Source organism: Fundulus heteroclitus, unplaced genomic scaffold (genome assembly GCF_011125445.2).
Source record: "Fundulus heteroclitus isolate FHET01 unplaced genomic scaffold, MU-UCD_Fhet_4.1 scaffold_56, whole genome shotgun sequence".
Classification (NCBI taxonomy): domain Eukaryota; kingdom Metazoa; phylum Chordata; class Actinopteri; order Cyprinodontiformes; family Fundulidae; genus Fundulus; species Fundulus heteroclitus.
The window spans coordinates 852,449-924,537 of NW_023396989.1; the positions used below are offsets into that span (position 1 = coordinate 852,449).

At 43.2% G+C, this 72,089-nt stretch overlaps 1 protein-coding gene and 1 gene segment (V, D, J or C); both read left to right on the forward strand.

Annotated features, from left to right (window-relative positions):
• The first annotated feature begins 16,575 nt into the window (after window positions 1–16,575).
• On the forward strand, window positions 16,576–28,896 carry LOC105923214 (E3 ubiquitin-protein ligase TRIM21-like). Of its 2 annotated transcripts, none has more exons than XM_036132957.1 (2): window positions 16,576–16,718; window positions 26,510–28,896. In XM_036132957.1, exon 2 carries the CDS (start codon window positions 26,519–26,521, stop codon window positions 28,208–28,210), a length of 1,692 nt encoding a protein of 563 aa, XP_035988850.1. In that variant the 5' UTR covers window positions 16,576–16,718; window positions 26,510–26,518; the 3' UTR covers window positions 28,211–28,896. The 2 variants fall into 2 exon arrangements, with proteins under 2 accessions (XP_035988850.1, XP_035988851.1); XM_036132958.1 differs by lacking the exon at window positions 16,576–16,718 and adding an exon at window positions 26,347–26,381.
• Window positions 28,897–42,600: 13,704 nt separating this feature from the next.
• On the forward strand, window positions 42,601–43,923 carry LOC118561110. The segment is given in 2 exon segments: window positions 42,601–43,265; window positions 43,339–43,923. Coding segments are annotated over 2 exon segments (471 nt in total).
• Window positions 43,924–72,089: the final 28,166 nt, after the last annotated feature.

Below are 72,089 nucleotides of genomic sequence, written 5' to 3' on the forward strand. Positions count from 1 at the left end.
TAAACAGAGGAGGAGAGCTCAGGTTTCAACTTTCAAAAACCTAAAACACAGCAAAAGGTACAATTCCTGCTAAATTTAACACCTCCATACATTTGATCTCATTACTCCTGTAAGCCAGGCAAACGATGAGCTTTACAACTCATTTGAATCTAAGCTCTAACGAGGCCTCGCCATCTGGTCTATAAAGCTTGGAACTCCAAACTACTCCAGATTTTTTTAATTGAGAAAGCTTCCTGGATGGATTGTTTTGGATAGATCATGACCTGAATGAGAATCTTCACCAGCATATATCTACTCACACTATGGTAGTGATGGGTCCGGCAACACTGATGTGTCGGCGCATGCGTCAAGCTCATAGAGCAAAACCCGTGTCGATGGGGGACACGGGAAAGTCATGTGACCAATACAGCACCTGTTTCGAACTGACTGACGCGCCAAACTGTTTCTGTTCCCTCTAAGCTGCACGCGTGTGCATTCACGCACAGCAGCACGCACAGCAAAGCTATGCTACACAGTAAATAAAATCCAAGCTGAACTGTAAACAAAATAACGGTTAATAATGGTTAATTTTTAACCATTTTGCAACTCTGGTGTGACGGTGTACCACAGTCTCGCTCTGTGAGCGCAAGGTGCTGATCGAAGCGCACCACTGGTGGATGGGTTGGGCAGACGCCTTTATGGTTGAGCGGGTTGCGCTGTGCGTCTTTGTTCTGAGCGTCGTTTGAAAGGACATTGCAGCAAAAAATTTGAAAAAAATAAAAAAGCCAGTCCACAAGCATCCTCGTTCACATTATTTATTGAATGTATCTAAAAAACAAAACAAATATATGTTTAATTCAAATGAAAATATAAAATAATACAATGCAACATACAATTATTTAAATTGTATTGTGTATACTTGGTCATCAAATCAATGTCAGTTAACTCTGTCAACCAGGTTGCCTGTAGGGATTTTTAAGGTCCAGCAGGTGTCAGTATTTAGTGACACAGTATCGGCACAGTATCAATGCGGTTTGGCAATGTGTCGAAATGCTTCATGACACCTCATCGACCCATCACTACACTATGGCTTTCAAGAATCTGGTAGCATCACAAAGACTTAGGCAGGAATATATAGTCAGGAGACCAGGTGCAGCGATCCAAGTTATTGGGGCAGCTGCAGGTGTTGCTGATCGGGCTTTTTTTTACAGTTGCTGAGTAGAAATTAGGTAAATGTAACTGCGGAAAAATTTGCTGATCTTTACAAGCTGAGAGCTTCAGGGAGGAGCTGAGCTGTTACTGAACTATAGAAAAGACACAAACTTCCACATTCAACCCAGTTCACCACACCAACATCAACTCTGCTCATCATGCTGTCTTTGCTCACATCTGGGTTTACTCTGCTGGTTCTGATCATTGGAGGTTTGTTGGATTCTTTCACAGAATAATTTCATCCTTGTTGTTTGTTCTTCTCTTATCTGAGTTTTTTTCTTCCTTCAGGTGTAAACTGTCAACAACTCACTGCACTGAAGACTGAGGAGTCCACTTCAGAGGGCGGTTCTGTTACTCTGTCCTGCAATTACACCAAAGATTCTGCTAATTTTCTCTTCTGGTATCGACAACATCCAGAGAAACCTCCAGAGTTTCTGATGTCTCACTCACCTGTTGGTGGAGCAGAACATCTGGACAGAATAAAATTTGAAGGAAACAAAGAAGAAATGAAGATGACGATCTCCTCTGCTGCAGTGACAGACTCTGCTGTGTACTACTGTGCTGTGAAGCCCACAGTGACAGGAAACACCAGAACTCTGTACAAGAACCTGCAGTACTCCACAACATCCACTAGAGGGCCTCACAGGCTGTTCAACCACTGATTGTTGAGTCCTTGGACTGATGACAAAGACAACAGAGACATGAAGCAGTAAAGATCAGAGACAGAGCTGCTGTGGAAGCAGGAAACTCTTTGATTGGTTGAGTAGAAGTGGCCCCGCCCACTGAACTTCAGCTCCTCCAATGACATTATGTCTTCCTCCTGCAGTGGAGGAACATTGTTCATCTGCTGTGTGGCTTTCAGAGCTCCACAGACATGTTGCTTTACCTCTTTTTGCTTCTATCTCACATTAGAGGTGAGTTTAAGTTTAATTAAATCTCCACGCAGCATTAGCTAAGGGGGCCAAGCACCCCTCGGCTTGCATCCTTACCTCATTAGTGACTCCTCCAGTGGGAGGGGGGTCTGCATCGACGCCGTCGGTGAAGTCGCTTCTCGCTTCAAAGTATCCATGTATTTTTGCCTGTTTTTCCCCTGCCATTCACTATATGCATGCGAGAAAGCAGCAACAAAAAACCGCGTGTTAACGTCAAATAAACGCAAGCAACGCAAGCATATCGAGTTAGCAAGCATTTCAGTTTAAAGTTCTTCCAGCAACAAATATGACAGAAACAGGTTAGTTGTAACCACTGCCAAGTTAAACCTTCTTATCACCGGAGCACCTTGAGCTTAACATATCACTTAAATGCCAAACACACTGTAGACATCACCAAACAATCCAATGACTCAGAGAAGCTAACCAATGTAATGGCGAAGTGGAGAGCTACTGTAGACCTTTTTTTGTGCTTCACACTTTGGTATTGAACATAAAATGGTAATGCTGCTCCCTGCTGTTACCTCAGAAATTGCCTGTTTTTGGTAGATTTTTTTCCCCATAAAGAGAATTTACTGTCAGTGGCAATAAGCTTTAATTTATTATTATTGCTATTTTTTGTTTTACATGTTCAAGTTGAGCTTTACACTAAATATGTGTTACTGATAAGTGCTACAAATGTTACAACACTTTTGTTCATATGGCAGCAGAACATTAAAATAAAAGTGCTCTTTACACTACTTTTGAATTCATTCTTGGAGTTTGCGCATACAATGCGATTAATCATGATTAATCAGGCAAATTATGTGATTAATCGCGATTAAAGATTTTAATCGTTGCCCAGCCCTAATATATATATTTATTTATATATATATATATATATATATATATATATATATATATATATATATATATATATATATATATATAAAGCCCTTTTTTATGAATGTATTTAAAAAAAAACATGTATTGGGCTATCAGTTGTTTTTTAAAACACAGCATTCCAGCATCACAAAAGAAATATGCATTTACTGCAGGGACCTGTGTCACAAAAGCAGCTCAAAAAACACAGACAAACTAACGACAAGACAGATCCTACCACCATACACACCACCCGTGTATGAGTTAAAACTAGATACATAGAATTATTATCATTGTGGTTGTTATTGCTATTCAAACCTGAGGGGAAAAAGGGGGGGGGGGGGTGGCGAGGCTGCTAGTTATGCTGAAGCAGATGAAAATTCAGATTCAAAATAGGAAATAAAAGGTTGCCATACCTTGAAATATCTGTTAGTGTTGCCTTGTAAAGTAATTCTAAGATGTTCCAACTTTAGGTGTGCCATCACCTCCTCTACCATCTTCTGTGAGTTGGCAGTGCTGCTTTTATCCACTTAAATGAAATAAATCTCCTGGCCAACAATGACGAAAATTCCATTGCTTTCCTTTGACAGTCGTTAATTCTGTTTCCCCCTGTGCCACACCAAAAATGGCTACCAGAGGAAAGGGTTCAATATTTTTCTTGGAAATGGATGAAAAGGTTTTGAAGATTTTGATCCAGAATTCTTTGAGCCTGGGGAGAGACCAGAATATTTGAGATGTGCTGGAACCTGTTTACATGTAGGGCAAGTCATATCAGCTCCCTGGTAAATTCTTCCCAGTTTGTCCCTCGTGAAATGAAGTCTATTTACCACTTTAAACTTTTTTAGTCCATGTCTAACACATACAGACGAAGAATGTGTTCTACTGCCCACCTCCATTCATTATTTGATATGTCCGGCTCTAATTCTTCCTCCCATTTCCTTTTTATGTGGTCAAGGGATGGGGAAGCCACCCTCTGGGTATTTACATAGAGCATAGAAACCGACCCCTTAGTAGTCAGATCCATATCCAATAGCCCATCTATCCACCCACTCTGTGGTGATTCAAGAGATGAGAATGTCTTTTCACAAAGTCACGCATCTGAAAATATCTGAAGTAATTAGTTTTTAAGGGGATTCCATATTCCTTTTCCAGCTGAGCAGCAGACATAAGTACACCATCTTTAACCAGATTTTTAACATATTCCACCCCAGCTCTATATCATTCCTTAAATGCTGTTCCCCCCAGAGCTGGAGAGAACAGGTGATTGCCATAAACGGGAGCAGACAGGAGGCATTTCTGTTTTTAAAATGAGTTCTGAATTGGACCCAGATTTTGATTTGGTTTCATATAACAGAGTTATTTGTGTAAAGGTGCTTGTTTAGGGGCAAAGGTGTACAAATCAGGGAACGCAGGGATATTGGGCTAGATGCATATCTTTCCATATGTACCCATATTGGGGTTTCCTCATCATCTAACTGCGAGACCCAAAACAGCATTTATGTAGATTAGCTGCCCAGTAATAATGCATATAATGTGGTAGAGCTAGGCCCCCCCTCCTCTCTCTGTCTCTCTAGAAACTCTCTTCTTATCCGGGGGACTGTTTTTTTTTCCATATAAGAGTAGATGTACATTTATTTAATTTAAAAAAAATATGTAGGAATAAAAATTGGTATTGTCTGAAATAAGAACAGGAACTTTGGCATTACGATCAATTTAAGAGTTTATTTTACCTGCCAATGATATTGGGAGAGATGACCACCTTTCTATATCTGATTTCGCCTTATCCGCTGTTACTTTGAAATTGTGCTTAAATAAATCTTTATATTTGCTTGTTACCGTAACACCTAAATATGTGAATTTGTCTTTCATGGTTGTAAAAGTATAGGCCTGGAATGATAGTCTCCTCGACTGTTCATTAATTGGGAAAAACACTTTTTTCTAGATTAATTTTATAACCCGAAACCTTCCCGAAGTTTTTAATAATGAGAGCCACCAAAATGCTTGTGACAGGATGTGACAGGAAAAGGAGGTCGTCAGCCTATGGTGAAAGTTTATGATTTAGCATCCTCCTGCGTATTCCCCCCAGTTCAGCAGCATTCCTCAACATTAGTGGAAGAGGCTGGATTGCCACATAAAGAGCAAGGCTGACAGAGGACACCCCTGTCTTGTTCCCCTGAAACAGAGGGAATGAGTCAGATATTGTTATTCGTTCTTACCATATCTTGGGGATTCGCATATTTTAACTCAAGCCACGAACAAAATTTAGGACCAAATCCCAATCTCTCAAGGATGTTAAACAAATTAAGATACTGTATTCTATCAAATGCTCTGTGGGCATCTAGGGATATTACAATCTCTTGATCAATGCTATCATCAGCAGTGTATATCACATTAAAAAGGCGATTACTGGGAAGTTGTTAACCAGCAACAAATCCTGTGTGGTCAGGATGTATTATATTACTTAGAACAGGCTCAATCCTTGCTGCTAGTTCTTTGGTCAATATCCTATAATGACATCCGAATAGACTCACTGGATGATATGATTCACATTTCAGTGGATCTTTATTTTTCTTAAGGGTCACCGAAATCATAGCCTGTGACTGTAGCAAATATTATAAATGAATACAGTAAGGTTATGTATTAAAATAAAATAAATTAATAAATGATACAAAAAAATACTTCAATACTTTTTTAAACTTCTGAATACAAACTGTCTCAACACATATTAAATAAATTCTTTCATCATCATTCATTCATTTATATCACTTGTTTGAGTGATATAAGAGGGCCCCAAGCGGCCGCTTACTTCTCTTATGCCTCGGGCCGGCCCTGGGCGAACTCTAGAAATCCGCTGATCCATCACACCCACACTGTCCAGCAAACAGTTACTTCTCAGAGGAGGATAGAACATTAACTTGCTCTGTGGGATCACACTTTAAGCTTGAGTCAGAGTGTGTTACGTCCCAGAAAGGGGCCAACATATTTAAGGACACATAGACAGGAATGAGGGTTAACAACAATATTTTATTTTCAAAACCTCTCTTGGACTTCTTTTTCAGCTGCTTTCCTTCTCTGTGGAGGTAGAGGGGAAAAAAGAGAGTAAGTTTAAATACCCTCAGTTTCTCTGTGTCCAAAAAAAAAGGGAGAGTGAAAATGGGAAAAAAAAACATCTCTCTCCAAAGTATTAACAGAATGTTGGACCTGGTGAGCCGATCAAAAGAACAAAATGCTATAGCAGAGGGCCAACCCTATACAGGGCCGTCGAAGCCTCTACTATAAGCAGACTAAAGCAAAACAAAAAACTATTACAAAGTAAAAACCGAAAACAGGACAACCGGTCCCACCAGGCCAAAATCATCAAAACAACAAACAAACAAAAAGGTAACAAAAATACCGCATGGCCGGCTGGAGTCTTCAGCTGTCACCATCAGCTGTGTCATACAGCTCCAGAAGACGTTCGAGCATCGCAATCAGGACACATCCTTGGTATTGGTGACAAGTACTTTTAAGACTAGGCTTAAAACTTTTCTTTTTGACAAAAATTATAACTAGTGACTCCTGTTACTCTCAGCTACCTTTATAGTTTTACTGCTATAGGCTTAGGTTACTGGAGTATATCAGGATCTAATTTTCTCACTATATTGAGTTCTACTGTTCTTCAATTATGCATTATGTGTTGTCATTTCTGCTTTAACTTTCTGTTCTCTCTCTTTTCTCTTCATAGTAGGTACACCTGGTCTGGCGTTCTGTTAACTGTGACATCATCCAGAGAAGACGGCTCACCCGCTACTACCGTCTAATGTAGAACAGATTACTAGATCAATGTGTGCTTCTGTGCTTTTTTGTCTCTCTTGTTGTGTCTGTTCTGTCTTCTGTAACCCCAGTCGGTCGAGGCAGATGACCGTTCATACTGAGCCCGGTTCTGCCGGAGGTTTTTTTTCCCGTTAATGGGTGGTTTTTCTTCCCACTGTCGCTTCATGCTTGCTCAGTATGAGGGATTGCAGCAAAGCCATGTACAATGCAGATGACTCTTCCTGTGGCTCTACGGTTCCCCAGGAGTGAATGCTGCTTGTCGGGACTTTGATGCAATCAACTGGTTTCCTTATATAGGACATTTTTGACCAATCTGTATAATCTGACCCAATCTGTATAATATGATTGAACTTGACTTTGTAAAGTGCCTTGAGATGACATGTTTCATGATTTGGCGCTATATAAATAAAATTGAATTGAATTGAATTGAAGTGGAAGGGCGGGGCTCCTAATATGGTGAGACCCAGCCTATTTATAGGCGGACTAATAGCACCACAACTAATGTAATCAAATTACCAAACAAAATAAAGATTACCCAACTCTAAAATCTCTCAACAAAACCACTCAAATAAAGTCCAATATGAAACTATCTAAAAACACAACAAATAAACAAAATTGTGTGCCCAAAGCACATAACAGAGTGTAAAAAGAAGTCCCTCTTTTTCCTCCTGTTTCTGTGTTATTTTGTTTACACTTGTTAAGTTAGCGTAAGTTGGTGACGGGATTTTATGCTGAAATTCACCAGAACTTTATCCTGTCTAGCGCCTAACATTTCCTGTTTGACTCTTAAAACTTGGGAGCTTAAGCCAGGAACCGCTGCAGCGCCTAGTCAGACTTCCTTCTCGCATCATTTTTAGCAGCACCACATGGCTGATGTGAGTGTACACACCGACTTTTATAATTTGGGTTTCTTGTGGTGCCAGAACTGTATCAGCACCATAGTCACTGTGACTTCCCGTTCTGCTGGGTCGGCCCGTCATCAGGCTGAATAGAACCAGAGCTCAGGCAGAGGAGGAGCTTCATTCTGAAAAGCTGTGTTGGAGCTGAAGAGCTGCTGTGTTCTCTCTGTTCTTCAGTCTCTACCAGAGAAAATGATGTTCCTGCTGTTCCTCTGGATGACGATCATCTCCTTTCAACCAGGTCAGTCATCTAAAGAAGTAGGCAGGTGGAAAAGGAGACGGTAGACGTGGAAACATTGGGAGCTTTGAGTTTGTTCACCTTTAGAAGACTAAACTAAGATTAAAGGTAGAGAAGTCAAGTCCAAAGGTCCTGCTGAAATCCACCTGTGTTGTTTTCAGGATCCTCTGAGGATTTACTGACACAAATGAAAGATGATCTGCTGGGTTTGGAAGGAGACAACGTGACGCTCTCCTGCAACTATTCAGGAACTGTAAACCTTCTCCTCTGGTACCGACAGACGTCCAGTTCATCTCCACAGCTGGTCGTCTCAGGATATTCAGACACAGAAGGAAGGTTGTCTTTAAAACATGAGACACAATCAAAGAAGTTTCATCTGCTGATCTCCTCTGCTGCAGTGACAGACTCTGCTGTGTACTACTGTGCTGTGAGGCCCACAGTGACAGGAAACAGCAGAACTCTGTACAAGAACCTGCAGTACTCCACAACATCCACTAGAGGGCCTCACAGGCTGCTCCACCTCTGGTTTGTCAGGATTCAGTCTGATTGAGCTGCTGAGAGAAAGCAGACATCAGAGGCTTTGCTGCATCATTGAACAGTTTGGATCAGAAAGGAGGTAGGAGAGGTTCTCAGCTGTGGTTTGGGTGTTCTGTCTTTGTAACAAACTAGTTTTTGTTTTTTGATAAACCACATATTTGGGAATCACTGCATGCTTGTGGTTACCTGAGCTGGGGCTTTGTCAAATCAACCAACAAAGCTAGCAAAAGAATAAACATGTGTTGAACAGAGAGACCCAAAAATATTGTTATTCCAGATGTGTCTGGAGTTTCTGAGAAACTCAGGAGAATTTTTCAAATCACAACATACCAGAGAATTTCAAACTACATAACATTCTCAGACAAAAACTGGTTAATCTCAAAGACAGAACACCCATACCACAGATCAGCGGTGTTGTTTATGTGGTCCAATGCAGTGAAGACTGCTCAGACTGCTACACTGAAGAAACTAAACTACAGCTACATACATGCTGCAATCCCTCATACTCAGTATGAGGGATTGCAGCAAAGCCATGTACAATGCAGATGACTCTTCCTGTGGCTCTACGGTTCCCCAGGAGTGAATGCTGCTTGTCGGGACTTTGATGCAATCAACTGGTTTCCTTATATAGGACATTTTTGACCAATCTGTATAATCTGACCCAATCTGTATAATATGATTGAACTTGATTTTGTAAAGTGCCTTGAGATGACATGTTTCATGATTTGGCGCTATATAAATAAAATGGAATTGAAAATTGAATTGAATGCATGGCACAGCACAGGAGGGTCAGCAGCTTGGGGCAAGATTAAGCAGTCCACTTGTAAATCAAGAACAACAGATTCACATTAGATGACAATGATGTCCAAATGTTGGACAGGGAGAACAGATGGTTTGAAAGAGGGTTGAAAGAATCCACCTTGGTCAAAAGAGAGAGGCTGTCACTAAACAGAGGGGAAGGATTGAGCTTCAAGCTCCCGAGTGTTTACAGCTCAGTCCTCCAACACATTCCAGAGATCAGCATCTCATCATAATTCAGGTGACCAAGTACTCCACTCACACCAAGCAGTAGCTTCTAATGACCCACGACAGTGATGGTGGTCATTTGGTTGACTTAGAATGTCTAGTGGTGCACTGCTGTCATTTAAAAACAGCAGTGCTCCAACTGCAGGTTGCTCAGTGCGAGCCACCAGAATTGATAGGTGTTGAAACTTCTTCAGAAAAACTGAGTGAAAGTCCGGTGGCCTTCGAGTTAAGCCTGTTTGCTATTGTTGTGCAATTACACACTGTTTTAAAATGATTTAATGTTTAATAAATAACTATGTCTGTTAGGTATTGTCTGGTGAATATCAGCCCAAATAACTGATATCAGGACAATAGTTGAAAGGGATGATTTGAGCACTGGCATTCTTTTAACAGCAAACTCACACATATAGAATAAAGAGTGACAACTTCTCTTCAAGTTCAAGAATTTATTAACAGAAATTAAATTAACATCCAGAGAACATCACCATAGAATGCTGTTTATCTGAATTAACACTATATTTCAATCAACAAATACTCTCTACTAGGCTAGTGAAACTTAACTAGACTATGAAGCAAAATGAAGATAAAAAGAAGGTAAGAAACTATGTACATACAAAATAAACAAAAGACAAAATAATGTAGTTGATCATCAGAATAATTCAGTGAACCCTGGTTCACTGCAGATCTGAGTTAAAGAACCAAAGTTCATGGAATGAGCTTTATTAGCTTAACTAGTTTAGAACATCTGGTATGTGTTTCAATTCATTTACAATGCAATTCCTGAGTTAAACAAAACATTATTTATTGAAATAACATTCAGATTACCCACCCTTTTTGGAGTGCTTGGAAGGGGTACTGGAGAGTGCCCCTCCTGGGGACTCCCTCGTTTTGCTGGGGGACTTCAACGCTCACGTGGGCAATGGCAGTGGGACCTGGAGGGGCGGGTTGGGAGGAATGGCCCACCTGATCTGAACTCGAGTGGTGTTTTGTTGTTGGACTTCTGTGCTTGTCATGGATTGTCCATCACGAACACCATGTTCAAGCATAAGGGTGTCCACATGTGCTCTTGGCACCAGGACACCCTAGGTCATTGTTCAATGATCGACTTTGTTGCCGTTTCATCCGATCTTCGGCCGCATGTCTTGGACTCTCGGGTGAAGAGAGGGGCGGAGCTCTCCACCGACCACTACCTGGTGGTAAGTTGGCTCCGATGGCGGGGGAGGAAGCCGGTCCAACCGGGCAGGCCCAAACATACTGTGAGGGTTTGCTGGGAACGTCTGGCGGAGTCCCCCACTAGACGGAGCTTTAACTCCCACCTCCGGGAGAACTTTAAACACGTCCCCTAGGAGGCGGGGGACATTGAGTCTGAATGGACCATGTTCCGCGCCTCTATTGTTGAGGCAGCTAGTCGGAGCTGTGGCCGCAAGGTTGTCGGTGCATGTCGCGGCGGCAACCCTCGAACCCGCTGGTGGACACCAGCGGTGAGGGAAGCTGTCAAGCTGAAGAAGGAGTCCTATCGGGCTTTTTTGGCCTGTGGGACTCCGGAAGCAGCTGATGTGTACCGGCAGTCGAAGCGGCAGGCGGCTCGGCTGGTCGCCGAGGCAAACACTCGGGCATGGGAAGAGTTCGGAGAGGCCATGGAGAAAGACTTCCGTACGGCTTCGAAGCAATTCTGGTCCACTATCCGGCGTCTCAGGAGGGGGAAGCAGTGCAGTACCAACACTGTTTACAGTGGGGGTGGTGTGCTGCTGACCTCGACTCGGGACGTCGTGTTTCGGTGGGCGGAATACTTCGAAGACCTCCTTAATCCCACCAACACGTCTTCCATTGCGGAAGCACAGCCTGAGGACTCTGGGTCGGGTTCTCCAATCTCTGGTGCTGAGGTTGCCGAGGTTGTTAAAAAGCTCCTCGGTGGAGGAGCTTTTGAGGACTCTGGCCCAAAGATTACAACTTCTGTCTTGTCAGAATTTAAATGCAGGAAATTTAAAGTCATCCAGCTTTTGATGTCATCAAGACATGACTGCAGTCGAAGTAACTGATCCATCAGGATTTATGGATAAATATAGCTGAGTGTCATCAGCATAACAGTGGAAATTAATCCCATGCTGTCTGATAATTTTGCCAATCGGAAGCATATATATAGTAAATAGAATTGGTCCAAGGACTGAACCCTGTGGTACTCCACAGGTGACCCTAGAGTTTGAGGAAGATTTATTATTAACATGAACAAACTGGAATCTGTCCGACAGATAGGATTTAAACCATCCTAATGCTTTCCCCTTAATCCCTACAGTATGCTCAAGTCTTTGTAGGAGAATATTGTGATCAACTGTATCAAATGCAGCACTGAGATCTAACAGGACAAGTACAGACACAAGTCCATTATCTGAGGCCATGAGAATATCATTAGTGACCTTCACCAGAGCTGTTTCAGTGCTATGATGAGCTCTGAAGCCTGACTGAAACTCCTCAAGTAGGTCATTACTTTGTAAATGTTCACATAGTTGATTAGCAACTACTTTCTCAAGGATTTTAGATAAGAAAAGAAGATTAGATATAGGTCTGTAATTTACTAACTCATCTTGATCAAGAGAAGGTTTCTTAAGTATGCATGATCCAGCTGCTGATGTGTCCCTCTTTTCAGCTCCATGCATTTCTAGTATATTACAGTTCATAACATCATCATCACCTTTTACAGCGACAGGTTTCTCATCTCACTCTCCGCCCTGACCAGACAAATCTTATCTATGGCGCAGGACGCTCTGATGTGTAATTACACAAGCTGAAAGCTGAATTTGAAGTTGTTCTCCGAGCGCGTGTTTGTGGTCGGAGCGGACGGAATAATTACTTTCTGCTTCGCTTTTAGCCCAACTAACAGTCTTAAATGGGGAATCCTATAGGAAATACAGCACTTTTAATACATTGCAACCTAAGAATTGATTAGTGTAGGCTCAGCTTTTTAAGCTCTGCATCTCACTGGTTCTTAAGTGACAGTAGAAACCCCCGCCCCACAATTTTTGGTAACGTCTGGTATCAGCATAATTTATGCGTAATGATACCGGTTTCATACTTTGGGTAGGCGGATTTTACCCCATTGGTGCGATGCAGGCGAGGGATAAACAGTGGTAAAAATGCATAAATAAAGACTGTAAACGGTTCCTTTAGACAGAAGAGGAGGAATGATGGGTCTGAGCTGAAGCCCCCAATGTTACAAGTTCCTTAAAAGTGCGCACCTAAATTACATGTAACGTAATTATGCACACCTGAATTAAAGCGCAAGGCAGCACGCCTACCATGCAGCACACTGGCTCCGAGGGAAGGGAGGGGAGAAGCAAGTTAGAGCGCTGAGGCACAGAAACACGGCGCATGTTGTTGAAATGCAGAATTAATAAAAATCAAAACTTGGAAAGTCAGAGTTTATTTTGGAGCTGCATTCCTTGATGCACAATGTTAGGAAATTGGAAAGAAAATGGCGCTCTACACACCAAGAAACTTCCCAGAGTAACAACTTTGTTGATCCATCCATTCCCTTAGCTCGTAGCAGTAATGACTTTATGGGATTCTTCCTAAATAAAATTGATTTCATTACAAATAAAATAATTTGCATCCTCTCAAACATGATTACCTCGTCCTCAGTAAGTGAGGCAGCGTTGGAGGAATCTTTAGAACCAGCACAGTGTCTGAACTGTTTAGAAGCAGTAGAACTTCCTGAGCTATCTCAGGGGAGAGGACAGTCCCCTGAGGGGCTCCAGTGTTGCTGACCACCCTGTCAGACACACATTTCTGTAGGCGTACATACTGTGGTCTGCCCGTCAGGTAACCAACCATCCAGGACACCATGGGGGCCTCCACCTGCATCGTCGCCATCTTCTCACCCAGTAGAGCCGGACGGATGGTGTTGAAGGCACTGGAGAAATCAAAGAATATGATTCTCACAGTGCTCACTGGCTTGTCCAGATGAGTGTAGACTCTGTTCAGCAGGAAGGTGATGCTGTCCTCAACTCCCAGGCGGGGCTGGTAGGCGAACTGTAGTGGATCGGTGAAGGGCCTGACCATGGGCCTTAGCTGCTCCAGGACTAGCCTCTCAAAGGTCTTCATGATGTGGAACGTCAGTGCGACCGGTCTGTAGTCCTGAGGGCCGCTAAGACCTCAGGACTATAAGTAATGTTGATATTTGCAGCAGATGCTGATTCTGTTTAATATGTGGAGATTTGAACAGCCACAAAGCGCATATATAAAATTCTTCTTCTAACGTATAAAGTCCTTAATAATCAAGCTCCATCATATATCAGAGCTCTGGTTACCCCGAAGGTTCCTAACAGAGCACTTCGCTCTCAGACTGCAAGTCTGCTGGTGGTTCCTAGAGTTTCTAAAAGTAGAATGGGAGGCAGATCCTTTAGCTATCAGGCTCCTCTCCTGTGGAACCAACTCCCAGTTTTGGTCCGTGAGGCAGACACCCCGTCTACTTTTAAGACTAATCTTAAAACTTTCCTTTTTGACAAAACTTATAACTAGAGTGGCTCATGTTATCTGAGCTACCTCTATAGATTTACTGCTATAGGCTTAGGCTACTGGAGGATATCATGATCTAATTTTCTCACTCTATAGAGTTCTACTGTTCTTCAATTATGCATTTTGTGTTGTCATTTCTGCTTTTAACTTTCTGTTCTCTCTCTTTTATCTTCATAGTAGGTACACCTGGTCTGGCGTTCTGTTAACTGTGACATCATCCAGAGAAGACGGCTCACCCGCTACTACCATCTAATGTAGAACAGATTACTAGATCAATGTGTGCTTCTGTGCTTTTTTGTCTCTCTTGTTGTGTCTCTGCTCTGTCTTCTGTAACCCCCAGTTGGTCGAGGCAGATGACCGTTCATACTGAGCCCGGTTCTGCCGGAGGTTTTCCTTCCCGTTAATGGGGAGTTTTTCTTCCCACTGTCGCTTCATGCTTGCTCAGTATGAGGGATTGCAGCAAAGCCATGTACAATGCAGATGACTCTTCCTGTGGCTCTACGCTTCCCCAGGAGTGAATGCTGCTTCTCAGGACTTTGATGCAATCAACTGGTTTCCTTATATAGGACATTTTTGACCAATCTGTATAATCTGACCCAATCTGTATAATATGATTGAACTTGACTTTGTAAAGTGCCTTTGAAATGATATGTTTCATGATTTGGCGCTATATAAATGAAATTGAATTGAATTGAATTGAATATCAGAGATTTTTTTTTTTTTTAAGAAGACAATATCCCTCGTAAAATTGTGTTGGACATGGGCTTAAACAAACACAGGGAAAGTTTCAGACATTTCCTTCAAGATTGAAAATGCTGCGATTTAAATAGAAAGATAGTCTTGTATGGCATTAAAAAAGCTGCATGAAAACTTTCTTGATTCTGATGTGTAAAGCAGCACTTAAAAACATCACAGGGCATTTAGAGAATCAAGTAAAAACACAGGAAAATTTTAACTAAAGTTGGGATTTTCTGTTTATGACAACAGATAAAGAAATTAGTAAATGTGTAGAAAAATGAATACTCAAAATAAGCAGCCGTATTGGAATGATGAATTCCACACTGTGTGGGGGAGTCTCCATGTGGCAGAGAATAACACTTTTGAAAATAAAGATCAAACTCCATGAACAACATTATAGAATACTTTTAAAACCTCTCAAACTGATTTTGAGAAAAAAAGTTTATAAAAATTAGGAAAGGAGGGGGAATGCTCTTCTGTTGTTCTAAATAGTGCCTAGGTAAACTTATTGTAAATACTCTTTTTATTCAAAATATGTGTATTTATTAATATAATACTAGAAAATATAATTCCTAGAATTGTAGAAAAGGCTTAGAAAGGTTTGCTGTCTTCTATCGTTTGTATATGGAACTGAGAACCAATAAATAAATAATAAACTTGAACTGAATTCAAGAGCTGGTTACCAGGTATTACTGAGTCAGAGTAGTGAACTTCTTTTTATTTTTACAGAGGAGCCGTTGGTCTTCACTACTTTAAGAACCAGAAGAAGCTGTGAGGCTGTTAAGCAGAGGAAGAGGACCTGAGAGCTTCAGGGAGGAGCTGAGCTGTTACTGAACTATAGAAGAGACACAAACTTCCACATTCAACCCAGTTCACCACACCAACATCAACTCTGCTCATCATGGACTATTATGGACTTTCTCTGATCGTTGCCTCACTTCTAACAGGTCAGATTTTTACCTACATTTAAAAAGAATGAATAAATAAAGTACTAAATAATACCATTTCTTCTTGCAGGTGTTAGCTGCAACAAACTTGTTCCAGTTAAGGATAATATGTCCAGTTTGGAGGGAAGAGCTGTTACTCTGTCTTACCCTAAAGACTCTTCTGGGAGTTATTTCTTCTGGTATCGACAATATCCAGGAAAATCACCAGACCTGCTAATATCTCACTCCCCTTCAGGACAAGTAGGGATGCAAATGATCCCTGGACTGAAGATTCACGTAGATGAAAAACATATAAACCTGCTGATCTCCTCTGCTGCAGTGACAGACTCTGCTGTGTACTACTGTGCTCTGCAGCCCACAGTGACAGGAAACAGCAGAACTCTGTACAAGAACCTGCAGTACTCCACAACATCCACTAGAGGGCCTCACACACTGTTCAACCACTGATTGTTGAGTTCTTGGACTGATGACAAAGACAACAGAGACATGAAGCAGAGACATTTTCTGCTGTTTCACATTAAGTTGCAGTTGGAGTTCTTAGATGCTCCCAGCAGGGGGCAGCAAAGCAACAAGTGCCAGAAAAAGTGTTGAACTGCAGAAAGCTGAACTTCCTGTGATTAATGCTAAGTAAATAATTCATTAAAAATATTAAATTGGAGCAGTAGAACATGAAGGAGAACTTTCAGACAGGAACTAGAACACAAAGTGATGTTCTGTTTATTCAAATGTCCAGTTTGATGTTTTTAACCTGCAGGAAAGTTAATCTGCAGAGGAGAGAAAAAGCCCATTAGAGACTCCTCTTGTGTCAGGTCTGTTTAACTATAAATTCCTCTGGATCTGAAGGAGGAAGCAAGGAGGAAAACAGGAGCCGTTAGAGGTGGAGCAACACTGGAAAGACCAGTTTCAGAGTCACTCTCCAGAAATGAAACTTAAAGGTTGTGAATAACAGCAGAACTGCAGTCAAGACTAATTCCTCTCTTTGTGCCTGGGTTAATTTTTTGTTCTTCAGCAACTGACTGAGACAGCGGTGAGTACAGCTGATACTATTCCCTGTTTCTGGTGACAGAAAATTGGGAAATATCATCTCATTGCTTTCAGAAAGACAGATTTCTTTAATCATTTATCTTCCATATGCCTGCGCAAATTCTCTGTTATCCGCTTCATCTCTACATCAAACCGGCTTCAATGGGAGGCAACCTGATTTTACCTCAGTTCTTTCTGAAGATGTTTCGACACCTATCCAGGACTCAGTTCTGGTGGCTCACTCTGAGCAACCTGCAGTTGGAGCGCTGCTGCTTTTAAAGCACTGGCTTCTTGTATAATAAGATAGATTTTAGGATTCTGAGCCTGGATCAGGGCATTACATGGCCAAGCTCGGAATACATAAATAGCTTATTAATACCATATTGTTCCCCTCAGACTCTGAGTTCAGCTGATCAAAGGTTGCTGGTTGTACCACAGACTCATTTTAAGTTGATACTAATCTTATGTTCCTCCTGTCCAAGAGGTCGTAATTAAATGTCCGTAGTTCCTGCATAATTGTACATTGCATTTATTCTGTTACGAAAATGTCTGGTGAACATTACTTTGATAAATAACCAATGAAATAATTTGATTTATAGTTAAACAAAAACAGCAAATCGTTAGTGGGTTTTTTGGTGGATTTTCCCATTTTAATAATAATAATACATTTTATTTAACAGCACCTTTCTGGACACTCAAGGTCACATTACAGAAAATAAAAATGAAAATACAAATACAGGAACATAAAAACAATTATGAGGTGGGTGTTTTTTCTCTCCTCTCCAGCTTTTACCCCCCCCCCCCCCCCCCCCCCCCCCCCCCCCCCCCCCCCCCTCTGCTTCTGCTGCTATGATGTCTGGTCTTTCTGAGCACTTTCTTCATATCAAACGAACTCTTGAAAACATTGATCTGGTAAGCTGGTCTCTCGATGCTAAATATAAAAAAAAAGTTTTCGGTTGTTAAAAGCTCCTCGGTGGCAAGGCTCCAGGGGTGGATGAGATTCACCCTGAGTACCCTAAGGCTCTGGATGTTGTGGGGCTGTGTTGGTTAACGCGGCTCTGCAGCATTGCGTGGACATCGGGGGCAGTTCCCCTGGATTGGCAGACTGGGGTGGTGGTCCCCCTATTTAAAAAGGGGGACCGGAGGGTGTGTTCCAACCACAGAGGAATCACTATTAAGCCTCCCTGGTAAGGTCTATTAAGGGGTTCTGAAAAAGAAGGGTCCGTCAGAAAGTCGAATCTCGGATTCAGGAAGAGCAGTGTGGTTTTCGTCCTGGCCGTGGAACACTGGACCAGCTCTACACCCTCAGCAGGATTCTGGATGGGGGCATGGGAGTTTGCCCAACCAGTCTACATGTGCTTTGTGGATCTGGAGAAGGCATTCGACCGTGTCCCCCGAGGGATCCTGTGGGGGGTACTCCGGGAGTATTGAGTACCGGGCCCTTTAATAAGGGCTGTCAGGTCTCTGTACGACCGGTGTCAGAGTCTGGTCCGTATTGCCGGCAGTAAGTTGGACTCGTTTCCGGTGAGAGTTGGACTCTGCCAAGGTTGCCCTTTGTCACCGATTCTGTTCATAACTTTTATGGACAGAATTTCTAGGCGCAGCCAAGGTGTTGAGGGGATCTGTTTTGGTGGCCTTAGGATTGCGTCTCTACTATTCGCGGATGACGTGGTCCTATTGGCTTCATCAGGGCTTGATCTACAGCTCTCACTTGAGTGGATCGCAGCTGAGTGCGAAGCGGCCGGAATAAAAATCAGTGCCTCCAAATCTGAGACCATGGTCTTGAACCGGAAAAGGGTAGAGTGCCTTCTCCGGGTTGGGGAGGATGTGCTGCCCCTAGTGGAGGAGTTCAAGTATCTTGGGGTCTTGTTCACCAATGAGGGGAAGATGGAGCGGGAGATCGACAAGCGGATTGGTGCAGAGTCTGCTGTGAAGTGGGCGCTGCACCGATCGGTTGTGGTGAAGAGAGAGCTTAGCCAAAAGGCCAAGCTCTCGATTTACCGGTCGATCTACGTTCCTACCCTCATCTATGGTCATGGGCTTTGGGTCGTGACCGAAAGAATGAGATCCCGGATACAAGCGGCTGAAATGAGTTTTCTCCGTAGTGTGTCTGGACTCTCCCTTAGAGATAGGGTGAGGAGCTCAGTCATCCGGGGACGACTCAGAGTAGAGCCGCTGCTCCTCCACGTCCAGAGGAGCCAGTTGAGGTGGCTCGGGCATCTGGTCAGGATGCCTCCTGGACGCCTCCCTGGTGAGGTGTTCCGGGCATGTCCCACCGGGAGGAGGCCCAGGGGAAGACCCAGTGCCTCCTCCCGGTGGCCCTGGGTCACCGGGAGGAGGCCCAGGGACTATGTCTGTCTGCTGGCCTTGGAACGCCTTGGGATTCTCCCGGAGGAGCTGGCCCAAGTGGCTGGGGAGAGGGACGTATGGGCCTCCCTACTGAAGCTGCTACCCCGCGACCCAACCCTGGATAAGCGGAAGAAAACAGACGGACAGACGGGTAGGCAACAAAAGGGGGACCCGTCGTGTGTCCCGATTTGACTCATTTCGTGGGTTACACCTTATATTCTTGGATGGAAAAAGGTGTGTCTTTGGACTTTGTCATTCCTGGACATGGAGACGTATACATGTTTGGATTCAGGATACTTGGATTTCTACTTATTGGATTTGGTGGATTTTTGATGTATCAGCAAATACAGTGGATGTCGGTAGCCATTTGGCCTTGATCAGTCTGCCGGCTGCAAATCACGCGCTCACTAAGTCGGTGAACGGACAGATGTGGAAGGTCGAGTAGCAGAGCCGAAAATCTGGATGTGCTGGTATGCAGACTGGCTTCGGTGGTTGAACTCAAGGGGAGATTTTGGGCAGAAGAGCCCAACAATTTCGTATATTGGATATTGCCATTAGGAGCCAGCAAAAGACTTAAAACTGACAGGAAAGCCAGTGTAGCTTGTCTCATAACAAATAACATATTTGATCTATGCCTTCCCTTTCTAATCACTCCTGGATTGTTATGGCATAGAGCTCAGAACTCCCTGCTACCCCCTCCCCCGCTGACATCTGCGAATGCTTTCTGAACTGTTGGCCGGCTGATAACATCAAGGAAAATGGCCTCTGGAGAGCGTTCACGGAAATATAAACACTTTCACCTAAACAGACACACATAACTGATGCTCATATAAACTGATTAAACTTACACGCGACTAGTCTCCAATGTTTACCTTTCTGCTATATGTGTCTCGTCTTATTTGGGCTTTTTGTGCAAGAGGTTTTTGATATCTCAAACTGCATCCTGTTATAGGATAAAGTATGAGTTATGTTTTTTCCCTCCCACCTTCCTTTTTGTGGCCTCTATCTTTCCACAGAGAAATATCAGCACCCTATGGGCACTGTGTAAGGTGGTTCCTTGGCAGCATGGCCTCAGTAAATTGTCTCCCCTTTGAAAGGTTTGTGATGTTTCTGATGGCGGTTGTACTGAAACAGCAATTTCCCTCTGGGATTAAAGTATTTCTGGTTCTGATTCTAATTCTGAACAGAATCAGACTGACCAGGGAATGCATGCAGTGACAGGACAAAACAGACAATGAAGGCAGGGGCTGACCAGAACAGGCGGCATATACCGTGGAACCACCAAAACGGGCAGAGTAAGCAGTTGTTACTCACAGGGAAACAGGCAGACTTTATACAGCACACAGACAGAATCAAGCACTGTGGGCAGAACAAAACAGGACAGAAGATTCCAACTGACTGAGCACATAGAAACTGGTAGATGCACAGTGGCAGTACGCATGAAGCAAGACGAGATGTTCTGGCAGAGAGTGGGTGACTGAGGCAGGTATGAGTAGGCAGGTGAACAGGTGAGCAGATTGACACTAATTAATCTCAGTGGAAAATTGAGGACAAATGATAGCAGGAGAACTTAATAGTTCAGTCAGCTCTGCCTACCATATTGATAATTCTTCTGTAAGTTTTGAGGTTGTGCTGTTATTTTACATCTCTCTTTGCAGGTGATGAAGCAGACTGAAAAAGTTTTATCACTCTCTCCCTTTTATCTCCTCTATCTTTCACCTTTTCCGCTTATCCGGGTTTGGGTCCCTGGGGTAGCAGCTTCAGTAGGGAGTCCCAGACGTCCCTTTCCCCAGCCAATTGGGCCAGCTCCTCCTGGGGAATACCAAGGCGTTCCCAGCAGAGAGACATAGTCCCTCCAGCGTGTCCTGGGTCTCCCTTGGCAGTGCCTAGAAATGCTATCCATAAAAGTTATGAACAGAATCTGTGACAAAGGGCAACCTTGGTGGAGTACAACTCTCACTGGAAACAAGTCCGACTTGCTGTCAGCATTGCTGACCAAGCTCTGACACTGGTCATACAAACACCTAACAGGCCCGAGGGACACGATGCGTTCTCCAGATCCATAAAGCACATGTAGACTGGGGCAAACTCCCATGCACCCTCCAGGATCCTGCTGAGGGTGTAGAACTGATCCAGTGTTCCACGGCCAGGTCAAAAACCACACTGCTCTTCGTGAATCCCAGATTCGACTATGCGACGGACCCTCCTTTCCAGAACCAAAAGGAAGTGCCATTCCAGCGGAACATCCCTCGATGTCCACCTTAAGGTACTCAGGGCGAATCTCATCCACCCCCAAGGCCTTGCCACCAAGGAGCTTTTTAACAACCTCGGTGACCTCAGCACCAGAGATGGTGAAAGAGAGATACACTGCTTCCCCCTCCAGAGGTACCGGATAGTGGACCAGAATCACTTCGAAGCCGTAAGGAAGTCTTTCTCCATGGCCTCTCCGAACTCTACCCATGCCCAAGTTTTTCCTCAGCGACCAGCCGAGCTGCCTTCCGCTTTGAATGCTGGTAAATATCAGCTGTCCCACAGGCCAATAAAGCCCGATAGGACTCCTTCAGCTTGACGGCTTCCCTCACCGCTGGTGTCCACCAGCGTGTTTGAGGTTTGCTGCCGCGACATGCACCTACAACCTTGCGGCCACAACTCTGACTAGCTGCCTTGATAATAGAGGCACGGAACATGGTCCACTCAGACTCAATGTCCCCTGCCTCCCTCAGGACATGTTCAAAGCTCTCCCGGAGGTGGGAGTTACAACTCCGTTTCATGGGGGACTCTGCCAGACTTTTTCCCAGCAGACCTTCACAATATGTTTGGCCTGCCAGTTCTGAACAGCGTCCTCCCCAAACCATCGGAGCCTCCAGGTCTCACTGTCATTGCCCACGTGAGCATTGAAGTCCCCCAGTAAAAAAGGGAGTCCCCAGGAGGGGCACTTTCCAGTACCCCATCTAAGGAGGTGGGTAATCTGAACTGCTGTTTGGCACATAAGTACAAACATCAATCAGATGTCACCTGTCTCCCCCACATGAATGCGGAGGGAGGACACCCACTTGTTCACTGGGGTAAAGGCCAACATACAGGCACCAAGATGAGGGGCAACAAGTAATGCCCACTCCTGCTTGGCGCCTCTCACCAGGGGCAACTCCAGAGTGAAAGAATGTCCAGCCCCTCTCAAAGAGACTGGTTCCAGAGCCAGAGCCATGTGTCGGGGTAAGTCCAGGGTAAGTATCTCTAGCCAGAACCTCTGAATCTTGCACACTAGCTTAGGCTCCAATGCACCCGATCCCTTTGGCCCCTCCTACAGGTGGTAAGCCCATTGGAGGGGGGACCCATGTCTCCTCTTCGGGCTATGCCTGGTTGCACTCCGGGTGAGGGAACACCACGTCCATTTGTTTTATTCATCATAAGGGGTTGTTGGGCTGCTATTTGTCTGGTCCCTCATCTAGTGCCTGTCTGCCTTGGGTGAGCTGTCAGGGGCTTCATGAGGGACATGAAGCCCCTGACAGCATAGCTCCTAGGATCATTGGGACACTCAAACCCCTCCACCACGATAAGATGGCAGCCCAGGGAAGGGGGGTCAAAAGTCAAATGTTTGTGTTTGGCACATATCAGGACACTTCAGTAACTCATGAGATGATTTATTAGTTTGTGTCATCTCCCAGCTCCCAGAACAGTTCTATTGTAATGCTTTAACATCCTTCAGCCACAGCACTGTGGTACCACTTGTCTTTGTGGAAACATTGCTTTGCTTGTCTTTTATGGTACTTGTTCTGGTCTATTATCTTGATTTTTGGTCCTTGAGTATGTTAAAAAAATTAATTCATTAATTCAGTTCGATTTAAAATCCTCCTTGCCTCAGTGGACAATAGAAAGACTTGTCCCAGTTTAGAGTTCACAGAAATACACTCCCAGTGAGAATTATAAAAGAACACAACCAGTAAAAGGTTTGGAACATTCAATAGTTTATCTTTATTGTTATTACCACCTCTGGGAACTCCTTCAAGACAGTCGTAGCTATGTTGTCTTCACTATGTATCTGCAAAGTAGAGAGTCATAAAAATAAGGAAAAGCCATTGAATGACAAAGGTGAATCCAAAACTTTGACCAGTAGGATAAAAGCCTCTGAGTAGATGAAATGTTACTTTTATTGTGTACAACAGTAAAGTCCAGATTGAGATTCCGCATGTCTCTGCTGTCCAGCTTCTTAGGGACTACTTGATCCCAGTTTTATCCCTTTGCAGTGACAGTCTGGCTAAAGTTAGTCCAGGAGGGTTGGAGGCCCATCCAATGTGAATAAAAGCTGTAAACTCAGATGTGTTTACTATGGATATGAGAAATCATTTGTCTCTGCCTCAGTCATCTTTCTGGACCATTTTGAACTGAGAGCAGAAGTTTCAGCAGGATGTGGTTTGTGGGATTTCAGTGAGGCTCGTGTCATTGATACCACTGATCTGGTTGGAGGTGTTGAAACAGGTCAGTAGCATTCCCCTATCAGGCAAACAGTCTAGGAGCAGTAACTAATGTTAGGACACATTTCTTTATAAGCTGGAAGTGTTTCAGGGAGCTGACGTTCTACCTCTCTGAGAGACATCAGGACTTGGAATAACATCTTCTGTAGATCCTGATGCCACCTGGTATCAGGGTGATCAGATGTTCATCTTCTTTTGTATGCTGAACCCTCTTCATGTCTGGCAATGTGGCAATAAGAATTGTCATCTACGTGCCAAATAGAGTTCGATAGATTTTACTTTCCCAAGTGGAGCAATCAGCTTTCGCCATAGTGCTCCGCTTGATTTATGCATGTAGGTAGTTTTATTGTGATTCCTGCGGGGAGTATTTCAAATTATGTGGACACTACAATGGGAAAGTAGGAGAGTAAAGGAAGAACAAGAACAGAAAAAAAGAAAGAGAAGATCATATTAATATTGAGACAGCATCTGCTTCCACATCTGATAGATCTCTCTGGACTCCTTTGATCGGCACCATCACTTAGTGGAATGGGGGCAGTGGGTTGTGTCCTGCGGGGCGCAGGGGCTTGCTAGGGGGGTTCCTGGGGCTCTGGGGGGTACTCAGAGTGGGGCGCCTGGTGGGTCTGACCCCGGGGTCTGTTGCTCCCATCTGGGCGGGGCTTGGAGGGCCTAGGGGTGGCCTCCAGCGGCCGCTTGCGGCGCTCTTGGGGGTTCCGCAGTGACGGACGTCGGTTACTGACCTGGTAGCGGTGCTGCCGCTGGGTGGGTCCGGGGGTCAGGGGTCCCTGGGGTGTGCCGCCCTCGGGCGGGAGCCCCGGAGCGGCATTGGGGGTTCGGATTCCGTGGGGCCACTTGGGGTCTGGGCCGGCGCACGCCAGGGTGTCTGCCCCTGCACGGGGCCTCTTGTGTGCTGAGAGGCCTCGGGGCCTGTTGAGCTGGTAGGGGGCATGGACATTAACATCTCAGGGCAGATGCTCTCCCCTTTTTTTGGGTTGGCACTCTGCTAGTGGGGGGAGAGGAGGGTGGGGGAGTGAGGACTAACCCAGCCTGGATGTCTATTGTTGTATGTATGGTGAGCTGTTTGAATGTTAGTGTTGGGGAGGGATTACAACTACAGTTGGGGGTGTGTGGATGTGGACGTTTTGGAGGGCTCCGTGTCTGGCCCCCTGACTCCATGCCGTCTCCCGGTGCGGATAAAAAATAATATAAAAAAATTATATATATATATATATATATATATATATATAATTTTTTTATATTATTTTTTATTGTATTTTTTCGGGAAAGCCAGAAGGGTTGGTGGGTGGGTTGGGGGGGGGGGGGGGGGGGTTGGAGGTGTTGGTCCTGGTGGGTGATTGGCTCACGGGCCCTATCGCCTATCCCTGGCCCCCGGGCTATGGTGGTGCCGCTGGTGGGGCCCCCTCGCCGGGTGGACTTTCGGGGAGCGGGGGTGCCTATTGGAGTCAGTAGGGGAGCTGGCTCCCTGGGACTGCAGTAGGCTCCCCAGTCCTTTTCTCCCCATCCCCGGACTCCTCCCTCTGCCTGCTCCATCACGCTGCCACACATGTACGACCTTGGGGAGGGGGGTGTTACTGGAGGTTGCCACTTTCTGATGACGTCCCTCACCCCATATTTAACTATTTTATGTCCCACACCCCCGTTCTCCGAATTGCGGCATGGAGTCTGGGTCCTGGAGAAGGAGCGGGCCACCGGGTCTGGTGCTGTGGGGCCTGGGTGGCTTGCCGGGACTGGGGGCTGATGCCTCTGCTCTCCCCAAAAACGGGTGGGGGGAGGGGTGGCTAGGGTAAGGTGGGGGAGGGAGTGAGCTTATTATGTATTTAGTGGGGGAGGGGGGTTCTGGTTGGGTGACCCGTACGGGTCATGCTGGCCCCCTCCCTGGGGGGGTGTCTGGTCCGGGTGCAGGATTGGGAGTCGGGAACGAGCAGTCGGATCGTTGGATTGTGGAAAGTCTTTATCACTTCACGGCCCAGCTTGACGCATCCACGGATGTTTGCAGGGGAGGAGGGAGCAGGGGGGAGTAGTTCTGTCCAATTTTGCCATAACAAGCCAGGGGACAGTAGATAGTGGGAAAGTCCGATTAGAATACACATTTTATTATGCGAACAAGCTGAAACCACTTTTCCTTCAGCTTTAAAGTCTTTTCATCACTGGCTCCAGGATCCAAATTAGTGGGCTATTTTCGCGTGTTCACTTCCAGATGTTATCCCATCTCACCTCTGAGTCCAACCACCGCAGCCAGCTTATTAAGCTTATTGTTCTGTTCATTCACCACCTTAGTGATCGCGTTGTGAGCCGCTGGCAGCCTCATCAAGGCCAAATTCACCGTCAGAAGTCTCTGAAGTTGCTGATACATCAGAAATCCTCCGAATCCAATAAGAAGAAATTCAAGAATCATAAATCCAAACATGTATACAGATCCAAGGTGTATCCCGCAAAAAAAGTTCCATCTGGACAGGCACGCTCCCCATTCAGATGTACTCCCATTACCCCGCTGCCAAGGACATTCTGAAACAATCAGGCCTCAGATGTTTTCCAAACTTCTGCACCTGTCCACCCGTCTATTTAATCCTGCCTCAGTTTTTTGTTTGTTGCCAGAACATCTCACATGTTTTGTTTCCCCCCTCACCTGTCCTCTGGTAAGAGCTCTCCAGCTTTCTGTATTTTTGCCTGTCAGCCTGATTACCTTATCCCATTCTGTTCCTCTGTATTTTGAGTATGCCTGTTCCCTGTTTATGTTTTTGTTTTTTGCTTGGATGACTGCTCTGAACTCGGCTCTGGACTATTTTCTGTATACCTGCGTTACCCACCCACACCAGGAGGAAAAGGTGAAAGAAAGAGGAGATAAAAGGGAGAAAATGATAAAACTCTCATCATGTAACCTGATGAGAATATCCTCTCAGACATTCAGATCAGGAAATGTTGCTAATCATTGATCTCTTTCTCCTGTCCTCAGAGTTCAGAAATGTCTTCTGGCAGCAACCTGCGGTCTCAGGATCAGTTTCTGTGCTCCATCTGTCTGGATGTGTTCACTGATCCAGTCACCACACCATGTGGACACAACTTCTGCCAAACCTGCATCACTCAGCACTGGGAGGTTAATTTTCCCTTCAAGTGTCCTCTCTGCAAAGAGCTTTTCACCTCTAGACCTCAGCTGGGAGTCAACACCTTCATCAGAGAAATGGTTGCTCAGTTCAGACATGAAGCCCAGCAGGAAGCCAGCAGCAGCAGCTCAGCTGCTAAACCAGGAGAAGTTCCCTGTGACGTCTGCACTGGAACCAAGCTGAAGGCCCTGAAGTCCTGCCTGGTGTGTCAGGTCTCCTACTGTCAGACTCACCTGGAGCCTCATCTGACCACTCCAGGTCTGAAGAAACATCAGCTGATGGAGCCTGTGGAGAACCTGGAGGACAGGATGTGTCTACAGCATAATAAACCTCTGGAGCTGTTCTGTAGGACCGACCAGACATGTGTCTGCTCGCTCTGTTCTGTTCTAGACCACAAAAACCACAAGTTTGTTCCTCTGAGAGAAGAATCTGAAGAAAAGAAGGCAGAGCTGAAGAAGACCGAGGCTGAAGTTCAGAAGATGATCCAGAGCAGACGAGTGAAGATCCAGGAGATCAAAGAGTCGATGAAGATCAGTAAAGATGCTGCAGACAGAGAGAAAGCAGAAGGTGTTCAGTTCTTCACTGCTCTGAAGGAGGCTGCTGAGAGAGGCCTGGAGGAGCTCATCAAGGAGATCCAAGACAAACAGAAAACTGCAGAGAAACAGGCTGAAGACTTCATCAAAGATCTGGAGCAGGAAATCTCTGAGCTGATGAAGAGGAGCTCTGAGGTGAAGCAGCTCTCACAGTCTGAAGACCACCTCCACCTCCTCCAAAGCTTCTCCTCCCTGAAAGCTGCTCCACCCACCAAGAACTGGACAGAGATCAGAGTTCATCCTCCATCATATGAGGGGACTGTGGTGAGAGCTGCTGCTCAGCTGGAGCAGAAGCTCTGGGAGAAGATGAAGAAGCTGCTGGATTTGAATAGGGTCCAGCAGTGTGCAGTGGATGTGACTCTAGATCCTCATACAGCCAATCCCTGGCTCATCCTGTCTGATGATGGAAAACAGGTTCATTGTGGGAATAAAAGAAAGAAGCTTCCAGACAACCCAGAGAGATTTTCTCACTGTATTAATGTTTTAGGACAGCAGAGTTTCTCTTCAGGAAGATTTTACTTTGAGGTTCAGGTTAAAGGAAAAACTGACTGGGATTTAGGAGTGTCCAGAGAGTCCATCAACAGGAAGGGAGACATCACTCTGAGTCCTCAGGATGGTTTCTGGACTGTTGGGTTAAGAAATAGAAATGAGTACCTAGCTAGTGCTGGACCTCCAGTCTGTCTCCATGTCCAGCCTGGTCCTGAGAAGGTGGGGGTGTTTGTGGATTATAAGGAGGGTCTGGTCTCCTTTTATAATGTAAATGCTGCAGCTCTGATCTACTCCTTTACTGGCTGCAGCTTCACCGAGAAGCTCTACCCATTCTTCAGTCCCTGTTTAAATGATGGAGGTCAAAACTCTGCTCCTCTGATCATCTGTACTGTGAATCAGCCTGATCGATGCTCTTATAATTCTTCAAGACTGAATCTGTTGGTGAAGAACCGCCAGTCTAAGAGACGTTAAGGTGAAGTCCTTGTGGTGGAGAGATGAGCTTGAAAATGTGTAAAATTTTCAGCTTCTCCCTTCAGCTTTCTAACACGATAAGTTCATTATTTCTTTTTAAACAACTTCTGTTTTACAGTCATTCAGTCCTAAAAAAAGAAGGGAAGGGGGCCAGCCCATCACAGAGCAGCATAGTTAACCCAACATGGATGTTCTTTGGAGTGGGAGGAAGCCAGAGTTCCATACTCTGACTGGTAAAGCATGCTAACTCCATCTAGACAGACCCTAGGCTGGGAAAGTTAAACAAAGAAACTTCATACTGCACAGCCACAGTGCTGCCATCTGCTCCATCCTGCAGCCTACCAGCAATTCTTCCCAACTTCTTGTCTAAACCCACTTCTGTCTGCGAAGCCAGGGAGAGACTATTTTGCAAGTCTTTTATGATGAGAAAATATTTTTTTATAGGCATCGAAGCCATCAAACCCAGTGTAAGAGGAGTTAATATTAATTTTATTAGGAAAACGAGAAAGGTGATCAGGATATTTTACCATTAGAGTTTAGCTCCTACCTGTATGAATGAGGATCCGTCCATTATTCAGTTTCTGTGATTGACCCTATTGTAATTTTCATGGTTTTATTCATTTACTTAGAATTATTTTACTTGTATATTTATATCCATCCATCCATTTTCTGATCTGCTTAATCCCTCATGGGGTCGGGGGGGTTGCTGGTGCCTATCTCCAGCATTCACCGGGCGAGAGACGGGGTACACCCTGGACAGGTTGCCAGTCTGTCGCAGGGCAACACAGAGACAAACAGGACAAACAACCATTCACACACACATTCACTAACCCTAAACGTAAGGACAATTTAGAGACCAGTTAACCTAACAGTCATGTTTTTGGACTGTGGGAGGAAGCCGGAGTACCCGGAGAGAACCCATGCATGCACAGGGAGAACATGCAAAAGACCCAGGGGTGTACTCGAACCCAGGACCTTCTTGCTGCAAGGCAACAGCGCTACCCACTGCTGCACTGTGCAGCCTTGTATATTTATACCTATTTATATATTTTAATTGTATTCTTTTATTGATTTTGCAAATGTTTTAATAGTGTTTCCTTTTGTTTTTATAGAATAAGAGATTTTGGTCACAACTCTGTTACTTTTGTTTTTTGTAGAATCTGTATATGGATCTTATTTGTTTGTATTTCTGTGGGATTGAAGTACTGTTCCAAGTGTGGGACTATATGCCCTATTTAGAACTGAAGTGTTTTCAGCAAGAGCCACGTTTGTCTTTCTTGATGACTGTACTGAAATGCAATTTCCCAATTGGGGGCAAATAAAGCAATTCAGTTCAAATGTAGTATTTTTGTAGTTTTGGTGGCAAAGGTGTTAGAACTGGAAGCTCAGCTTATCACTGTTGAAAAAACAGCAAAGAGCAATCCCTTAGTTAGTGTAGAGCAACCAAGGGTAGCCTATCAAAGCAATCCTTCTGCAGAGCTCGAACAGCCTGGATCTCAGACCAGCTGGGTGACAGTACATGGAACAGATAGCCATACATCCCAGTCCCCAGGTCCCCACCAACCCATCTACATTTCTAAAAGATATTCCCCACTTGGTGACACACCCACTAATGTTGGAGTTCCGCCAGGAGGAAAATAAATGTACGATTGCTGGATGAAAGCCACATGAAAATTAAAGACTAAAGGAACTTGATGCCCCAAAGGACTGTCCCTCACAGCAGGATACCAACTGAAAATATAAAGCGTTGTTGCGTGTTAACACAAGTCTCTTCTGTCTGCTGCTGGCCAGCCACACCTGAGAGGCCCTCTCTCTTTGCCTGTGGGCCCTCATGAGAAGGAGTTTCACAAGGGAGAGACCCGGAACTATGTGCTCAAACTAGAATTTAACCTATCTACTGTCTGCTTTCTGTGACATCAAAATCAAAGGAGCCAGCCCCAGGGACCAGCTGGTGGTGATCTTCTTATATTCATTCTTATTTACCAAATCATTCTTTAAAATGTTATTTCCTTGAATAATGTTTTTATGTAATTTGGAGTTGGATTGTGAATGGGTTCAATACATACCAAATGTTGTTCTAAATAAGTTAAGCTAATTTAACCCCATTCCACATTCTTTAACATGAACTTTGTTTTTTTAACTTAGAACTGCAGTGAACCCAAAATTCACTGAATCGTTCTTTGGATGGTGGTTTTGTCGTGGGTTACATTGTTCTTGGTTTTTGTATATATTTATTTAGTTACATTCTGCCTGGTTTTGTTGTTCCTCTCTCTCGCCTCCTGTTGCCACCAACTCTCTCCCTCAGTTTCTCTCTCACTCCTTCTCCACACCTGTGTCCAATTAACCAATCTACCCCTGCCTTTGTTCCAGCTCCCTTGCTCACAGTATTTAAGCTCCTCTCAGTTCTCCACTCCCTGCTGGTTTTCTACTGTTTCATCTGCTCTGCACTGGTTCCTGTAACTAATTCTGTGCCCACTGCTGCTGCCTGTCACCTTGCCTCATCTGTTCCTCGTGTTCCACCCCAGGTTTACGTTTTGTTTTTTGCTCTTGAGTTCTCCAGTGTGTTTGTAAGTTCTTTTGTAATTTTCCTCATTAAACTCACTCATAACCGCTCCCTGCCTTGGTCTCTCTGTGTTTGGGTCCCACCACCAACCTCACCCTAAACATGACAAAAGAAACCAGCCTCGGTATAACTGGTCTTATTGAGATACTCGAGTAGCACAAACAAGTCACATTTGCTCAGCTCATCCACGAGCCACCTCCACCTGGACCACCACTCACCTGCTGGTTCTCCTCTCCCGCTGGTGCCCCAGCCTGCGAGGGTCTTTGTGCTAAACACCATGGTCTGGTGCCAAGTCCGACACCCATGCTTCCAGACTCTGCCTTGCTAGGGTTGTCCTCCGCGTCGCCTGCCTCGGACTGTCCAGCTCGGCCGGTGCTTGTTCCTGTGCTCTTCCAGTGCCCATAGGGCCCAGCGTTATTATTAGTTTTAAGTGCTTCCAGCTCTGCCTTAATTCCTGAGTAGTTTAGCACCCCTTAGTTTCAGAGTTATTTAGCGGTTCTTGATTTCTGAGTTATCCTATTGTTCTTTAGTTGTCTTAGTGTTCTTTAGTTTTGGTGTTATCATAGTGCTCTCTAGTGCTCCTAAGTCATGCTAGCATCCTCTTTTTCCCGGCATGTCTAGACGCCCTCTGGTTTGTGGCGTTTCCGTACGCTGTTGTCCCCTGGCGTTTCCGTGCGCCTGTTGTCCCCTGGCGATTCCTACGCCCTCTAGTTTTCCTGACGTTTCCTACCCTTTTTTGTTTGCCAGCGTACTAGACACTTTTTGTTTGCCAGCATTTTAGACGCTTTCCTGTTTGCCTGCGTTTTGTTCTTTAGTTTGGTTCATCCTGGTTGGGTAGTTTTTTGTTTGAACCTAGCCCCCCATCCTGAATCTCCCACCGCCCACCCTGGTTAGGTTAGTTTTGGTTTTGACCCTAGCCCGCCATCCTGAGTCTCCCTCTGCCCACCCTGGTTGTTTTTAAAATTTTAGCTGTGGCAAAACTCCTTTCAACTCATTCTGTACGAATGCTGAACCGTTGTTGGAACTGATGTCAGAGGGAATTCCAAATCTCAGAAGGACTTCCCTGGTCAAGAATTTGATATCTGGTCCAAAATCTTTGATGGGACAGCTTCAACCCACCAGCTGAACCGATCGATGACCACTAACATATATCTATCTGCTGTACTGGTTTTATCATGTCAACAAAATCAGCGTTTAAAGGGTCCCTGAGAGACAAACATGTGTCCAATGGCTGATTTTATGCCTTTGTGAACATTGTTTCCTGCACATATTTCATATTGGCATAAAACTTCATCCACCATTGCTTGCATGTATGGTGAACAATGACCTTGTCTTTTTTGTTTTCAATCACCTTATATTTGTTACAGTAATCCAACCCATGGGCTTTTGAGATCAATTGACCCCTGCCAGCTTGGATGGAAGCATCATCACAGCAATCCGCTCTTTCAGCTGTTCTTAATGTAGAACTGCACTGCGATCTGACTTTCTGAAACCGTTTTGTTTCCAGACAGCAGCAAACAGAAAGCATACTCCATGGGCATAAGCCGAGTCTGTAAATATGTTTACTATCTTTCCCTTGGCTAATTTGCATACTTCTGTCAGGGCTTTCAAATCTGCCTTTTGGGCGGAGCAAGGTTTCTCTCATTTTTCTGCTTTAACTGTTAAAAGTTATCTTCTACTTGCTCAACCACTAAAAATCCTGGATGGTTGCCAAGATGATCTCTGAAAAAGGACCCATCAACAAATTAAGTGACTTCTGTGTTCATTATTGGAGTTGACTCAAAATGATCCTTGTGTGTTTCATTGTTTTTGCAATACACTTATGTGGTTCTCCCTCACAATCAAGAGGAAGCATGTTAACAGGATTGTTGGTGTTGCACCATTGAACAATTATGTCTTCATATTCTGCATGAACACCAAGGTGCTGATTGTGTTTTAAACCATAAGAAACATAATTTAAATAACTTTGTTTTTAGAAGAAGCTGTGAGGCTGTTAAGCAGGAGGAAGAGGAGTTGAGAGCTTCAGGGAGGAGCTGAGCTGTTACTGAACTATAGAAGAGACACAAACTTCCACATTCAACCCAGTTCACCACACCAACATCAACTCTGCTCATCATGCTGTCTTTGCTCACATCTGGGTTTACTCTGCTGTTTCTGATCACTGGAGGTTTGTGGACTCTTTCACAGAATAATTTCCTCCTTGTTGTTCTCCTCTTATCTGAGTTTTTTCTTCCTTCAGGTGTAAACTGTCAACAACTCACTGCACTGAAGACTGAGGAGTCCACTTCAGAGGGCGGTTCTGTTACTCTGTCCTGCAATTACACCAAAGATTCTGCTACTTATCTCTTCTGGTATCGACAACATCCAAAGAAAGCTCCAGAGTTTCTGATGTCTCACTTATCTTCAGGTCGAGCAGAACATCTGGACAGAATGAAATTTGAAGGAAACAAAGAAGAAATGAAGATGACGATCTCCTCTGCTGCAGTGACAGACTCTGCTGTGTACTACTGTGCTGTGAGGCCCACAGTGACAGGAAACACCAGAACTCTGTACAAGAACCTGCAGTACTCCACAACATCCACTAGAGGGCCTCACACACTGTTCAGCCACTGATTGTTGAGTCCTTGGACTGATGACAAAGACAACAGAGACATGAAGCAGTAAAGATCAGAGACAGAGCTGCTGTGGAAGCAGGAAACTCTTTGATTGGTTGAGTAGAAGTGGTCCCGCCCACTGATAGAAGGGCAATCACATTTTCATCATCTTGGAAACTGTACTCACAGAGTTCTCCTGTTGATTTAGTTGTGAATGTCCACAGAGTAACACTGAACAGGGGACATTTGTGTTCAGGGGAGGCTCTGCTGGATATATGTTCTATGTTCACCTAAGAATTGTGGTTAGGAGGCGCCGATTCAATTAGTACAGGTGATTCGTTATTGTCATCCAACCATGTTTCAGTTAAAAAAACATCAATAATCTGTTCAGTTATGAAGTTATGAACCAGAAGTCCTTTTGCTGATAATGACCTTATATTTAGCAGAGCCAGTTTCAGTTACTTGGCGGTAGTCAGTTGTTCAGTCTCAGGTTGCTTTAGACAGGGAATTATTCTAAGACTAGAACATAGGCCATTGGATTTAATTTAGCTGATTTTTGTTATTTTTCTTTTAGTGATCTGAAGACGTATTCTCCTGTCTCGTACTGTGGAGGGGCCAGACGCATTCTGGAGGAACATGTATGTAACTTTGGTCCCTCTTTCAGACTTCATACACTTTTTATATACCAGTCGACATTGAGCTAAAGTAGGCGGGGCTCTCCTTGTGCTCTGGGTTGCACCATTGTGTCAATAATAAGTGGTGCTGTGAAGAGAACAATTGTCAGACTGAATGTTGAACATCAGCTAGTTTCTCCTGCTGATTTCAACCTTGGTGGACAGATGGATCATTGGCTGTGGATTATTCTGGCTGCTCTTTTCTTTGGTAAGATACAAAGCTCAACATGTTTCCTCTTCAACCACTTGAACACATTACTGAGCTCTACATGAAGAGCTTTTAATGTTCATTCTACAGAAAATCACAGCAGATCATTTCTGCTGCCATTTGTTACCTTGTAAAAACACCTGATATGGTTCAAAGTGACAATGATCAGTGAAAATGACACCTATTCTACATGTGATAGAAGTCTTTAAAGCTGCTGATTGTTCTCCTTTAATCAATCATCTTTACTGATTCATCTCTTCCTCTGCATGTTCTGTTCTTCCCCAGAGTGTAAAGGAGACTCAGTGAAGCAGACAGAAGGAGAAGTTGTTGCTGCTCACGGAGAATCACTGACTCTGGGATGTATTTTTGAAACCAGCATTTATTCAAATGCTTATCTCTACTGGTATAAACAAGAAGAAAATAGTTATCCAAAGTACATGCTGAGACGATTCTCATCAACAGAGGATAATGCTCCTGGGTTCAGCAAAGAAAGATTTGATGCTGACCTCAATCTTGACAAGAAGTCAGTCAATCTGAAGATCCAGGATCTCCAGCTGTCAGACTCTGCTGTGTACTACTGTGCTCTGCAGCCCACAGTGACAGGAAACACCAGAACTCTGTACAAGAACCTGCAGAGCAAAGACACACTACTCTATCATATCAAAGAGATGCTATGGGTCAAAGAACACACACTGTCCATTAATGTTAACCTTACTCTTTGCCACCAGAAGAACTCCCATTTCAAACAAGTTTTGTGTGCATGTCTGTGAACGTCAGTGTTTTGTTGTTTTCTATTCATTTTGGGATCCAACCATAAATTATTCAATTCAATTCAATTCAATTTTATTTATATAGCGCCAATTCATGAAACATGTCATCTCAAGGCACTTTACAAAATCAAGTTCAATCATATTATACAGATTGGGTCAGATTATACAGATTGGTCAAAAATGTCCTATATAAGGAAACCAGTTGATTGCTTCAAAGTCCCGACAAGCAGCATTCACTCCTGGGGAACCGTAGAGCCACAGGAAGAGTCGTCTGCATTGTCCATGGCTTTGCAGCAATCCCTCATACTGAGCAAGCATGAAGCGACAGTGGAAAGAAAAACCACCTATTAGCGTGAAGGAAAAACCTCCAGCAGAACCAGGCTCAGTATGAACGGTCATCTGCCTCCACCCACTGGGGTTACAGAAGACAGAGCAGAGACACAACAAGAGAGACAAAAAAGCACAGAAGCACACATTGATCTAGTAATCTGTTCTACATTAGATGGTAGTAGCGGGTGAGCCGTCTTCTCTGGATGATGTCACAGTTAACAGAACGCCAGACCAGGTGTACCTACTATGAAGAAAAAGAGAGAGAGCAAAAAGTTAAAAGCTGAAATGACGACAGTCATTTCAATGTAATACAATGCAAAACTGGAGAACAGTAGACTGAAGAACAGGAGAACTCAGTAGAGTGAGAAAATTAGACCCTGATGTCCTCCAGCAGCCTAGGCCTATCACAGCACAACTATAGAGATAGCTCAGGGTAACATGAGCCACTCTAACTATAAGCTTTGTCAAAAAGGAAAGTTTTAAGATTAGTCTTAAAAGTAGACGGGGTGTCTAACTCACGGACCAAAACTGGGAGTTGGTTCCACAGGAGAGGAGCCTGATAGCTAAAGGATCTGCCTCCCATTCTACTTTTAGAGACTCTAGGAACCACCAGCAGACCTGCAGTATGAGAGCAAAGTGCTCTGTTAGGAACATACGGGGTAACCAGAGCTCTGATATATGATGGAGCTTGATTATTAAGGGCTTTATACGTTAGAAGGAGAATTTTAAATTCTATTCTTGATTTAACAGGAAGCCAATGAAGGGAAGCTAAAACAGGAGAAATATGATCCCTCTGGTTGATTTTCATCAGAACTCTTGCTGCAGCATTTTGGATCAGCTGAAGACTTTAAACTGCATTTTGTGGACTTCCTGATAGTAAAGAATTACAATAGTCCAGCCTTGAAGTAACAAATGCATGGGCTAGTTTTTCAGCATCACTCCTGGACAGAATGTTTCTAATTTTGGCGATATTCCGGAGGTGAAAAAAGGAAACTCTGGAAACCTGTTTAATATGGGATTTAAATGACATGTCTTGGTTAAAAACAACACCAAGATTTTTTACTTTATTACCAGAGGCCAAGTTAATGCCATCCAGATTCAGTGATTGATTAAGAAGTTTATTTTTTGAAGACTCTGGCCAAAAGATTACAACTTCTGTCTTGTCAGAATTTAAATGTAGGAAATTTAAAGTCATCCAGCTTTTGATGTCATCAAGACATGACTGCAGTCGAAGTAACTGATTGGATTCATCAGGATTTATGGATAAATATAGCTGAGTATCATCAGCATAACAGTGGAAATTAATCCCATGCTGTCTGATAATTTTGCCAATCGGAAGCATATATATAGTAAAGAGAATTGGTCCAAGGACTGAACCCTGTGGTACTCCACAAGTGACCCTAGAGTTTGAGGAAGATTTATTATTAACATGAACAAACTGGAATCTGTCCGACAGATCAGATTTAAACCAGCCTAATGCTTTTCCCTTAATCCCTACAGTATGCTCAAGTCTTTGTAGGAGAATATTGTGATCATCTGTATCAAATGCAGCACTGAGATCTAACAGGACAAGTATAGACACAAGTCCATTATCTGAGGCCATGAGAATGTCATTAGTGACCTTCACCAGAGCTGTTTCAGTGCTATTATGGCAGATTAAATGTTCTAGAGTGTTCCACAAGCAGAGGTAGATTGATGTCAACTGGATTTTTGCTGAAGTTCCTTGATGTAAACTTGGCCCTGGATTTCATCAACACTGGAGACTCTCATGATGATATCAAGGTGATTAATTTTTGGCTATTATATATAATGTTTTTCACAATAGAACAGTTGTATAAGCATTGTTTCCAGGAATGAGAGGAAATATCTGTTCTGAAATACACACCCATTTACTTGTAGCTCTATAAAGGTGATGGTCAAGTTGGGAATCTACTGACTGTAAGCCTTTGATTAAATCCCCCTGATGATTCCTAAGAAGGAGCGGCTTTGTCTCGTCTTGTCTTTTTTGAGTCTTTTTAAAAGTTCAGTCCTCTCCAACACATGGTGACCCGTCATGATACAAAGGTACAAAGATACAAAAGGCTTTCCACAGCACCCACTGTCAGTGGCAAATTAGGGCCAACTGAGAAAAGAAGAGGTAAGTTAAATATACCTCTCTCTCTTTTTTACCTTTTTAACATGAGAATTGCCACACACAGGTTCTGCTTTGTTTTTAATAAGCGGGACAAGTGAGGCATTGCTGCTCCTTTCAGATGCTACCAGTTAACTTTCCATGTGGAAAAGAGGCTGCCTAAAGGAGAAATGATGGAACAAATTTGGGCACCAGGCAGTCTTGAGGAAAAAATCTCCCCGCTGTTTCATTGTAGCCCCAACGATTTTGAATTTAGTGACCACAATATACTGGAACAAACTCTGGCTCTGACCAGTTGACGGTCCTGCTATGATGTGGTAACTTTTTAGAAAAGAGTCCTGTGAGAGACAATAAAAGAGCTGGTTGGAGATTAAAGGTGAAGACTCTGTGTTAGTTAAGCGCTGTGAGAAAAAGGCTTATTGGAAAACCTAAGGGTGTCTCCAATGATTTTTGTAGCCTTAGTTAACTGCAGTTGGAGTTGTTTTTGTATTCATGGTTTTGAGATCTTTGGTTTAGGCATTTGAGGTGAAGTCTCCGAATAAATTTAAGAGCCTGGAAGGTAATAGTAGGCCTGTTTTGAGGCACGTGCAGCATCATCATTTTATTTATTTATGTGTTACTCCTCCTTTGTATGGGTCTGTTAAAATAAAAGCCACTCTGAGACTCTGAGTCTCTGAGTCTCTGAGTCTCTGGACTCAGAGACTCAGAGATATGGAGCTTGTGTCTGGGGGTCCTTTAATATTTGCTCTTAGTTTCTATTTTTCCATGTTTTATTTTGTTTCTACATTTTATTCCAACTTGCTTTTATTCTGTTTTATTTTCCTATATTTGAATCATGTAAAGCACTTTCCATTATCTTTGTGCTGAAATGTGCTTTATAAATATATTTGCCTTGCCTTGCCTGTACCAAGACTGTGAGAAGGCAGCGCGATATATTCAAAGAACATAAATCCAGAAAATTACCAACTGTGTTAGTAACCTAAGGACAGGAACTATGCTATACTACAATGTGGCTGAGAACCTATTAATGTTATAATTTCAAGTTTTACCTCTACTTTGCTCAATCCATTGATATTGTGACCTATGGTGAGGTGTATTGTGGGTATAGTTTCCAGTTGGATGTTTTTGGACGGTAGCCATCGGAAAGGAGAGATGCCCAATGGCTGGAAAGGACTCATTTGGCAAGGTCCTGTTCCTGCCACGTGACTGGTTGCTTATTTTATCTAGCGAACAGACTGTGAAGACAAACTACTCACCACTACATACATTATGTAATTTTGAGACTGATTGGACAGGTTTAGCACAGGCAGCAGGATATTATAACTCAACATAGCATATAGTGCTGATACTAACAATGTCATTTTATTAAAGGGTATGTTTATATACATGCTATTACTATATAATTTTGATTTGCTTTTCCTTTGTTTAATATGTCTGTTTTTCTTTCTTTCCCTTTTCAGACCGTGATTCCTCATTTTGTGACATTTTGAATACAACAGCTGACTTTCTAATTCATGCTGGTCGGCCAGGTGGCCAGCTGGCAGACATCCAAGGGAGAGGGGTCCTTTTAGGAATTTCTGCCCTGAATCAGAATCAGAAATACTTTAATGAATACATAAATACCATCAGAAGGGATTTTTCAGCTACATATGAATTAGGAAGAAAGGCCATGGGGAAAAAAATGAATGTTTTGTATATATTTGTGTGTTTACTGTCATTTTATTCTGCATTTACTGCAAGTGTGTTATTCAGTTAAATTATTCATCTGTACAGGCAGTACTTCATCAGCATATATCTACTCACACTATGGCTTTCAAGAATCTGGTAGCATCACAAAGACTCAGGCAGGAATATATAGTCAGGAGACCAGGTGCAGCGATCCAAGTAATAGGGGCAGCTGCAGGTGTTGCTGATCAGGCTTTTTTTTACAGGAGCTAAGTGGGAGTGAGGTAACTGTCTCTGCAGAGAAACTCACAGAAGAATTGCTGATCTTTACAAGTTGAGAGCTTCAGGGAGGAGCTGAGCTGTTACTGAACTTTAGAAGAGACACAAACTTCCACATTCAACCCAGTTCACCACACCAACATCAACTCTGCTCATCATGCTGTCTTTGCTCACATCTGGGTTTACTCTGCTGGTTCTGATCACTGGAGGTTTGTTGGACTCTTTCACAGAATAATTTCCTCCTTGTTGTTCTTCTCTCAGTGTTTCCCGCAGCACTAAAAAAAAAAAAAAAAAGTAACTCCATATGCTTGCATGTTTATTTGACGTTAACACGCGTTTTTTTGTTGTCTTACTCGCGTGCATATAGTGAATGGCAGGGAAAAAACAGGCAAAAATACATGGATACTTTGAAGCGAGGAGTGAGAAGCGAGAAGCGAGGAGCAGGAAGCTCCGCGAAAAACGTGTTCATCCCCCCCCCCCCCCCCCCCTGCTCCGCCGGTCATCCGCACAAAACTTGTTCCTGCCGACAACTCACTGCCTCGCCTAAGCAAATTCCTACGGGAAACACTGTTCTCTTATCTGAGTTTTTTCTTCCTTCAGGTGTAAACTGTCAACAACTCACTGCACTGAAGACTGAGAAGTCCACTTCAGAGGGCGGTTCTGTTACTCTGTCCTGCAATTACACCAAAGGTTCTGCTACTTATCTCTTCTGGTATCGACAACATCCACAGAAACCTCCAGAGTTCCTGAAGTCTCACTCACCTTTTGGTGGAGCAGAACATCTGGACAGAATGAAATTTGAAGCCAGCCGAGACGACATGAACATGACGATCTCCTCTGCTGCAGTGACAGACTCTGCTGTGTACTACTGTGCTGTGGAGCCCACAGTGACAGGAAACAGCAGAACTCTGTACAAGAACCTGCAGTACTCCACAACATCCACTAGAGGGCCTCACAGGCTGCTCCACCTCTGGTTTGTCAGGATTCAGTCTGATTGAGCTGCTGAGAGAAAGCAGACATCAGAGGCTTTGCTGCATCATTGAACAGTTTGTGATCAGAAGGTTTGGATCAGAAAGAAGTGTTAGATATTTATACCGGCCTGCTCCTGCATATCTCTGAAGGCCCATCTTACCCCCGTTTAAGATTTGGCAGTAAATGAGAAAACATTGATCACTAGGTAAACATTGTAATATGCATAATTAAACAAAGGGCCTGCTCTTCCCAGTATGGGGTCAAGCCAAATGACCTACCAGCCATAAAACTAAAGCTGCATGTTATTTTACCCGGTAACAAAGAGAGACATTCAACCCCCTGCATTCCTGTGTTTTTCCATACGAGTACCTGATTAATGTACCCACTAAGATATTCTCCTCAACAATTTCCTTCTGTTTTGATCCTACAGACCAAACCAATAACTAGAACTAATGTAATGTGTCGGAACCCTCTGTAGGCGACTTGTGAAACCGAATTAAGTTCAAATTTACCCCTTAAAAGTAAGATAACCCAACGTATAAACTGTAATCATACTAAAACCCATAAAGTAAACACCTTTATCCAGTAGGTGTTAGTCTATGATATCTTTGTACCTACCAAGAAACTGTTATATGAGCTAAATATGACTCTAGGAATCTTAAACTGGATTAACAAGATGTCTTTTCAGAAATTAATATAATCTGTGAAAGTACTACACCCCGATCAAACCACAGAATAAAGACCAAATTATCATGCAATGCATAACCAAGATCCTAACAGTACTAGTACTTAAGATCTTAGGAATATGGAACTTAAAAGACAAATGCAGTGATTACAAAATTATTTTTTTACACAATGCATTCAATCGTTGTCATGATGTCTTGTGTCTCAGAGATGTCTTCTTCTCACCCTTAAAGATAATGAGTTACAAAGTCATTGTCTCAACCGCAATCTCCACACAGCTGTATGTTAATAATTTTATTAAAAATAAAAAACGAAAACAAAATAAAAATCCAGCTGTCTCATCAGGGAGTGGCATGGGCGCTTCGAGCTGGCCTGTTGCCCGATGGCACGGGTGGGTGGCAGTTGAAAACCCTTCCAGTCAGGCAGCCTGACCCGTAAGATGCTCCGGTGATGTTTCCTTGAACCCTCTGTGGCTGGCACGCACCGCTCTGGAATCTGATGGGCCTCCTGAACCTTGGCCCCCCACATCTGTCTTCCGATCACCTTAGCGCACACTCATTCGAGGTCTGGGGGTTGATGGACCCTCCTCCACATTCCTGGACTCTCCTGTTTTGTGTGTCCAATACAATCTGAAACTTACACGACAATCTTAAGTTGTCAAATTTTGTGTGCTACCTGTAAATACTGGGAAATTAATCATTTGGCGTGCACTGTCTTTCCAACACATACTGAACCCCCCTACTATTCACTTATCTTTCCTCGGCTCCTAAATTACTTTGTAACAAGGTCATCTACATTTTGTGGGACTATGAGAATGTGGTTACATATAATGAATATTTTGGGGACTGTCCTGTGATTATCCCGTAATATTTTCCGTTTCTACTGATGTCTGCCGCTCTGCAATATCAGTATCTATAATAAAAGGATGCAAGCCATTAACATTTGTCATAGATTCCTCAATATTAGCTGCATCATTGGATGATTACTCCAAAACTGACTCATGACTAAATACAGGGTTAACAAAATCTATCAAATCAGCAGCAATGTCCCTTTGCCAACACTACTAAGCTCCATTCTAAACTTAACTTTTAATTTTTATTTTTTAGTTCTGCTCACTTGTGTTTTCCCAGATCTGCAATGAGCAGAAGCTGATAATGTGCTATTTCCTGCTCTCTGTTAATCAGCTAGATTTATGGCTGGTGTATTATATTCATATATATGTATTATAACTAGAGCTATCAAACAATCAAAACATTTTAATCACCATTTAATTGCAAATTGTATTTTATTTCTGAAAGTGTAAAAGCTCATTTAGTCATTTTAATATGCTATTTTGCAATAGATGACAGTAATGAAAATTATGCTCTTACAGAAGGTATCTTCCCTTTTTTTATGTGTTCCCGATTTTTTAATGCCTCAAACAGATGTCTAATGTTCTCCCAAATTTCCAACAACTTTTCCAAACTTTTAACCTCTTCTAGCTTTTAGGCTACAGTTTAAAATAAAATTTTCTCCAAAACTCACCAAGATTCAGCCGGCCGTGCTCTCTCCAATGTAACTCACCCATTAGCTGGCGGATGTCCAAGGGAGAGGGGTCCTTTTAGCAATTTCTGCCCTGAATTAATACATAAATACCATCAGGAGGGATTTTTCGACTACATATGAATTAGGAAGAAAGGCCATGGAAAAAAAATATGTTTTGTATATATTTGTGTGTTTACTGTCATTTTATTCTGCATTTACTGCAAGTGTGTTATTCAGTTAAATTATTCATCTGTACAGGCAGTACTTCATCAGCATATATCTACTCACACTATGGCTTTCAAGAATCTGGTAGCATCACAAAGACTCAGGCAGGAATATATAGTCAGGAGACCAGGTGCAGCGATCCAAGTAATAGGGGCAGCTGCAGGTGTTGCTGATCAGGCTTTTTTTTACAGGAGCTAAGTGGGAGTGAGGTAACTGTCTCTGCAGAGAAACTCACAGAAGAATTGCTGATCTTTACAAGTTGAGAGCTTCAGGGAGGAGCTGAGCTGTTACTGAACTTTAGAAGAGAGACACAAACTTCCACATTCAACCCAGTTCACCACACCAACATCAACTCTGCTCATCATGGACTATTATGGACTTTCTCTGCTCAACATGCTGCCTTTGCTCACATCTCTGCTAGTTCTGATCACTGGAGGTTTGTTGGACTCTTTCACAGAATAATTTCCTCCTTGTTGTTCTTCTCTTATCTGAGTTTTTTCTTTCTTCAGGTGTAAACTGTCAACAACTCACTGCACTGAAGACTGAGGAGTCCACTTCAGAGGGCGGTTCTGTTACTCTGTCCTGCAATTATGCCAAAGGTTCTGTGGAAGTTTTGTTCTGGTATCGACTATATCCAGAGAAACCTCCAGAGTTCCTGAAGTCTCACTCACCTTTTGGTGAAGCAGAACATCTGGACAGAATGAAATTTGAAGCCAGCCGAGACGACATGAACATGACGATCTCCTCTGCTGCAGTGACAGACTCTGCTGTGTACTACTGTGCTGTGAGGCCCACAGTGACAGGAAACAGCAGAACTCTGTACAAGAACCTGCAGTACTCCACAACATCCACTAGAGGGCCTCACAGGCTGCTCCACCTCTGGTTTGTCAGGATTCAGTCTGATTGAGCTGCTGAGAGAAAGCAGACATCAGAGGCTTTGCTGCATCATTGAACAGTTTGGATCAGAAAGGAGGAGGATGGTTCTCAGCTGTGGTCTTTGGGACAAACTAGTTTTTGATTTTGGATAAACCAGATATACCGGAATCACTGCATGCTTGTGGTTACCTGAGCTGGGGCTTTGTCAAATCAACCAACAAAGCTAGCAAAAGAATAAACATGTGTTGAACAGAGAGACCCAAAAATATTGTTATTCCAGATGTGTCTGGAGTTTCTGTGAAACTCAGGAGAATTTTGTAAAAACACAACATACCAGAGAATTTCAAACTCCTTAACACTTTCAGACAAAAACTGGTTAATCTCAAAGACAGAACACCCATACCACAGATCAGTGGTGTTGTTTATGTGATCCAATGCAGTGAAGACTGCTCAGACTGCTACATTGAAGAAACTAAACTACAGCTACATACATGCATGGCACAGCACAGGAGGGTCAGCAGCTTGGGGCAAGATTAAGCAGTCCACTTGTAAATCAAGAACAACAGATTCACATTAGATGACAATGATGTCCAGATGTTGGACAGGGAGAACAGATGGTTTGAAAGAGGGGTGAAAGAATCCACCTTGGTCAAAAGAGAGAGGCTGTCACTAAACAGAGGGGAAGGATTGAGCTTCAAGCTCCCGAGTGTTTACAGCTCAGTCCTCCAACACATTCCAGAGATCAGCATCTCATCATAATTCAGGTGACCAAGTACTCCACTCACACCAAGCAGTAGCTTCTAATGACCCACGACAGTGATGGTGGGTCAGTCATTTGGTTGACTTAGAATGTGCCTAGGAGGATGGGCCTCCATGTCATTTAAAAACAGCAGTGCTCCAACTGCAGGTTGCTCAGTGCGAGCCAGAATTGAAAAAGACTCCTGGGCAGGTGTTGAAACTTCTTCAGAAAAACTGAGTGAGAGTTCAGTGGCTTTTGATTTAAGCCTGTTTGCTACATATGAAATATTATCCATCCAGTGTCAGATTTCCATGCCACCTTGCAGGAAGAAAGTCCTGGGTTTGAACCCCAGTTTCAACCTGCAGTCTTTCTGCATGGAGCTTGGATGATCTATTGGAACGCGGCCTGCTTTAGTAAGCCTACACGTGGTAGAACACGTTCGGCAGAACTAATAATGGAAGGAATGTCTACCTTCCCTGAATGAAGATTATAACTATATTATAATCAACATTTATAGAACTGTGATGTATTTGTTATATATTTATTTTTAAGGTATAAGTGGGTGCACATTAGTGACATAAATGGTTGAGTCATTGGCCATGGCAACGAACATAGTTGTCTCATGTCTTTCTGAGAATGTACTTAAAAACTCCTAGGCAAAATTAATAAAGGAAAGGTTATCTCCCTTCCCTGAACGAAGATTATTAGTATAGCATGCATAAGTTTAGCTTTAGATGTCATCAAAATGCATATTACTGCTAATGTTTTGCTTAAATGTTTGTTGTGGACGGGAATATCAGAACCACTAGGAGTAGTAGGTAGGAAATGTCACTTCTTCCTGTTTTTCTGAGACAAAACGCATTAAGATATTCTGGTAAACTAATCAATGAAAGATTGCCTACCTTCCCTGGATAAATACTATGAAAATGATATAGTGTCATCAACATAACTTTGGAAATTAATCCCATGCTGTCTGATAATTTTGCCAATCGGAAGCATATATATATATATAGTAAATAGAATTGGTCCAAGGACTGAACCCTGTGGTACTCCACAGGTGACCCTAGAGTTTGAGGAAGATTTATTATTGACATGAACAAACTGGAATCTGTCCGACAGATAAGATTTAAACCAGCCTAATGCTTTTCCCTTAATCCCTACAGTATGTTCAAGTCTTTGTAGGAGAATATTGTGATCAACTGTATCAAATGTTTACCTGACTCCGCCAGATAGATTTGCTCCGCATATCCATCTGGAAACCTTCCGTTGAAGTAATTTTGGGAAGGGGCGAAAATACTGGTCAGCTGATTGGCCTATGTTGGTGATAGACGGGCCAAATGAACCAATCAGATTCGTCGTCGCTCGTAACAGAGCGACGACGAAAACACAACCACAAGCCAAGCTACTCTTGCTGCTGCAAGTAAAGGCTCGTTAGCTCAGCAGAGAAATACTCTGTAATTCCGATAAAACTTGCTCGATAGCCGCGCTAACGCTAGTTTCATCGGCTGAAGCCGCCATGTTCTTTAGACTGAACTGACGCGCTTCCCGTTGCGTCACACCGCAACCTGCCTCAAAGCCAACGCTGATTGGACGTTCGTTTGGTGAACGGCTCCAAATTTTCTTTAACGGAGAGTATCCAGACTGATCTGCGAGTGAAACCTTGAAACCTCGCGAGATCAGGATGGTCTCACGAGGCTAATTAAATGTAGCACTGAGATCTAACAGGACAAGTATAGACACAAGTCCATTATCTGAGGCCATGAGAATATCATTAGTGACCTTCACCAGAGCTGCTTCAGTGCAATGACGAGCTCTGAAGCCTGACTGAAACTCCTCAAGTAGGTCATTACTTTGTAAATGTTTACATAGTAAACTTAAAACTTGTTTCTTCTTACTCCATTTTTTAAAGATTTTTGGAATCTATGAAACATGTTCAGGGTATTTTAATCAAATAATGATAATTGGAAGACTTCCCATTTTTTCTTTATATTGTTTTTGAACCCAAAAGGAAATGTAAAGGTTTATTAGGGGTTTAATGTTCCGCAGAACCAGTGACATTTTCAACAGCCGTATATTGGTTTGTGTCTGCACAGGTGGGGTGGAGCAGAAAATGTGTGTGTGCCTTGTGCTTTACATGATGTATAAATGTGTGTGTGTGTGTGTGTGTGTGTGTGTGTGTGTGTGTGTGTGTGTGTGTGTGTGTGTGTGTGTGTGTGTGTGTGTGTGTGTCTGGGGTGGCACTCCCATTTACCAGCAGTTTGTGTGCTCTACATGTGTGTGGGTGTATGAGCTCACACTCTCACTGACCGGCAAACTAGCAGACAAAAAGCAACAAAGCAACAAAACTGCCAAAAGTTTTAACACCAGGCTAAAATTCACTACGCAGTACCTCTCAAACACTAAATCTCACTGATAAGGACCACACTGAAACTCTCAATTCAGTCGAGCAGCTTTAAGTACACGTGTGTGTGCCTCAGTCCAGCAACAATTTGGCACAAAATACTAGTTTTCATCAGTTTGAAACTCAGGAAATTTTTTAAGTCTTAACTTTGTTTGTGGCAATGTGACTATGAAAAAAACCCACCAACCACAGCAAGCAGCAAACAAAAATCAGCTTAACATATGCAGTTAATGAGAGCGCATACCCTTGCTCGCAAAGTGCACTCAAACCTAAATCATATAAAAAAAAAAAAACATGTGTATACATTCTGTCAAACTTGATTGGAGTTTGATGGATTATTTCCCCCCGGAAGTCCCGCCCCCCACATGACCACCACGTGATCCCCTCCCTCCGAAAGTCCCCCCACGTGACGCCTTCCCGTGACCTCCACATGACCCTCCCACCACGTCACCACACCGACACACCCCTTAAAAAAAAGGTCCCTCACCCCACCCTGCCCTGCTCTCATAATACAAGGCCCTTTCTCGAGCCTTGATAGTGAGTGAATCCTGTTTAAACATGGCGTTCAAAACAACCAAGCTTGAGTCTATCATTTCTGAGACACCCAACACGATCTGCCACGATGAGAGCGATGTTTGGCGAGCTCAGCAGACCCCTCGCAAGGCTAGGCTGTCTTTATGCAGAACTCAGATGCTTCCGACCTTACCTCTGCAAGAAGAATGGTCCTTGCAACCCTATGGAGCTTGCGGTAAATGGGGGTACGTCTTCAAGTACGAATCCAGCGATATGTGGCTCTATCAGCTGGATGAAGGATCCGACGAGCCGCAAACTATCCAGTCCTTGTGCGTGCTAACGTCAAACGATTGGGCTGTTCTGAGACTCGTCACGCTCCGCAAACTAGACCTCGAAGAGTTGAATGCAGCAGACCCCACCATGAATCAAGAAGCCGAGGACGGAATCATGGATTCACCCACCGCTAAGCGCTGCAAGCGTGCGCAGACCCTGAACGAAACTGACACAGATTCAGCAAAAAGGATTTTCTCAGCAATATGGCAATCAAAGACGGGGGTTACCGGACAATGTTTTTTTCGTGCAAGTCTGAGAAAGGCTCAAGATAAAACAATTCAGATTATTTTTGTGCTTGACTATTATAATTCAGACTGCAGCGTTTATAATTCAGGACTTTGTTAACCATTCCGTTTGATGCGTGGCGTGACAAGATAACTGCGATACCAGGCCGGATTTCAATGCTGTTTCGTGACTGCCGCAACTAGAAAGACATTTTGGTGGTCAAGAAAGCGCTCGCTTTTTAGACCCCCCCCCCCCTTCACAACAGCCAATAGCATTAGCAACTGCCCTTGAGCATTAACCACGTCCTTCTCAGTATAAAACGCAGCCGGGCAGGCTGATCGGGACTCCAAACAGCTTTACTGACCAGATTTCTAACATCTGAAACCACGAGGAGCGACGCTGGCAGCAGTTTGACAGTCTGCGAGGTGGATAGCTCTCCTACTCCGCCGTCATCTTCTTCAAATGATTCAAACGATTCAAGCGCTTCAACATCAGCGCAGCACGGGTCCCCGGACAGCGACAAATTCTCCCCCGGAGCTGTACGACCCTCCTTCATCTGCATCTGCAACTCCTGATTCTTCCCAAAGCAACAGCGGGAGCAAGAGTATCCTCACAGCGCTGAAGAGGCACACCCTCAACTGGTCCAGGCCCCCCGGATGCATGAAAGGCGGCCCACAGATCTTTGTTTTATGGGATAAGAATTCCAAGCTTCCTACCATGCCGTCTATATCAGAGACCCAGGATGAAGATTCACAGCTCGAGGACTCACAGCTTCCCTCCGGCCAAGGACACCCCACCCCCCACCCCCCCACCCGGAGCTTTCACAGACCGAGGACTCACAGCTTCCGACGAGCCAAATAGAGGCTGACACCGGGGCGGATGAAAACGACAGGTGGATCCGCTTTGGCTTCATCAGAGCTGTGAAAACTGTGGTGTATCATCTTTCGAGCGCCGCAATCGACAAGTACATGTGTGCTACGGATGCAACAATGACCGTCCTAGTCAGAGAGACCATGAATGTGTAGAGCAGCTTATAGACGGGTTCTTTGAAAGCAATTACTATCGTGTAATGCGTGCACTTTATGATGCACAGTTCATTGATGCCATTCTGCAGTTTCTAGCCCCTCGCAACATCCATCAAGACAGTAGCACAGTCAGCTCCGTCGCACAGGCGTATCTGTATGAATTGACTCTATCCAAGCAGGTTCTTCATTCAATCGATGACGTGTATGATCAGCTGGTTCAAGAAAGGGCCTTGTATTATGAGAGCAGGGCGGGGTGAGGGACCGTTTTTTTAGGGGGGGTTGGTGGGGTGACGTGGTGGGAGGGTCATGTGGAGGTCACGGGAGGGTGTCACGTTGGGGGACTTCCGGAGGGGGGGAGGTATACAAATATGTTTTTTCACATTCACTCAAAAAGTAATTTCCTTTCCTTTACCGGGATTTGTTTACTTCAGTAACTTTTTCTAATGGTCCACATACCCATTTTTCCAAACTTTGGCTTGTATTTTAACAGATCCATATATAGAAGAAAAAAAGAGAAAAACAATCTAACTTAAATATCTCATGTAATTTAGGTTAAATCATATGGTGGCAATGCTGGCTCCATATTTACGTACCCAAATTACATCTTTATGTACCAACAGTGATTTCATATTTAGCCAGAAGTGCCTGCAATCTGAAGCTCAAAGTCTCAAATGTCGCACTGGGATGAGAACCAGCAGCACAGTGACCTGATATGCAGAAGAAAATATTCTGCATGAACACCAAGGTGTTGATTGTGTTTTAAACCATAAGAAACATTATTTAAATAACTTTGTTTTTAGAAGAAGCTGTGAGGCTGTTAAGCAGAGGAAGAGGAGTTGAGAGCTTCAGGGAGGAGCTGAGCTGTTACTGAACTATAGAAGAGACACAAACTTCCACATTCTACCCAGTTCACCACACCAACATCAACTCTGCTCATCATGCTGTCTTTGCTCACATCTGGGTTTACTCTGCTGGTTCTGATCTTTGGAGGTTTGTTGGACTCCTTCACAGAATAATTTCCTCCTTGTTGTTCTTCTCTTATCTGAGTTTTTTCTTCCTTCAGGTGTAAACTGTCAACAACTCACTGCACTGAAGACTGAGGAGTCCACTTCAGAGGGCGGTTCTGTTACTCTGACCTACAGTAATGCCAACAAGATAGCTGGTAGTGATGAATTTTTCTGGTATCGACAATATCCTGGAGAACCTCCAGAGTTCATCTTCTACATCTCAGGACTCAACAGTTCAAGATCAGCAGAGTCTCTGAAATCATCAACAAGGTTCTCCACTAAGCTGAGAGGAGAGAAACACCTGGACCTGCTGATCTCCTCTGCTGCAGTGACAGACTCTGCTGTGTACTACTGTGCTGTGAGGCCCACAGTGACAGGAAACACCAGAACTCTGTACAATAACCTGCAGTACTCCACAACATCCACTAGAGGGCCTCACACACTGTTCAACCACTGATTGTTGAGTCCTTGGACTGATGACAAAGACAACAGAGACGTGAAGCAGTAAAGATCAGAGACGCACATACATGAATACGTAGACGCCGCATCGTCGGGTGAGAGGCGTGCCGACAGAGCGGCCATCTTAGGTCAGACCAAGCTGCAGTCAGACAGAATACAAGTCAATTCAGGAAAATGTACTTTATGTTTTCAGACACTCTGAATCCGGTGATTTCTCACCCAATTTCCAGATAAATCAACTGACTGAAAACGTCACCCCTTTAGGGGCTACATGGGACCAATTGATTGAATTAAATGATTGTCTAACTTAATAAATATTTGCGATTTTGTACTGAAAGTAAGCAAACTTCCAGAGCTACGTCCCAGGAAGCCCGACTTTTACTCCACTTATGGGTGCGCAAATAAAAGGACACTAGGAACCAGATCCTGGGGAATTACCTTCCATAAGTATGATTTTATGATAGATAATCCTCATGCTTTACAGTTACAGTTTTTTAAGCATAAACACCTAAAACAAACACAATGGTCCTAAATTGCTGGATTGACATGATTTATACTATACAGTATTTTTGGTTTTGCTATGATTTTGTAATGTATTTGATTCTAAGATGCGTTATTAGGTTTTTTGTTGATTTTCTTCCCCCAGATTGCGGTTTGTATTATATTATTTTTAAATGCTGTTATGAGCACCTTTGCTCTCACTCGTCTGTATATAGTTTTCCTCCTATGTAGATCAGTGCTGTTGTCTGTAGATCTGTGTCTATCTATCTCTCTCTCTCTCTCTCTCTCTCTCTCTCTATATATATATATATATATATATATATATATATATATATATATATATATATATATATATATATATATATATATATATATATATATCTATATATATATATATATATATATATATATATATTGGAAGAAAGAGAGAGAGATTTATGTGTGTGATTAATATGTAACTGCAAAATATGGAAGTACGTGTACATTTTTCATCCGGTTGCACTTCAGTTTAAATAGTTGTGGTTCTGAATAAATATGTGTAATCTATCTGAAAGGTCACGATCACTGTGAACATATGATTAAATCAAATCTGAGCTGCCTCCTATTCATTCTGACAGCAGCTGTCTGATCTGTGGTCTGACCCAAGATGGCCGCCCTGTAGGCACGTCAGCCTAGCGGCCGGCAGCGACCAATGGGGCGTCTAAGTATATAATGTCTATGAGAGACAGAGCTGCTGTGGAAGCAGGATACTCTTTGATTGGTTGAGTAGAAATGGCCCCGCCCACTGAACTTCAGCTCCTCCAATGACATTATGTCTTCCTCCTGCAGTGGAGGAACATTGTTCATCTGCTGTGTGGCTTTCAGAGCTCCACAGACATGTTGCTTTACCTCTTTTTGCTTCTATCTCACATTAGAGGTGAGTTTAAGAACAGGGATTCAGGTTTTGTTCCAGCTGCTGCATTAACCACAGATACAGACTGCATTTCACTACTTTTCTGCTTCCTTTGCTCTGATAGAAGGAAAATCAGCTTTTCATCATCTTGGAAACTGAACTGACAGAGTTCTCCTGTTGATTTAGTTGTGAATGTCCAGAGAGTAACACTGAACAGGGGACATGTGTCCACTGTCTCCTCCTCTCAGCCTCATGGCCAATGTTAGTCTAACGGCTTCATTTTCTCCTCCTTTTCCAGGACTAACAGCTGGAGACACAATCTCTGCTGGTAGAGATGAAGTCAGAGGGACAGAAGGACAACCTGTCTCACTCAGCTGTAACTATGAGACAACTGTATCCTCTGCAGACCTCCACTGGTTCAGACATCACTCTGACCTCCAGGCTCCTCAGTTTCTACTCTGGAAAAGAGGAAAAGGAGGCTCTGCTGAATATAATCCTGATAAGCCATATTTCTCAGCAACAACATCTTCATCCACTGAGCTGAGCATCAGAGAGCTAACCCTGGCAGACACAGCTCTCTACTACTGTGCTCTAGAAACACAGTGATACAAAGTGTAGAAGAGGCTGTACAAAAAGCTGAACACAGATATCTGACTACTCTTCAGAGAGGAGGGAAGTGGTGTTCAAAGCACAGCTTCATATCAGATGGATTCTGCTAATTCCTGTTTGATCACAGTCACTGTGGTTCCAGCTGCTGATCAAACACTGTGGGAGGATCCACAGGAGCAGAGTCACTAATCTACCACACTCTTAGTCTATTTATTGTCTTATCCGGTGAAAATCTCTCCAGGATCGAAACTCTGCCTGGATTGTCCTCAGGGTGTCGTCCAGCTCATTCTGGGGGATCTCTCTGGCGTTTTAAGGCCAAACGGGTCTGTAGTCTCTTCAGCAGGTTCTTGTTTTATCAATTAAAGTTGAGCTTGGAGAGTCCTGCTCCTTTCCCTAAATGGATTCAATGGTAGCATTCCCAGACTGATAATGTGCAGCACAGGGAGTGCTACACATTACCAACCTGGCTGGACCACAACAACAATTCATGCTACATGTGAAGAAACATCAGAAACATCACAGACTACCAGCGCAGCGACCTTAAACAGCTTCTTTGACCCTCCAAGCTGCAGGGAGCCTGAACATCTCCCCCAGCCAGAGGAGAACCATCAGCCTCTCCTCCTGCAGCTCCACCAGGCGACCTCCTCCCTGAAGAAGGTCACCACCAACCAGGCAGCAGGTCCAGACTAGCAGGACATCTGGACATCTTCATCCTCTCTCTGCAGCTCTCCATGCTTCCTCCCTGTCTGAAATCCTCCGTTATCGTTCCTGTCCCCCAGAAACCAACCATCTCCTGCCTCAGTGACCATCGTCCCATCGCTCTGACCCCCGTCACCATGAAGGGCTTCAAGAGGATCCTCCTAAAGTCCATCAAGGACGGTGTCCCTGCTGGACAGCCTGCAGTTCACTTACAGGGAGAACGTCTCCACAGAGGACACTGTCCTCACCTATTTCCTCGCCTATTTTCACACCTATGTCCTCACCTATGTTTACACCTAAAAAACAGTTGTGCAGCTGAGTGAGGGCTTGTTTTAGTTTGAGGCTTTGTTTTCCTCAGCAGGACAATATTGTTCCATCATGAATTGCTTGAATAAAGAAAATTAATTATTTAGTTGGTCGATGTTAAGGCAAGGCAAATTTATTTGTACAGCACATTTCAGTACAGAGACAATGCAAAATGCTTTACATTATTGAAATATAGGAAAATAAAACAGAAGCGAGCAGGAATAAAACTTCGAAACAAAGAGTATAGAATAGAAACTAAAAGCAAACATTAAAAACAGTTGGACTACAAAGCTGAACTAATTATGTTTCAGTAGAACCGTTCAACTAGAACAGTCAAAGGCAATCCTGAAAGACTAAACCAGATTAAGCTGTTCTTATATTTTATCTTGGTTTTCTGTATTGTCCTTTTGTGTCGTTTGAGTTACACCTAAACACGTATGCGGTGCACCCCCCCCCCCCCCCCCCCCCCACACCCTTGTTTTAGGTGTTTAATGAGTCTAGTGTGAGAATACATCTTTAATTCTCCATCAGATAACACTCAAGTCTCTCGTGCTTTGACTTTTTCAGCGCTTTTCTGCCACTAACTCCTGCTTTTTTCAGCAGCAACAGCTTTGTTTATTTTAGTTTATTGTCTTGAAATTCTCCATATGCTGGAGGAAATACGGACTTTGAGGCTTCTTATTTCTTGCTGTTGCCATGGCGAATTGCATTATCTGTGTTCCATTGATGTTTAGTCATGTCTAGTTACCTGATTGATATATCCTGTTCTGTAAAACTACTCAGAGTAATTGCTTTCCACTCATTCCTTCTGAAACGGGGCCCAGAACTATCAGGTTCTGAAGAAGAGGAAACCCACAGATGTAGTGAAAAATTCAGTACATCTATGGGTTTGGTGTGACAGGGAAGGACCAAAATCACTTTGGGAATCACACGACAAGGACTTTCTTCTGCTCTTAAAAAGTAACTAATTTTACTTAATGTAACATTTTAACAAGATACTTTTTACTTTTATTTGAATACTATTTTACACTTGTAACTTTACTTGTATCTAAGTACAATTTTAACAAAGTAACTATTTTTACTTACACATTATTCTGGTATTCTTTCCACCTCTGTACACTGAAGGTCTTCATCTTGATTTTAACTTTTTTTATGATAACAGGACATAATTACACATTTGTCCCACTTTGCATCAGAAATCATCTCACTGACTGAATCCAGTCTAAGCAGCAAAGGAAACAGTATAAAGTGGTTGTCTCTGGCTCCTCCCACCACTGCTGGGTTCAGCCAATCAGATGGTTTGTGTTTGCAGAACTACAAGCAGGACGTCTGTGCAGCAGAGAAGCTTCTTAGTTTTCTTTCTGCCGCAGTGGAACAACTTTGTTCATCTGCTGTCTGACTGGATCACCTGAAACATGTTACTTTGCCTCCTGCTGCTTTTCTCTCACTACATAGGTGAGTGTCTGGGCTCAGAGAAAAGCTTTGCTCTGATTTTCTCAAAGAGCCTCATTGTGATGACATGCGTAGCACTGAGTGAAGAACCTCTGAGTCTCTAGATGTTTGAATCTGCTGCAGACTAACTGACATGAACCACTCATTTTACAGCCATGGGCTCCATGAACACCATCAAACAGGAACAGAGGGAACAAGTCCTTTCTCAGGGAAGAAGCACCAGTTTGAGCTGTGAATATACTGGTTCTATCTACAATATCCAGTGGTACCGACAGCAGCAGAGATCCACACCAGAGTTCCTGCTCTACATCACAGAGGAAGGATTGATTCATCCAACTCGGTCTGATTTCTCAGCTCAGATCCAGAAAACTGTGAAACGAGTAAACCTGACGATCTCCTCTGCTGCAGTGACAGACTCTGCTGTGTACTACTGTGCTGTGAGGCCCACGGTGACAGGAAACAGCAGAACTCCGTACAAGAACCTGCAGTACTCCACAACATCCACTAGAGGGCCTCACACACTGTTGTACTTTATGGTTGGTTAGAATTCGGAAACATAAATTTAGTTTGGTGCACCATTGTAGGACAGAAACATAAACCTGAATACCAGAAACTATGAACTTTTTTATGATGTTCAGAAAATAAATAGTTTTTCTCATTGGTAAATAAGCTTTCTGTTTAAGGAAACACAGTTGATTGCATGGATTCACTCACTTTGCAGCAAACTCTCATACTGAGCATCCATATAGCTGCACTGGAAAGGAAAAGTCAACTTTAAAGTGAAGAAACCTCCAGCAGAACCAGAACCTGGCTTAGTGAGTCTGCAGCGACCCAACAAGGATGTTGAGAAGAACCAAGCAGACACAGGCTTTCAGATCACATCATGTTTCTGCTGTGCAACAGCAGAGGTTCAAACTGAACAAAAACACATCAGCAGTCACAATTCACCCAGATCTATTGCAATGCGTCACTTTCAGGTGAGAAAGTTTGTCAGTGTGGAACAATGTGTTACTGATGCTGATAGTTAATCCATCCATCCTTTATCCCTGTTGGGGTCATGAGGGGTTGCTGGTTCCTATCTCCAGGATTCAGTGGGTGAGAGGCAGGGTTCACCCTGGACAGGTCACCAGTCTATCAGGGCAACACAGAGACAGACAACCTTTCTCACACCTAAGGAGAATTTAGAGAGACCAATTAATCTAACAGTCATGTTTTTGGTCTGTGGGAGGAAGCCAGAGTACCCAGAGAGAACCCATGCATGCTCAGGGAGAACATGCAAACTCCATGCAGAAAGACCCAGGGTTGGATTTGAAACCAGGACCTTCTTGCTGCAAGGCAACAGCGCTACCCACTGCGCCACTGTCCAGCCGCTGATAGTTAAAATAAAATATTGTTATTTCTGATTTAATAATAAAAACCATACAACATTAAATCAAAAATAAAAGTTCTGCAATGAAAATCTATTTTCTCCTATTTAATATGCAGGTTGACATGGCCCTTAACAACACTTAATTGATAGAGACATGGAACATAAACAAGACTGAACAGTTTAAGCCGAAGTTCAAGGTTTCAAAAAAGACGCATCTGCTTAAATTGGGAGGGTTAGACTCAATGTAACCATCTGTAGGTTCCCTTAGATAGAAAGCATTAGTACAGAGTACAATATGATTTCTATTTTTCAAAATATATATGAAAATGGGGATAATATACAGTTGGTGTGAGGAATATATGAAAGATTACAAGCCTCTAAAAACCGGTCTACTAAATGCATCAAAATAAATGGAAGAAGTCAGCTTTCCAAAGATCAGAGAACTGGTTGGAAATATGTGATGCCCAAATCTGCCACAGTAAACTGTAGATCATTGAGGGAGTTTGGCTGGAAGAGTGTAATGAGATATTTCATCAATCCTAAAATAATAGCACTATAACAGGCATCTGGAGTCAGAGCTTCTGTTGGAGACGATGTGGAACTAACAGCTAACATCACGTTTTCTGGGCCTGTCCAAAATCAAAGGCAAGGCAAGTTTATTACATGGCACTTTTCTCCGTCCGTCCGTCCGTTGTCTTCCGCTTATCCGGGGTCGGGTCGCGGGGGCAGCAGCTTCAGTAGGGAGGCCCAGACGTCCCTCTCTCCAGCCACTTGGGCCAGCTCCTCAGGAGGAATCCCAAGGCGTTCCCAGCAGAGAGACATAGTCCCTCCAGCGTGTCCTGGGTCTTCCCCTGGGCCTCCTCCCGGTGGGACGTGCCCGGAACACCTCACCAGGGAGGCGTCCAGGAGGCATCCTGACCAGATGCCCGAGCCACCTCAACTGGCTCCTCTGGACGTGGAGGAGCAGCGGCTCTACTCTGAGTCCTCCCCAGATGACTGAGCTCCTCACCCTATCTCTAAGGGAGAGCCCAGACACACTACGGAGAAAACTCATTTCAGCCGCTTGTATCCGGGATCTCGTTCTTTCGGTCACGACACAAAGCTCGTGACCATAGATGAGGGTAGGAACGTAGATCCACCGGTAAATCGAGAGCTTCGCCTTTTGGCTCAGCTCTCTCTTTTCACCACAACGGATCGGTACAGCGCCCGCTTCACAGCAGACGCTGCACCAATCCGCCTGTCGATCTCCCGCTCCATCTTCCCCTCATTCGTGAACAAGACCCCAAGATGAACTCCTCCACTAGGGGCAGGCACATCCTCCCCAACCCGGAGAAGGCACTCTACCCTTTTCCGGTTCAAGACCATGGTCTCAGATTTGGAGGCACTGATTTTCATCCCGGCCGCTTCGCACTCGGCTGAGAACCGCTCCAGTGAGAGCTGTAGATCACGCGCTGATGAAGCCAATAGGACCACGTCATCCGCGAATAGCAGAGACGCAATCCTAAGGCCACCAAAGCGGATCCCCTCAACACCTTGGCTGCGCCTAGAAATTCTGTCCATAAAAGTTATGAACAGAATCGGTGACAAAGGGCAAGCCTTGGCGGAGTCCAACTCTCACCGGAAACGAGTCCGACTTACTGCCGGCAATGCGGACCAGACTCTGACACCGGTCGTACAGAGACCTGACAGCCCTTATTAAAGGGTCCGGTACTCCATACTCCCGGAGTACCCCCCACAGGATCCCCCGGGGGACACGGTCGAATGCCTTCTCCAGATCCACAAAGCACATGTAGACTGGTTGGGCAAACTCCCATGCCCCTCCAGGATCCTGCTGAGGGTATAGAGCTGGTCCAGTGTTCCACGGCCAGGACCAAAACCACACTGCTCTTCCTGAATCCCAGATTCGACTATCCGACGGACCCTCCTTTCCACAACCCCTGAATAGACCTTACCAGGGAGGCTTAAGAGTGTGATTCCTCTGTAGTTGGAACACACTCTCCGGTCCCCCTTTTTAAATAGGGGGACCACCACCCCAGTCAGCCAATCCAGGGGAACTGCCCCGATGTCCACGCGATGCTGCAGAGCCGCGTTAACCAACACAGTTAACGCTTGTCTGTCACAAGATGATTCAAAGTGCTGTAGAAAAAGAGGGAAATATTACATAGGAAAATAAAAATATTATAGGAATAAGCTAAATAAATCCTTGACTACACTTCTTTAGTTTCACTGGGACTAAATTTTTCACTCATATTCAAAGGTTAAATGTTTCTATTCATACATTAATAAACATGCAGAAAGCATAGAATCACAGTACTTGCATAAAGTCATATTACTTGATTGTTTGTGTTCATAAATAGAAATAAACTAGATAAATCATTGGGGGTTTCTGATCTAAAGTAATTTTACCCTACAGAAAACCACCTTAAATTGGAAGCAACCGGACTTTCGCTCAGTTCTTTCCAACTTTTATTTTCTATTTAAAAAATGTTATCCAACTTTTCTAAAGCTAAAACTAGAATAATAACTAGAAAAGGCTAAGTCACTCCTTAAAGCTTCAGCTTAAGGTCTCTCACCTTTCTGACACTACAGCTAAACCAGAAGAAGCTGTGAGGCTGTTAAGCAGGAGGAAGAGGAGCTGAGAGCTTCAGGGAGGAGCTGAGCTGTTACTGAACTATAGAAGAGACACAAACTTCCACATTCAACCCAGTTCACCACACCAACATCAACTCTGCTCATCATGGACTATTATAGACTTTCTCTGATCGTTGCCTCACTTCTAACAGGTCAGATTCAGACTTTAGGAAATGGTTTTAGATTTAACTTCATGTAAAGATTGTTCTGATAATAATCTGACATTTCTCTCTTCCTTTAGGAGTTGGATGTAACAATCTGAAAGCAGTCAATGATGAAGAGTCCAGTCTAGAAGGCAGCTCTGTTACTCTGTCCTACAGATACTCCAAACAGGCAACTGGTTCTGATTATTTCTTCTGGTATCGACAATATCCAGGAAAACCTCCAGAGTTCCTGATCTCTCACACTGGAACAGGAACACAAACTTCTCAGCTGGTTCCTGGTCTGTCTTTTAAACTGAATGAAGATAAAACCCAGATGGACCTGATGATCTCCTCTGCTGCAGTGACAGACTCTGCTATGTACTACTGTGCTGTGAGGCCCACAGTGACAGGAAACAGCAGAACTCTGTACAAGAACCTGCAGTACTCCACAACATCCACTAGAGGGCCTCACACACTGTTCAACCACTGATTGTTGAGTCCTTGGACTGATGACAAAGACAACAGAGACATGAAGCAGTAAAGATCAGAGACAGAGCTGCTGTGGAAGCAGGAAACTCTCTGATTGGTTGAGTAGAAGTGGTCCCATAGGACAGCATCAGTACAGAAGTGAATGTAAGAAAGCACAGATGATGTGTAGCTTTCTAAGTCAGCACCTTCTTTAAATACATCCCCGTCAGTGTTTCCTAAACAGTTCTGTAGAGCTGAGCAGGCCTCTTCTGTCCAAACACGGACGGTTTTTTATCACCAGTGGGGACCTACAGATCAGAGGCTTGTAGGCAGGAATGAGGTCCACAGAGATGTGACCTGATGAACCAAAGTGAGGAGCTGCAGCAGCTTTGTCTGCTCCTGGGATGTTACAGTAAACTTGATCTAATGTATTATTGTCTCTGGTCAGGAACTTAATACATTTATGGAACTGTGGGAGCACAGACTTTAAATTAACATTGTTAAAGTCCCCAACAACCATCACAACAGCTTCTTGATTACTGCTCATTTGATCAGTGACAAAGCAGTGAAGCTGCTCCAGAGCTAGCTTAGCGTTAGCTCTTGGCTGCATGTAAACTGCAATGATTATCACAGAGCTGTGCTCTCTAGCCATTTTAAATGGTCTGCACTTAACTGCAAGGTATTCCAGGTCAGGTGAGCAGAAGGTTCTGACAGTCTTTGCTGAAGTGCGGCAGGAGTTGTGGATGTAAATTGCCAGTCCTCCTCCTTTGCTTTTTTCCACAGCCGCCATTTGATCAGCCCTGAACAGCGTGCGCTGATCTAGCTGTAGCACCTCGTTGGCGACACTGCTGTCATCTTACGCTCAGCGATTCTTAACTGGATCTCGTCAAGTTTACTGGCGAGGGATTTTACGTTGGCCAGAATCAGGCTTGGGAATGTTGGTCTGTGTGGATTTGCTTTTAGCCGAGTCAGCAGGGTTCCCCGACAGCCTCACCGTCTCCTTCTTCGCTCACGCCGGTCTCTGGGCCTCCAGAGTGGATACAGTGGAGCTTTAGTTGTCCGTTGTAGGTCGGGGTAAATCAAGTCCGGATTCGACGGTTGGTACGGTTTGTGCACTCTGGAGTCGGGTTGCAGTTCCTACAGCTCCTCTCTCCTGTATTGTATTAGAGCTTGGAGTGGTGATAACACGAGTAAAAACACCAAAACAATGCGAGCCTAAGCACATTGGCCTCTTCAGTGTCCTGTGCTTCCATCCTGCAAATAAAACATAATCCCATAATTATGCACAGTGGAATAGTGGGTAGTACTGTTGCTTTGCAGCAAGAAGGTCCCGGGTTCAAATCCAACCCTGGGTCTTTCTGCAAGGAGTTTGCATGTTCTCCCTGAGCATGCATGGGTTCTCTCTGGGTAGTCCGGCTTCCTCTCACAGTCCAAAAACATGACTGTTAGGTTAATTGGTCTCTCTAAAGTGCGTGCCTGAGTGTGATTGAGAATGGTTATTTGTCTCTGTGTTGCCCTGCAACAGACTGGTGACCTGTCCAGGGTGAATCCACCTCTCGCCCATGGACAGCTGGAGGTAGGCACCAGCACCCCCTCATGACCCTATGAGGGATATGTGAATCAGAAAATGGATGCATAGTTGTTTGTCTATACTGCCCCCTTGTGGACATGGTGTGTGCTCTATTGCAAGCCGTTAGGATGAATTCAAATTATATTCCACCTGCATCTTGATGATATAATAACCAATATTTATACGTTATCAATCCTGGATATTGTCATATAATTTATAAAGTTGCTTAATGCTTCCATCACGGAAACTGTTATTATAGCGGAAAAAAATTTCTTGGCGGTTTTCCCTATTTTTAATGCAAATGTCTTGTTTTGTAAAGCCTATTATATTTCCACATATTATATTATATTATATTATATTATATTATATTATATTATATTATATTATATTATATTATATTATATTATATTTTCACATCCTTTAGAGCAGGGGTCACCAACATGGGGCCAGCAGGCACCAAATAGCCCCTGAGGACCACGTGTGGTGCCCATGAGCCTGTTTTAAAAAAACTACAATTCATTATTGAGCTACATCTAAAACTTTTTTTTATTCTGTTATTATTCCTGTTTATTCACACTTGCATTTATAAAGATTTGAAAGTGACAATATCTATAACAAATCATGAACATTGTATTTATTGTATATAAAGTTATGGTGAACTCTGACTCTTCTAGTTCACAGGTCAGTACTGCTAGCCCTTTGTCTGACACAACACCAATGAAGTAGCTCTCAGTTTCAAAACGGTTAGTGACCCCTGCTTTAAAGGTTTTACATTTTTCATTGAGCATTCAGTGTTGGGTATATAGGCTGGAGTTTGTTTTTTCACTATCAATATTTTTCACCTTTGCTCAGTATCTATTCTGGTATTTACCCTTACCTTCTACTCTTTCCTTTTTTCTTTTTCTCATCACTACAGATGCTGTGTATCTGTTCGTGTGTTTGCCACCGTCACACCTGCATTTCTCCATTGCATATTCTTATGCTTGATTGTGTGCAAGAAAATCTTGAGTGATTGCTGAAGGTGTGTTTATGCTGAACATCTTTTTGTGGCTCACAGATCAGTTTCTGAGGTCCTTTGAAGGTCCTTCATCATCCAGTGTTAGCCCCGGCACTTTCTTTCCATTTTAGGGCCATTTTGTGGCCTCCTCCATGCAATATTCATGAAATCCCATTCTCCAGGCCTTGTCTCTGGAAGCAGAATGCAGTCGGCCAGGATCTCGTCAAAGGAAGCCTTTAGAATATCACATTCTTTAATATAAACACTGTCCATCTTCTTCATCCATAGTGTAGTGTATTAGTACAAACAAAAATAAAGGAAAACAGTCACAAACAAACATTTTGCCCACAGCGTTGTTCTCTAAAAATGAGTTGTAAAAAGTTTTTTCACCTTTCCCACTTCGACATTTAAATCAACAGAATTATTTTACAGTCATCTCGTCTGTACATAAATACAATTAAGAATAAAATCAAAAAGTGGATTAGACAGAAGTCAATGACCTCACCTTTTTCTCTTTGTCACCAGAATCAGCTTTTCAAGTCTTTTCTTGGCAAATGGTCTGTATTCAGCGTCTGAGAACGTCTGAAAATAGACTAAAATCTATCTGTTAGCAGGTTCCAGTTATACTGATCAGGTTATTTTGAAAATAAATGAGCAGCAAGCAGGACAGAAGTATTAACAATAGTCAGCAGAAAATAAAATAAACAGATAAATTATAGCTACCACCTTTTCTGGTGGAAGATCTGAATTTGCCTTGTGTAAGTTGGTTAAAACTTAAACTTAATTTAGTCATATCCACTTATTCCTCCATGTCCAGTATTGATTATGGGAATGACTTCTTACTGTACGCCTACAAAAGATAATTTATCAAAGTCTTCAGTCAGAGGAAAGGTTGCATTTCAGGAGAGGGATCTCCATCCAGCTTCTGGAAAGCAATAGCTCAGAAAATTTTTTATTATTTAGGTAAGGCATGAAGTCGAAACCTGGTCGTCTTCGTGTCGTTTTACAGTTTTTATAGATTGCTTTGACCTGTTTGAAGAAACTGGTAACCTCTCAGTTTTCATCATCACCATCTCAGCAGAGCTAAAGACACCTCTTGCTAATGAGTTAACCCATTCTCATTGGTTTGACACATTTTCTCCACCCTTTTGCAAAACAGTTAACGCAGATATCATTCATGCAGTCCACACTCCATTGCTTTAGCTGTGGTAGCAAAACAGAAGCTATATGTTCCAAGCTCTTAGAAACTTCTTGATCAGAATGAAATCACTGAGGCACCTGATTGACAATTCTTTACACAATTCTTCAATTTGCAGTCAGTTTGCAGGCTTTACGTAAAAGGTGTCATGTTGTGTGTTGTCCTTTGCAAGCATGAATGGTCTAAGGCAGATGAGAGTCAGAGTAAGAGATAGATGGATCAGGGGAAAAAGATTATGAGGAAGAGGAATCCATGTGTGAGGTGGAGGTTTAGCTGGAAGGGCTCAAGTTACAGATAAAATTCAGGCAACTATGATTGATCATGTGGTAAATCATGGCCTTTCACTTAGAGGGGCAGGACAAAGAGTCCAAACTTTTCTCAATAGAAACACGGTTGCATCCATTGTAAGAGTTTTTCGACGGGAGAGCAGGTATTGCTGCTATACAGTATATTCATCTCTATCTATTCCTATAGAGGAATTATTCAGTGCATGGAGATGGAAGGTATATGATCACCGCCCCTATGAGCAGATGTCCTTGCTCAATGCAATGACTGCTGCTGACCGTGATATAGATGCAGAGGCATGTAAAGGATGGATCAGGCATGCAAGAAGATTTTTCCCTAGATGCATTGCAAGGGAAAATATTGAATGTGACGTAGATGAGGCCATGTGGCCTATTCATCAGGACAGAATGGACTAGAAGGAACAAACAGCCCTAGTATTTTCTGTTGGAATCTTTCATTTTATGGAATATTTCATTTGTTTATCTGGAAAAAAAGAATGAAGAATCAATAAAATTTGCATCACAACATATTTGCTTCTGGATTCATTTTTTTTTTTTTTGCAAAACGGCAAATTTGATTACAAATGACACTGAAATGTAAGCTGTGTCCAGTCTTTGGCTACAATGAACCAGCAATGCTGCACTGATTCACACTGAGTGTGGTGTTTTGTATTTTGTTGCCCCTTGTGTAACGAATGATTGGAAGGGCTCAAACATTTGTGTGCAAGTTGTGTTGTTTGAGGGCAAAATGTGCTTTTGGATCATATTTTAAATGTTTTGACAGAGTTGGAGCCTTTAGCAAACAAAATGTTTAATTTTGACCATCAGTGCCACTGTTTAGACCTCTGCGTTAACTGTTTTGAAAAATGTGGGTTTTGAGTTGACTGCTGTGTCAAAGCAACCAATAAAAACTTGAATATGACCTTCAAATTTTGACCTCCTCAACCTGCATAATGTCTTGACCATTGATTAGGCGCCCGCCTATGCATTGAAAATGCATGGCGGAGGCCTTATGTTATGCACCTAATAAGGGTTTCTTTAATATAGCTTTTTATTCTTCCGTCACCGTGAATACAGCCCGAACCGTAGGCTGTACCCCCACAAACTATATATCAAAACGTGCGTCTCGACGGTGCGAAGTGTGCTATTTGTACTTGACGCCATTTAAAGTTACCGTGGTGACAAAATTAACCAAAAACCACTTCTCAAAACCACTTCCTACACACAGTTGACCTCACAAAAATGCAGAGCTCAGCATGGCACTTTTTTTCGGTACAGTGGTTTAGGTGTTGGGCTGGTGCACCAAAGATCGCAGGTTCACAACCCGCCGGGGGGTACCCAATATTTTTTTTTTTTTTACAAGTAACAAATAAATAATTTGAACAACTGATATAAATGAATGAATGATGGAAAAATTGCAACAGCAAGAACTACTGCTCATTAGCAGGCGCAATATGGACTTTTCATCTCTGCACCGTCTCACATAAAAAAAACAACAGTTTTCCTGAAGTTTTTTTTAATCTATTTTTCACCGGACTTTTTCTTCCAAAACTGCACCGCGTTGCTGCGCAATAGCACACATGAATTTCTGGACCTTCGGAGCTATAACAGTGATACATTTATCGCCGATATTCCCGTCATCCTATAGTTCTTCAGAACACTGGAACCTGCCGACTTCTCCCAGCCGGGCGGAAGTGCAACTCAGCCGGCATAAACAAAGCCTGTGAACCGCGGAGGGTGGTGCGTGCTAGGCTAAAGCTAACACCACACTGGCTATCTTTTCTTTCAAAACTGCATCGCGTTGCTGCGCTATAGCACACATGAGTTTCTGGACCTTCGGAGCTATAACAGTGATACATTTAACAGGTGTTACGGTAGCTGGTTGCGCTGCTGATAATATAAAGATGAGGAACACAGCGCACCACTAGAGGGGCGCTAATAATCCTTTTGGATGTGGTCAGCACCCATTAAAACACGAAGAAGAAGAAGGGTGCACCGCTTTTAAAACAGAAGAAGAAGAAGAAGTAGTCATGAACGGTGATGCGGAGCTGTTATGGTAAGTGTGTTAAGCCGGCATACACTGTACAAGTTTTTCAGTCGTGGTACTTATATCGTCTCAAACTGTGCGACGGAACCGCGGGTTTAAAAGTTCACCGCTCACGATCTGTGTACGGCGCAACTACAGACATCATATACGTAGACGCGTCATAGGGCGCAGGTTCGCACGTCAACGTCACCGCCATATTGTATGTGGCAGAAAAAAGTTGAGTTCTGTTATTGTGAACGTGGATCAGAGAAGATGCCTCATTCCTGTGCTGCAATAAATACACACACACACACACACACACACACACACACATATATATATATATATATATATATATATATATATATATATATATATATATATATATATATATATTTGTGTGTGTATATGTTATGAGGATCGATTTGTTAAATCTAAACATTGTTGTCTTCATTATTTCATAAAACCGTGTCACTTGTGAACCTTTAGGAACATACTTTTTGGGTGAGTATTAAAGAGGTAAAATTAATAAAATGAGAGAAAAAAGTCCTAGGTCAATAAAGTAAAAATAAACAAACAGACACAAAAGTGATAATGTTATGATAAAAACATCATATCATGAGAATTAAGGGGGAACATTTCCAGAATACACACAGTTTGCAGAATTATTTTACTCCTGGAGTAATAGGGCCAGGTTAGATTATTTTAAATATTTTTATTTTTTAGGAGAATAAATTCAGGAGAATGAAGCTAAAGGGATACGAAAATAAACTTGTAATATTACAAAAAAAAATACTATGAATACAAAGTATATTCAGAGATTCAAGTCCCTCTGATACTGTTTAAGTGACTGAGTAACTGCAGATTTGCCACATTTAAGATGGTGGACGCTCTGACGCATCGCAGCATAGGCAGAACCCGCCCAACGACGCGTCTACTCTTATATTATGTCTATGGGCGCAACGCTCGGACGCGACCGGAGTGCTCATACTGTAGAAGAAGAAGAAGAAGAAGAAGACGGAAGTGTCGATGGCTACTGTAAACATTACCGGAGAGAAACGTGCTGCTTTGGCAATATGTGCAATTTTGTGTGCAGAAAGCCCTAAAAAGAAAAGGCGACGACGTATTTGGAGAAAGACATGGCTGAGGAAACATGACTACTACGGTCTGCCAGTTTTACAGAAAGAACTTGAGGTAAGCTGGCGACAGTTGTTGTGCCAAACCAGGTATCCCCGCCAGGATTTGTATCCCCTGCGTCGGGAGCGCGCATTCAGCTTGCTGAACGCAGTAAACTCCGCCTCATTTCCAGACAATTCGGCGTGAAAATCAAGATGTTTTATTTCTCTTAGCGAAATATAGGAATAGTGCCGTTAGATTATTGTTCAGTTAATGGGTTACAATTGAAAACGTAACACTTGTTAGTACGATCGTAAGGGATTGCTATGTCGGTTAAAACTAGTCTGATCACTCAGTATAACACGTTCTGATAAAGTAAATGGCTCTATGGTCATCTCCAGATGTGTCACGAAAGTATTATGTCATTAGATTGTTGCATGTCTGTCTGCTGAAACTAAAAACCCACCTTCCTGAGTCCATCACAGCTGTCTACTTGTTCGTTTTTTTGTGTGTGGATAGACCCGCATGAATGGATTATATAAAGCTGATTCCAAGTGTGATCAAATGAACACAGAATAAAGTTACTGCCAAAATGATCAGATCTAATTATATTTTAATTCAGCCAAGAACCATATTAAGAAAACAAGATGTGTCGCTTTAAAAAAAAGAACAGTATGAGGAGTTTCAAAATATATTACAATATATAATATTGTAATTAGGATTTTGAGGTTCTATTGGCTAATTTTTTTAAAGTAGGCTGACAGGAAAGGGGTTATGAGAGGGAGGAAGACACGCGGTAAAGGACCTCAGGCTAAGTTGAGGACTAAGGCCTCTTATATATATATATATATACCCGTGCACCATCAGAGCAGGCCCCAATCTTTGGATTTGTAAGTAATGCTGTCCTCATCTTGCACAAAGTCAGCCAAGAAATGTATGCTGGAAACAGACTATCATGCTGAGCATATATGTATCCCCTTCCAAAATGGATTAGCAGTATCCCACATTCTAGATTTTTGGCATATAAACACCTCTTATAACAACAAGCACCTGCTGAAAATTTGAAGCTGTTAGCTCTTTTAATGAAGAAGTTACAAGGGGATACAAAAAATATCGGGGTCAGCCTGCCAGAATATGTATCCCCTTCCAAAATGGACTAACAGTAGCTCACATTCTTGAGTCTTGCCACATAAACACCTCTTATAATCACAAACAACTGTAGAAAAGTTGAAGCTGTTAGCTCTTTAAATTAAGAAGTTACAAGGGGATACAAAAAATATGGGGTCCAGCCTGCCACAATGTGTAACACCTTCCAAAATGGACTAACAGTAGCCCACATTCTTGAGTTTTGGCACAAAAGGTGGGTTTTTAGTTTCAGCAGACAGACATGCAACAATCTAATGACATAAAGCTAATACTTTCGTGACACATCTGGAGATGACCACAGAGCCGTTTACTTTATCAGAACGTGTTATACTGAGTGATCAGTTTAGTTTTAACCGACATAGCAATCCCTTACGATCGTACTAACAAGTGTTACGTTTTCAATTTTAACCCATTAACTGAACGATAATGTAACAGCACTATTCCTATATTTCGCTAAGAGAAATAAAACATCTTGATTTTCATGCCGAATTGTCTGGAAATGAGGCGGAGTTTACTGCGTTCAGCAAGCTGAATGCGCGCTCCCGACGCAGGGGATACAAATCCTGGCGGGGATACCTAGTTTGGCACGACACCGTGCCCATTTAACACCCCAGCCTTTTGCTGTTTGTTTATCAACAACGAGATATGTCGATTTTAAAAACAGAACAATGTATTAGGAATTTAAAAAAATCTATTTCATTTTATTAGAATGTGATGTTTAAAAATATTTAGACTTCGCAAAGCTGGAGGTCAAAAGTTTTATTGATTTTAAACACTCTCCTGATGCAGGGGATACAAATTCTGGCGGGGATAAGTCGTTTGGCTGTGCTATCCTAGCGCAGCAGGTCTTGGTGATATCACAGTAAAATGAGCAAAAGTCTGGGCTATTTCTGCCCTGTGATGGACTGCCGACCTGTCCAGTTTATACCCCGCCTCTCGCCCATTGACAGCTGGAGATCGGCACCGGTCCGAACCCAGCAGGGATAAACGTGTTAGAAAATGGATGATGGATGGTCTGGGCTATTTCTTTTTCCTTGCCATTAAGATCTTTGCCAACTGGCGCCAGAAAATACTATTATTGCGCTTTCTTCGTCTGGAAACACCTTACACATTGAACGCACTCAGCTGACAATACAGCGATCTGATTGGCTGAGCAGCAAAAATCGAATCACGTGACCTCTCGGCCCGGAGCGCAACAGTTCAGATTTTTTTATCAGCAATAACTTATTAATGTGCAAGTGAAAACGTGGGATTATTGGTGTTTTGAGATCACTGCTATGTGTAGCAACTTATCTAAGCGCAAGAAAGTTGCCGTCTGACAGTTCATCCGAAACTTCTTAAGGAGACGTCCCACAGATTCTGGCCCACGGACTCGTTTTGAGGAAACTACGGTTGTAGTTCAGCGTATGCCTTGCGGTGGTTGCGGAGAGGTGTCTGTTTTGTAGAATAAATCATCCGCCGATGAGTTATTGATCTGGAAAGCCGAATCTGAAACCAACGAAAAACATTTCAGATCCCAAATGTACAGCGTTCTAATTCTTCCAGTCTATTAGCAGCTTCCCGTAAGAGGTCGGACACTGAACGTCTGCCTGCTGAGTTATTATTAAACAATGCTTCATGTCGGGGAAAAGCCATGTAGATTTGACCGACGCAGTAAAATGCTAACCAACCAATGGGAAGAAGTTGAGTTGAAGAAGAGGTGGAAACGACGCCCCCAAAATGACGCTTGTGGCCAAAAAGTGTATTATGTCAGTAGTGGTTTAGGACTACCGTAGCAAATGAATGGGAAACGTTGACCGTCGGCTGTCGCCAATTAGCTCATTAGCTGCGTCTCAGATCGAAATACGCAGTTTGCAGCTCTGCAGACGCAGAGTTTTCCTGGTCAGCAGGTTTTGATGAAGACAAATCCTTTTCACTCAGAAGGTTTGATTTAAAATCCCCAAGCGATGAGAGACTACGACCAAGGAACTCGGAAGCTTTGCCTTTGACAGTCATGCCCACCACCAGGCGGGCGCCTTCTTCAACTTCTTCAGAAGTTGAACGATTCTAGTTTTTACATACAATTCCTCTGCAGGATTAAGGTTGGAGAAAAAGCCAACTGACTCTGTTTTACTGACATTAGGTGTGAGACCTGATGACTTAAACCACAATGACACAGATCGTAAGTATTGCTGTAGTTGTTGAGTGATGAACTGAAGGTTTTTGTCCACTCACATACACAACTGCATCATCTGCATACATTTGGAATGCTGCGTCCGGAAAGATTTTTACTAAATTATATCTATATAATGTAAAAAGACACTAGTGGGAAGGGTTAAGGTGAGTTCTCCGTTTTGGTCTGAACACTTTAGCATTCCTTCTTACAGATCAAGAGGAAGAGGAGCTGAGAGCTTCAGGGAGGAGCTGAGCTGTTACTGAACTATAGAAGAGACACAAACTTCCACATTCAACCCAGTTCACCACACCAACATCAACTCTGCTCATCATGCTGTCTTTGCTCACATCTGGGTTTACTCTGCTGGTTCTGATCATTGGAACAATTCTAACAGGTCTGTTTGAAAAAATGAAAATTGAAGTTTTAAATATGACTCAGAAGGTTTTTAAATAATAATCTGACATTTCTCTCTTCCTTCAGGAGTTGGATGTAACAATCTGAAAGCAGTCAAAGATGAAGAGTCCAGTCTAGAAGGCAGCTCTGTTACTCTGTCCTACAGATACTCCAAACAAGCAGATGGTACTGATTATTTCTTCTGGTATCGACAATATCCAGGAAAACCTCCAGAGTCCCTGATCTCTCACACTGGATTAGGAACCCGAACATCTCAGCCGGTTCCTGGTCTGTCCTTTAAACTGAGTGAAGATAAAACCCAGATGGACCTGCTGATCTCCTCTGCTGCAGTGTCAGACTCTGCTGTGTACTACTGTGCTGTGAAGCCCACAGTGACAGGAAACAGCAGAACTCTGTACAAGAACCTGCAGTACTCCACAACATCCACTAGAGGGCCTCACACACTGTTCAACCACTGATTGTTGAGTCCTTGGACTGATGACAAAGACAACAGAGACATGAAGCAGTAAAGATCAGAGACAGAGCTGCTGTGGAAGCAGGAAACTCTTTGATTGGTTGAGTAGAAGTGGCCCCGCCCACTGATAGAAGGGCAATCACATTTTCATCATCTTAGAAACTGAACTCACAGAGTTCTCCTGTTGATTTAGTTGTGAATGTCCACAGAGTAACACGGAACAGGGGACATTTGTGTTCAGTGGAGGCTCTGCTGGATATATGTTCTATGTTCACCTGGTTAGGAGGCGCCGATTCAATTAGTACAGGTGATTCGTTATTGTCATCCAACCATGTTTCAGTTAGAAAAACATCAATAATCTGTTCAGTTATGAAGTTATGAACCAGAAGTCCTTTTGCTGATAATGACCTTATATTTAGCAGAGCCAGTTTCAGTTACTTGGCGGTAGTCAGTTGTTCAGTCTCAGGTTGCTTTAGACAGGGAATTATTCTAAGATTAGAACATAGGCCATTGGATTTAATTTGTCTGATTTTTGTTATTTTTCTTTTAGTGATCCGAAGATGTATTCTGTCTCATACTGTGGAGGGGCCAGACGCATTCTGGAGGAACATGTGTGTAGCGTTGGTATCTGGTCCCTCTTTCAAACTTCATCCATGCAGAGTGGAAGTGGTCCTGAGGAATCTGACCCACATGGTTCTTTTAGAGTATAGCATGTTTTTTGGGCACTCAGGAGAGAAGTACCTAGCAATACAGGGTGGTCCATTTTCTCATTAAATTTAATAAACTTCACTGCAGGTGATGAAACGTCTGAACTGTAACTCCACTAAGCTCTGTGGGTTCCCTCTGTGTGTTGATGGGGTGGAGGGGGGAGACGAAGAGGGTGGGAGAGGGATCCATCTCCAGCAGGATTTCTGGGAGACGGCTGCTTATTGGTTTGTTTTAGAACATTGTGCATCTGCTGACTTTGTGCTTTTCCTTCTGCAATCTTTACTGGGACTGTGATGTCATAGTTTACATCGTCCTGTGTTTGGAGAAATGACCTTCTGTTGTTAACAGCACTGAAATTATTGTCATCTTGATTTAGGCCGACTCCATTGTGTCTGAGAAGATGTTGGTGCTCCAAGGAAATCTGATGATTGTCAGTGAAGTCCCCAGAGCTGGCAGTGTCTTCCTTTATAAGCTATTTATTAATCAGAAGCAGTCTGCTGCAATTCACTGATGAACACCTTCATTTTCAGACTTCTAACTGTGC

Bases quoted from the DNA above. Each gene is read 5' to 3' on its own strand.
- LOC105923214 (XM_036132957.1), top strand. From the start codon at position 26,519: ATGTCTTCTGGCAGCAACCTGCGGTCTCAGGATCAGTTTCTGTGCTCC.